This window comes from Amblyomma mixtum, chromosome 9 (genome assembly GCF_055824585.1).
Source record: "Amblyomma mixtum isolate Tamu chromosome 9, ASM5582458v1, whole genome shotgun sequence".
NCBI classification, from domain to species: Eukaryota; Metazoa; Arthropoda; class Arachnida; order Ixodida; family Ixodidae; genus Amblyomma; species Amblyomma mixtum.
Genome location: NC_143020.1, coordinates 119,551,409 through 119,622,846, shown reverse-complemented (window position 1 = coordinate 119,622,846; position 71,438 = coordinate 119,551,409). Strand labels below are relative to the sequence as shown.

General features: G+C 45.9%; 3 protein-coding genes across 4 annotated transcripts; all 3 read left to right on the top strand.

The window, feature by feature from the left end:
• The first annotated feature begins 10,767 nt into the window (after positions 1-10,767).
• Positions 10,768-17,945, top strand: LOC149330987 (atlastin-2-like). Its single transcript, XM_089559533.1, has 10 exons — positions 10,768-11,100; positions 11,158-11,388; positions 11,454-11,666; positions 12,272-12,436; positions 12,488-12,544; positions 12,603-12,674; positions 12,726-12,872; positions 13,450-13,698; positions 17,512-17,586; positions 17,895-17,945. The coding sequence occupies exons 1-10, from the start codon at positions 10,783-10,785 to the stop codon at positions 17,943-17,945; spliced, it is 1,578 nt and encodes a 525-aa protein (XP_089415659.1). The 5' UTR covers positions 10,768-10,782.
• A 3,862-nt stretch (positions 17,946-21,807) lies between these two features.
• On the top strand, positions 21,808-25,547 carry LOC149330986 (uncharacterized). Its single transcript, XM_089560037.1, has 3 exons — positions 21,808-22,806; positions 24,633-24,722; positions 25,398-25,547. The coding sequence occupies exons 1-3, from the start codon at positions 21,808-21,810 to the stop codon at positions 25,482-25,484; spliced, it is 1,176 nt and encodes a 391-aa protein (XP_089416163.1). The 3' UTR covers positions 25,485-25,547.
• Positions 25,548-36,384: 10,837 nt separating this feature from the next.
• On the top strand, positions 36,385-51,478 carry LOC149330985 (uncharacterized). Of its 2 annotated transcripts, none has more exons than XM_089561699.1 (6): positions 36,385-36,600; positions 45,857-46,122; positions 47,505-47,760; positions 48,592-48,660; positions 50,482-50,571; positions 51,368-51,478. In XM_089561699.1, exons 1-6 carry the CDS (start codon positions 36,385-36,387, stop codon positions 51,467-51,469), a joined length of 999 nt encoding a protein of 332 aa, XP_089417825.1. In that variant the 3' UTR covers positions 51,470-51,478. The 2 variants fall into 2 exon arrangements, with proteins under 2 accessions (XP_089417825.1, XP_089417826.1); XM_089561700.1 differs by lacking the exon at positions 36,385-36,600 and adding an exon at positions 37,500-42,062.
• Positions 51,479-71,438: the final 19,960 nt, after the last annotated feature.

Genomic DNA, 71,438 nt, shown 5'->3' with positions numbered 1-71,438 from the left:
CGAGAAAAACCCGAATCATTTACGTAGCTTTAACATAATTTAACGGTTTTTTTTTTTAGGAAGCTGTTGACGACAGCGTTCCAATTGACGGCAGCCCTGAATCTTCGAGAGGCGGTCTGCTGCAGGGTTAAAGGTATGTTTCTCACGTTTCCTGCACTGAATTTCGGTGCTAAAATTTCACGTCTTAAGTTATGAATTCACAGTAAGCATTGTATATTTCAACGTCATTGTTTGATGCCAGTACAGCGAATTCGCAACAAATGTAGGGCTACCAGACATCAGTGGTGTGTTTTGCTTTCATATGTTTTGCAGACAGCGCCTAGCTAAACGCGATCAGACCTTTTCTAAGAGTATACTAGCAGCCAAATGACACATGTAATGCGTATGGATGCCTAAGGCAATTCTTTACCTCTGAAGCTCACAGCTAGCACTCAGAGGCAGTGACTATCTGGTGCCGAGCACCAGTCCGATGCCACATTTTTGTAGCGGCGAAACGTAAAAACATTCGTGTGCCGAAATATCGGTGGCAGTTCAAATTCTCGGTTGGTCGAAATTATTACGGAGCACCACAGCACTGAATGCATCCTTTGCAGCCCGCAAACACTATTTGAAAGAAAAAACAATTAGCGAAGCTTTATTTGTAATGTGAGTCTGTACGGCATCATCAGAAATATGAGCTTAGGAATCGCTCATAATATCGTAGTAAAAAATGAGTTTGCCACTTAATTTGTGCTTACGGCGCTCGGCTGCTGGCCCGAAAGACGCGGGTTCGATCCTGGCCGCGGCGGCTGAATTTCGATGGAGGCGAAATTCTAGACGCCCGTGTACTGTGCGACGTCAGAGCACGCTAAAGAACTCCCGGTGGTCGAAATTTCCGGAACCCTTTACTATACGGTGTCCCTCATAGCCTGAGCCGCTTTGGGACGTTAAACCGCAATAAACCAAATCAAATCAGTTTGTCACTTAGAGGCCTCAACAGGAAATGGCGGCCTAATTTGTGAGCGAGACTGCACTTTGTGTACCAGATTAGTATCAATAACAACAACTTGTGTATCATAACTGGAATTTATTGAAATGTCCAATATGAGCGAGCATGGAAACCCTCACTATTCAGAAGGCGAAAGAACATCTGTATATGTTATCTGTTAATGCAATAAACATTCAGCATAGCAATTTTCGTACTTATAACCCATCTTCACATCATCCATATAGAACTAGCCACTCGAATTATTTTATATAATAAAATCTTGGCGAAAGATTTCACGCTTTTCTAGCGGCTGCCAGTGGTCATTTTTCTTGTGCGAAATACGCAAGAATAACGAGGCATTGCATACAAAGTACCTCCAAGGATCTGGCGATGCCCGTGCTGTGAAAAGTATTAAGCACGCTCACGTGCGACAGCGCGCCCATGTGTGAGCAAGCCGTGGAAATTCCCGATGTGGGCACTGTCAAGCTCGGCCATTTGTCAGCATGAAGGTGACGACAGAGGTTTATTTGAACCAGAGCGAGAAAGTTTGGCCTGAAGGCTCATCTCCCCTGTTACTCTGCACTGGGGAAGGGAAAGAGCAGAAGAAAGATGGTTATGAGGGCTGATGATGTGCCTTGGAGAGAGATGTGAATATATCCAAGCATATCAGGGGAGCACCCGATCACAATCATGAGTCGAGATTCATGCTAAGCACGAAATGTAGCAGCGCCTGGATAACTTTCCATCTCTCCGACCAAGCGCTCGGTACAAGGTCCTTCGATAGCAGGTTGTTTTCGCAACGCGCCGAGGAAGCGGACAACGCCCGTTTATCGCGCGCACATACAGGGCGTACCGCTATCACATGCTCCACAGTTTCAGTGTCGCCACAGTAGCTGTCTCAGGAGTCCGTGAGTCGAATTAAATGCATTTACAGTCTTTGTCGAAAATCTAGAGCTGACCGCGCACGGCCGAGTGGTGGCGCGCCCGTCTCCAAAGCGCGTTTGGTGCGGGAGTGTAGAGGGTGAGGGTGAAAGGCTTCCTTGCTATCGGCGCTGGCCGGGCGAGTAGTTCGCGGCGCCCGTGCGAGGGCGCAGAGTCACCTCCGGCCCGCGCTGCCGAGCGGATGTGCGCGGTGTTGCGACCCGGGTAGCATGGCCGGAGACCGGTGATGGGACGAGGAGGATGGGAGACTGGGTTCGGAGGAAGGTAGCAAAAAAACTTTATACACTTATTTACATTATTTACATAGAGCGGGACTGAGAATGGCTCTCAGTGGAAGGGGAACGTCTTCGTCAACCGTAGTCGACTGGAGCTAGCAGGCTTCTCTCGGCCACACTCACGGCCGAGTTAAATATCGTTCGGATTCCCCAGATCCCTGGCTGGGGAATAATGGTCGACGAGCACTGTCCAATCGGATGGACCGAAGGGGATGTTCGTGTTACCACCCACGGCATGGCAGGTGCGGGCTGTTCCCCTCTCTCGCAGCTGGGTCGATGGGAAGGGGGGGAGATGCTGACTCATCCAGGAATCTCCCGAAGTCTTCCAGCAGGTGAATGAACTTGCTTCCCCGCCGATTGTCCAGAACACGAGGCGGGAACACAGAAGTCTTCAATTAACTGCCAGCGTGACTGGCGCCGCCACGTCGCCTCCGCATCCACGGTGGATGCGCGGACAATACCTCCTGGGCATCGCCTGCATTCTCGCTTCCGCTGGGGTTGCTGCTGACAATGGCCCTTGACATTCCTGCTGCTGACATTCCAAGCACCCCACTTCACCACCGCCGGCGCGAGGTTGTCGGCCTCGTCGATTATTCATGGTTGCTACTGGTCGGGCCCACGTGGTCAGAAGTACGGTCACAACAGCGGTGTGACCGGCGAAGCTGACGTGAGGGGTCCAAGTTAAGCCGTGGACTCTGCTTCGTGCTAGCGCAGACTATGCCTGAAGAAACTACAGAGGTCGAGAAGATTCAACACGTGGGTAGCCAGTGAAAAAAAAAGAAAGAGAAAGGCTCGCAAGCCCACTTAGCGCTTGGCAATAGACCATGCGGTGCTCTCGATTCCTAGGTTCCTTTTCTGTGATTTGCGCCTGTTACCAGTCGTTTTGTAAACTTTTCATTTCATTCCTCAGCTTACTCTGCTGCGTGTCATGATGCATGGCAAGCAATAAAACTGCAATGACTGCCTTCAGCTCCATAAAACGAATAAGTGCGAAACTCCTTTACTTTCACATACACTTTACATATACTTTACATGTACTTACATATACATATACATATAATTTCACTTTCACAAACAGAGGGCAGGAAGGTGACGAACGTCAACTTGCCACTTGCAGCAGCGCCAGTACCACGCAGTTCAACGACATAAGGCGCCACTTCTGCCCTACTGCAGGCGGCAAGCTGGTTTGACGTCGACAGTTCTACGCCCGAATACTTAAGTACCCAACAAGCCGGACCTGAGAGCGTCTATCTCCAGTTTCGCCGCACGCATCCACCGCTGGTGCTGCTGCCTACCAGCGAGATATAAAAGCCGATCATCCAGAGGACACTGGCAGCAGCACACAGCTGAGCGTTTTCTGCCAGCCCTTCTGTACCATTGCAGGTCAGTAACTACACTGCCACGGAGAATAAGTACATTACATTAACTACGTGGATAAGGTGGCCGCAGCTGGCGGAAGACCGGGTCAATTGGAGAGACATGAGAGAGGCCTTGTCGTGCAGTGGGCGTGGTCCGGTGGATGATGGTGATGACGAACCATATTATTCTTACGTATCTCTCGTTGCAGGTTTTGCTGCCACCACATTGTGATATGTCTCCTGAGGGGCGGTGTAACGTGTGCAAAGGAGAGTGCGCTCATTCCAACATATGAGTCAAAGGCAGTGAATGTTTTTGCAGATGACATACGGGAAGGTGTGCTGGTATTTCTGACAACATAGCAAAAGTTAGAAATGAAAGTTATCCCATAACATGGCAATGCCCAACATGAGGACGTTCAGGACGCGTCCATAGTTAGCGGAAAAGGGGAAAAAGGCGCAACGTACAAGTATGCTTGAAAGCAATTCATGATCAACTCGACAGATTACTACACCAAGAAGAGACGTTTGAGAGCTTGGAAGATGTGGTTCCCTTCATGAGGGAGCAGTACGATCAGCTTCTCGAGGAGAAAAAAATGAGCGGGATGTCGCTGATATGAATTGCAGACTAGGAATTCTTGAGGTACGGGATGAGGTAACACTACTGTTGGGATTGCCAAAGCCGTAAACAAAACTTGGAATACTGAGCAATTGAGCTCACAGACAACGAGAATTTTAAAAAAGATGAACGTACCAGCCGTACGTACAGGTGCAAGGTATTCGGAAAGAATAACGCCAGAGACCTAATATTCCTGAGAAATTTTAGTTTTCCTTTGCAGACAATGATCTTTGTTGGTGGCGATGCCTTGAAATGAACTAGAAATGGTTCTCTAGAAATGATGACTAGAAATGGTTCTATGTACTTTCTATCTCTTGCTGATCTGAAACGCGCGCGCTCGTTCTACCGCTACTGTGTGACGTCACGGTTGCTATCCACAGCTGCGCCCCCCACCGGTGCGCCGGTTGCTAAGGCGGGGAGGACGTTGCGCCGCTGAGCGGAGGAGTGGCCGCAGTTGGCACGATTCCAGCGCCCGGACGGACGCCGCGAGCATGAGCCATTAAAGGCTTTCGCCTTAAGACATTTTGACCCCTCCTTTAGCGGCAGCTGCCCGCACTGTAGTGCGGTGTCTTCTGACACCTATAAAATGGTGTGGGCCTGCCCCTCCAACCCGGCCAATCCCCCCATCCCCAACCCAACCCGGGAGGACTGGGAGAGGACCCTGCTCGGCTGCCACGACTTACAGGCCCAACAAGCCTTAGTCGGGCGCGCCCGGGCGGCGGCCACCGCCACGGGGTCCCATACTAGGGACCTCCACATAGTGTTTGCAAGGACTGGTCCCTTACGGGCTGATTCAAACATACCTCCGGTCCCTATCCTAATAAATGTTTCCAACAGCACCGCCACTGCCGCCACGAAGATTAAAGCACGAGTTAGGTGTCCACTGTCCAAAGGGGCAGTGGACACCATGCGCCTTTCCTTCGCTTTCGAAGCTACCTCTGCTCATCGGTTTCGGCTCCCTTTTAGCGCCTTTACGCTCGCTATCAATTGATAAATCCCTGGCATGGCTGGCAAAGACAGCCGGATGATCAGACTGCGACGGCTGCGAGGAGAAGTCGGCTCCAACCGACTCGCTTCGTCCATAGCGAGGAACTGGCAGGCGCGCACGCGAGAGCGGCGCCTTTCAAGCGATCGGAGTCGTGTGGCTCGTCAAGTGACCACAGCTGGCGAGACGACGGGCGGCGCAGCGGCGGCGAACCATGTGGTTAGTCACGTGACAGACACACCTCCAATCCCAACGCCCTGTGTAGCACTCAAACTCAAAATCCATGCTTGCATAAAGATTGTCTCTCACTACTATCACTACTACACTGTCACTACTACATTAGCCAACAGTCTAAGCTGCTTTGATTTCGGTTCTTCATATTGGTAGATTGGCTTTTGAGGAAAAAAAATGGCGCAGTATATGTCTCACTTATCTCGGTGCACAGCTGAACCATGCCGCAAAGGAACCGAGGAAAGTGGGAGTGAACGAAGAAAGAAAGAGGTGCCGAAGTGGAGGTCTCCTGAATGATTTCGACCACCTGGGGATCTTTAACGTGGATATTACTTGCAAGTATCTGGAATACGTATGGGTAGAACTTCGAACCGACTTATGCAAACGAATTTGTGGGGTTATTGGAATGTAATCTGCGCTCATTTTCATAAAAACTGCGCTCGGACCTGTGCGTTACACACACGGAGGACATTTTAACAAGTATAAACACGAAAATTGTTCGTCTCGCGCTTTAATTCCTGTCACTCTTTAAATTTACCAGTCACTACCCTATAATATTTTATGAAGTAAATTTTATGAACACTGTTGTTCGTTTAGTAAATCGCAAGGTTAAAACCCACTGCACAGAAAACCTACTGACCGACAGCGAAACTTAGCCATCATCTGAGACACCGCAAGCAAGGTATATTTGTAGGACTGGCGGCGCGTCTTAGAAAAACACGTAGCGACAACAGCAGCCATTGTTAACACCTGAACTCATTAAAAAACGTTCTAATTGACTGAAATGATCCCCCAACATCATGTTATATGCAAGCCTGCATATATTGGGCTTTCTTTTTCATAATTAATCGGCTGTTTGCTTACCTTTGAAACAGCGCGCAGTCCGCTATCATTGATGCTCACTGATCAGATCAGGCTACCACCCTTTCACTTCTTACGTACTGCAAGGAAGTGTACTTGGACCAACATATTTTTTGCGTCTGCATAAATGACGCTGCTGATTTAATTATGAACCAGTGCAAATAAGGTTCTTTGTCGGTGCGTATCTTTTTTTTAACGAAATAAGGTCCCATGAAGATTGAGTCATTCTTAACTGTAACCTTCAGTACATTCATGCCTGGTGCAGTCGATGGGAGATGAAACTTAAGGAAAGGAAGCGCGCCTAATTGGCTCCCTGGGTCATTGGACGCTTGAATCGCGCTTATAGGTACGTGGGATGATGAGAGAGATGTGGGCTAGCCGTATACGTTAGCGCTGACAACGCTAGGCGAACTCTCGCGATCAACCATTAACTGCCACCTGCCAGGGTGGCAGGGTTGTGGGGACTTTAATGTAGATATAACGATAAACAAACAGGAATTCCTTACCACTCATGTGGGAGAACATACCGCTCCTCTCGCTCGTAACTCATCCCACGGCTTTGACAACCTCGCGAAGTGCTCGCATACACCTCTTCTTTGAGAACCAGGCACTGGTGCAGCAAGTCGGGCATATATCCATCTTTTTCTCCTACCGCAAAGCTTCCTTCATGACAATCAAGATCTGCTATTGGAGTGTTTCTTGATGAAGGAATATGTGTGAAAAATAGCAAGTTTTCTGTAATTGAACACACGTCTTGCTCGAATTTTTTGCCTCAATCAATCGAAAAGCTGGAACAGCTGATGTGCTGTGCTCGAATTTCGCATTAGGAAGTAACGTAATCATCGGCAATATTTTTCGAAAGTTCACTCTTCGATGTTTGATTTTCTTTTTTTTTCAACTTCTTAGGTAACGCCTCCGCGACTGAGCTTACAACCAAATGAGAGACTGCCTGCCTTTGCTTTCGACTCTGTCCATCGATGCTTTCATGCATTCATGAGTGCACGCTTTTTCGAGGGTGAATTCAAGAAAAATCGTGGGAATCACGCGTTTAATGGTATTTCAGTGCGACGAATAGTATAGAAATAGTCCCTTACGTGCACAATGACGATACACCCAGCAAACACCTGCGTATTTTAGCGTTATGCCAATATCTAAAAACTATAAATTATTTACCTTCGTTAGCTCGTAAGTAAAATCTACGTAGACGCTGCTATAACCTAGATGTTACATCCCTAAGTGTTACTATAACCAATCATCGCAGCTGGAATAGACATATATCAAACACCTATACGTTATCTTTTCGAAAAGTTTGCAGCCTTAGCTACAAAATAAAATTTGCTCTTACTAATGAAAAACTCTTAGCCTGGACATCCATCATCACGCTTAAACTCGAGCACTCATGCACCACCTGGGGCCCTTACACTAAACATAAAAACATTGACGCACTGGAAATGATCCAACGAAACCACTCTGAGGGCAAACACAACGTAAAATCATTGCAAACAGGAAGAAAAATTCAAAGTTTCAAGTGCCTTCCCTTATTACAAAAAAGGAAACACTCCATGAGCCCTGATCCATTATCCGTACAGCGTTAGAATCATTTTTTAAGGCGGAAGCCTTTAATGCCTCATTGTTGTAAGCAGAAGTTGTCGACAGAAATGTCACGCTTTTCAATTGGTCGAAACGGTCGTGACGTCACAGAGCGCGTATTTCAAACAGGGCCAATTGTACTTTGGCTAGTAACCATGCAACCAATTAAAGGGATCGTATAATGATGCTCCAAGTAAGTGGGAATGGGTTTAGTTAATTGCTTAAATTACCCAATCAGCCTAATTAACCTTTCTAATCAGGGCAGATAAATAAATAAAACCGAGTAGGAAATTAGTCGAGTAAGGGAATCGAACCCCTGTCTCCGGCGTGCGAGACGAGCATGCTACCACTCCGCCATGACAGCTCGATGGTATGGAATGAACAAAGGCGCGTCGAGTGAACAGGGTGTCTGTTCACTCCCATCTTCCTCCCTGCCCGTTACGGCAAGGTTCAGGTGTCCACCGAGATATGCGAGACATACATTTCCTTTCCTCAAAAACCAATTTACCGACGAGCAAGGCGTAGAACCCAACGGGCGATGGCGTTCTGTGGACTCCCTGGCAGCGTTGCAAGGCTTTCGCCTCACCGCACTTTAGGTCAACAAAGTGCCCCCTGAATTTTTTAGGTACTAATTTTTTCTGTGTACAATGCAGTGAGCTCCTTAGTTCTTAACAGCATTAATTCCTTTAACAAGATTGTTTATTTGCAAGTTGAAAATTTGTGTCTTCTTTCTTGCTATGATCCATTATTAGGTTTGTTTTTCTGGGGAATTATTTGTTGTATTGTGTTCTATTTCATGTGTTTTGCTCCCTCTGCTAGGACCAATTTTAGGGCCTGCAGTATACTGTAAATAAGTGCACAAATAAAAATGAATTCCCGCCGCCGCGGTGACTCAGTGGTTATGGCGTTTGGCTGCTGACCCGAAAGACGCGGGTTCGACCCCGTCCGCAGTGGTTGACTTTCGATGGAGACGAAATTCTAGCGGCCCGTATACTGTGTGATGTTAGTGCACATTAAAGAACCCCAGGTGGTCGAAATTTCTGGAGCCCTCCACTGCGGCGTCCCTCACAGCCGGAGTCTCTTTGGGACGTTCAACCCTTACAGACCTTTAAAAAAATAGATTCCCAAATAGGCACCGTGTTAAAACACGATGACGTACTTAAAAGACGACCAAAATTTGTCATTGCCCGCGCCCTTCCTTCATAGTGAGATACTCGAATGTCCTTCCAGACAAAATATAGTTCGAGGAAATATCATCCTATGGTAACTAGCAATGTCCGTGCGAAGAGAATACAGTCGAGTACCGAGGGCCTAAAGCGGGCTCAACACGAACCTGAGAGGCACACTACTCAATCAAAAAACTCCGCTGACAAAAAGCTCATGCTCTCTACCAAGTTGTTAGACCAAGAAAGTGACATTACTGTTAGAACTACAGCAAGTGACTTCATATTCGACATAAAAACTAGTTTTAATCGCACCCGTCTAATTCTATTCAGACACAATGGCACAAATGCAAACTGGCGTGAAGACACGAGGACGAACACATAAAGACAGGACTGGTGCCAGCTACCAATTGAGTTTATTATTTCGGAAAATACCACTAATAACATACACAAAGGCAGCAGAAAAAGAGGGTGAAAAGGATAAGATATACCCGAAAAGTCACATGAGTAGAGATAGAAACGTCGGGAATCATCCGTTCAAAAAAACTATTTCTTGATCTGAAAGTGACAGGGATGGCTTGCTCACGCAGGAGGCGCCTCATTGCTTGATAAAGTATACGATTCAGTTATTTTACTTTCTAATGTATCTTTAGATCTACCCATTAATATTGTTTTTTAGAACATTGGTGATCATTGGCAACTTTTACAAGGAGTGGGCATGTGGCTGCCACAGCCAGTTTTTATCGTTATCGTATGTTGCATTGCTCTGTAGTTAAAGCACTGGCCTGTCTGACCTATGTATTGAGGGCCAAAACTTAGGCACTGAGCACACGACATCGGCGGTACACTCAGCAAGGACATTCTAGTGATTCTTGCCTCATTGGCTGACTGGTGTTTCTTTGTTGATGCTGCACACTCGCGATGGATTGCAGTCTGCAGGTGCCCCCTGCAACGCAATGCCCACACGGATACAGGTCCTGTTGCTTTCTTGGCTCTCCCTCGATTCTTGTCCATTTTGTTTTCTGTTTTCATGAATCCCGTCTTCATGCCTTTCCTGCACCGCGGATATCTCTGTAGACTTAAATGGACACAGATTACATTTTCGACACATCGTGGGGGTTCCCAGGTTAAAAAAAAATGATATCGAGAAACAGCTTGAGAGTGCCTGGGGTCAGTGCAAGGAGGGGGCTTGTTCAGTTTGCCTCCATTATTTGTTTTGTCCTGCTCTAGTACAAAGTCCCTTTCCTCATGCCTCTACTTTTTACTTCCTCCTTTACTTCCATTTTTATTTCATCTATGACCGGATTTCAGGCTGCTTGGCTGCTCGAAATCAGGTATGTACCAATGAGCCCAAGTAAGCGTGCTGCTGCTGCTGACCATCTTCCATCGTTCTGCATCTTCCACGGCCCAGTAATCGCTGTTACCTCTTATCCGTTGGGGAGTTCCAAGAATCACAAAATTCTGTAGTGCAGTAATCACCGATTTGACATTAGGTTAGATGTCTCTTAAACTTAACTTGGTAAGGGGAGCGAAGTCGAACCACGCTTAGTAGGTATAATGCAGAACATCTGCGCAATAATAAAATTTTTTTTGTGGATAACTTATATTTCGATTAGCCAAGAGGAACCTTTCATCCTCTATTTTTCGCCACCGCGCACATTGCTCAGGCTGTAGCTTAACTCCATTGGATTAGAACAAAAGCTTGTATTGCTGTCAAGGATATAGTAAAAGCTAGCAATGCGCCATGAGCAGGCGCTGATCACCCGCTCTTGTCTTCGGTGCGCAGGGGGTGAGATGGAGCACGGAGCTCAGAGCGGGCATCAGGTCCAGATCCTGAAAACAGATGGCTGCAGTTTCGAGCTGGAGGCACACGCTTTGGCACGCGTCCTGCTGACCGACCGCGTGAAGGACAAGCCCGTGGTGGTGGTGGCGATAGTCGGGGCTTTCCGAAAAGGGAAGTCCTTCCTGCTGAATTTCTTTCTTCGCTACCTACAAAACATGGGCCGGGAAGACTGGCTGGCCGAGCCTGACGCTCCGCTTAAAGGCTTTGAGTGGCGCGGAGGTAGCCAAAGACACACTATGGGCATCATGGTCTGGAGTGAGGTTTTTCTGGTGAGGTGATAATTGCCAAAAGGCTCGTTGGGCACTGCCTGACGGATGCCCGTGCAGGTCAACACATCCGAAGGCCGAGAGGTGGCAGTGCTGCTAATGGACACGCAGGGGGCATTCGACTGCAAGAGCCCGACCAAAGTGCACAGCGTTGTATTTGCTTTGAGTGCCATGGTGAGCTCGGTGCTGGTCTTCAACGTATCGCAGAACATCCAGGAAAACGACCTCCAGCATCTGCAGCTATTCACCGACTACGGTTGTGTGGCTCAACAGGTATGTACTACGGAAACAGTCGCATATGGCTAGGCTTCAAGGCTTTATGTAGAGTTCCACTTTGAACGATCTAGGGGGCGGAGAGCACAGAGCCTTTCCAGAGCCTGCTGGTCTTGGTGCGAGACTGGTGTTACTCTTATGAGAAAGCCTACGGGGCCGAGGGCGGAAAAGAGCTGCTCGACGAACGACTGGAAACCCCAAAAGACCAGGACGACGAGCTGAGGGAAGTGCGAGAGAAAATACGAAGTTTTTTCTCCAAGATTGGCTGCTTTCTCATGCCGCACCCAGGGAAAGAGGTGGAGTACAAAAGTTATTTTTTTTTTCTGGCAGAGGGAACATTGACCTAGCGCTGAAATAACACTTAATTTAGTGAGAAATTTTTTGAAACATATCTTCAAGCAATAGACAGCGAACAGGCACTCTAAACAAAAATCAACGCCAATGGAAGTGTTAATGGTTGACATTAAAATTTAATATGTATGTGTGGAAGTCTTTAGTCCATAAATATGGCGCACAAATGAGGAGAATGTGCTAGTTTACTTCGGCGCCGATTATTAGAGCATAAAGCAGGAGCCTTCTTCTTCGAACTTCCATTTTGCAATGAAATTTATTGCTATAAACTATCCTTAATTCGAAAATAAAGTATGAATGCGAGTTCTCTGAATGCGAGTGTAAAAATCTGATTCCACTGTACGCCTAAATACCTGCCTTGAATACGGGAGCAAATAGAATACTCCGTGCAGGTAGAGAAAATAAAATATTCTGGTGAGCATGCACTATAGACAAGCCACTTATTCCAATTTGGAAGCATTTTCGCTAACTTAAGTGGAACAGAAAACGGTCTTTAAAAGCGCATATCTGGAATTTATATGGTGTTCTCGTGTACCCTGTGCTGTGGCAGGTAACAACCGAAAAGTTGTTTGACGGCCGACTCTCGAGCATCGACGAGGACTTCAAACAGCAGCTGAAGACTCTCGTGCTCTCGCTTTTGGCACCGGAGAACCTGCTCACGAAGAAGATCAATGGCAAAGAAATAACTTGCCAGGATCTTGTGGCTTATTTTCAGGTAAGCAAGTGATCGTCCCTTGCTCTAGGTTACAAAGTCTATTACATGCAGGTTTACGTGAACATATTCAAAGAAGGCCGCGTGCCTGCACCGGAATCCATTTTCATGGTAAGTCAGCGTAGATTCCTCTTAAAGCCTTTCTTCTATGCGCAGACATCCTTTTCAGGCCACGATGTGCGGAACCAACCTTGCAGCGATGCAAAAAGCCCGAGACCTGTATATATCGAAGATGGTGAAGGTAAGCCTTCTCAAAGTTCACCGAAAGCTGGCAAATCATGGGTTCATGCAGGTGTGGGAAGCGATAGAGACAGTGGACCGAGAGGTGATGCAAGGGCACCACTACCGTCTTCGCGAGGAAGCTATAGAGCTCTTCGAAAACTTCCCGAAGATGGGGGGAGAGAAGCTCGCAGACTGCTACAGGGAGAAGCTATCAAAGGCAGGTTCATTTCCATACGTGTTCGCGCTCGTCTCCACTTGTCAAGCTAGACCCAACGCGCCGCCTCCGGTTAGCCAGTAACCGAACGTTACTGGCTCAACACAAGCTTACTATGATTCTGGCACATAACGCAACCATCGCAGATACGATACGACTGGGCACTGTTAATGAGTACAGAAGAGCAGCCAAAAGTAGTCGCCTAAAGGCCCGTTCAAACTTGTCCAAAAATTCGGCGAACGAAGCAGATTCAATCACCGTAAAAAAACTAGGACCTGTTCTGATCTGCTGACGCGCGGGCGAGGCGGAACTGCCGCGCCGCAGCTGTTTCTCGTTTTTCCACACACTTCCCGGCCACCATGTCGCTGCTCTGATTCGTGCGAAACTGCGCAGAACAAATTTCCTCTTCACGAAAAGCGTCTTCGTTTCCCGACATGTTCCCTCTTTGGCCGTCATTAAACCGACAACTTCATATGCAAACGCTGCTCGATCTAATTTGTTCGTGGCAATCGCGACGTCGTGTATTGAATTTCTACTGTATTTAGTCGATGCTACTTAACATGTGCTTATGATCCCGCAGGGAATCGAGGAGATTTTCGAAAGTTTTTCCCAGTACATGAAGACCAAGAAGAATCCCTTCAAGAACATCGCTGGATCACTCGCCTTCAAGGTCGTGCACGCCACTCTGACAGCCGGTGTAGGTGCGGCGACAATCGCCCTGGCGGTGGTGGCGCTTCCTGAGGTCGCCATCGCGTGCGCAGCGGTAGGTGCTGTGTCCGCAAGCATGCACATCTTCGATCTCATCATGAGCCAGAGAGAAGCGCTAAAGGTACGCGTTTTTCTCGACACAGTTATCAATGTGAGCCGAGCGAAGGAGGCGTCTTCAGAGGAATAAAAGTAATAAAACGAGAAGGTTGACAGGAAAGTAAAAATGCGAGAGCGTTCTCTCCTTTACCTTGCGAATATCAGGCATACGCAGATAATGCCTAGCAGTGTAGCTAGGTTACTGCCTTTAAATCTGACCAAAAACGAGGAAATATTAAAATAAAAAGGATCGTTAGTTAGTTTGCAGATATAATTTTTTTTGTAGCCAGCATTTTCTTCCAGTTTCTATACCACTAAATGACGCTCTGTGTAGATAGACAAAAACACCCTCTGGGAATCCACGAGTCACTGAGAGGTTGTCTTGTATAGTTGATCAACCAAGATAGTTTAACAAGAATACCAGAGATAACTTTTTCTGGTGATCGGCTGGGGTGCGGCCCTTAGTAAAAGTGCGGTGAAGACTTCAACTGGGAGAGTTCACGGGGCGACACGTTCGGACGAATGGAGGTAATACCTTTTTTAAGCTACAAACGTTTATTTTACTATTATTTACTTATGGTCGTGCGATGCTACCAGCAATATATTACATTCAAACTCATTATCATCATCAGCCTGACTACGCCCACTGCAGGGCAAAGGCCTCGCCCATGTCTCTCCAATTAACCCTGTCCTTTGCCAGCTGCGGCCACCGTATCCCCGCAAACTTCTTAATCTCATCCGCCCACCTAACTTTCTGCCGACCCCTGCTACGCTTGCCTTCTCTCGGAATCCACACCGTTAAACAATTGTAAAACTGTGGAGTCAGGCGTGAGCTCGGATCAAGTGATGTGTCTGCATACTCGCGCTCTGAAGTAGGCCGGAGTCTGCACCAAGCGGGATCTCTGCCAGGCTCAGACCCATGGCCTGGACTGCCTAGTCCGGCTTCCGTGAACCCAACCTCTCCGAGCTCTGTCTCAGCGCGCGCATTCCGTCAAATTCGCACCAAAATCTAGGTTCATGTATTCTGATATTGCCGCGTTTTCATACATCTCAGGTATTACAAGAACAAGACAAAGAAACTGATCAGCAGGACTAACAAATGCATCAAAATTCTGCCAGCCGTGATTCAAAAGGTCATGCGTAAACTGAAGTTGGGGGTCGAAGGTCCGCCAGACCTAAACATGCGCAGTCAACAACTCATTAGCTGCCTTCGATTCTATCGCGAACACTCGGATGGGCTGGCGACGAGTGCACCCAGTAGCGCTTACAAGAGCTTCTCTCCTCAAAGGCTCACGAAGGGCTCCAAGAAACTACGCTACGGCAAAGTAAAAAAAGTGAATAAAACTCCGACTCCTGACAACGCACTTGGGTGCACGATGCGCACGAACTGTCCGCAGACACGGGCCCATTCTGCAGCCATTTGTATAGTCGTATGGCAGCGCTTGTATACTTTCCTCTTGAGGGATATTGGTAAACAACAGCTGTATCTTACCGGTACTCACCTATGGGGCAGAAACGTGGAGGCTAACGAAAACGGATCGACTTAAGTTGAAGAGAGCGCAGCGAGCTATGGAAAGGAAAAATGAAAAAGTTAAGAGACAGGAAGAGGGCAGAGTGGGTGAGGGATCAAACGCGGGTTAATGACATCCTGGTCAAAATCAAGAGAAACAAATGGACTTGGGCAGGGCATGTAATGCGAAGGCAAGGTAAACTGCTGGTCCTTAAGGGTAACGGAGTGGATGCCAAGAGAAGATAAGCGTAGCAGGGGGCGGCAGAAAGTTAGGTGGGCGGATGAGATTAAGAAGTTTGCGGGGGTACGGTGGCCGCAACTGGCAAAGGACAGGATTGAATTGAATTGAATTGTATTTCGGATTATCAAAATCCCTGAAGCCCGGAGCTAAAGGCAAATAAATTCTGCCTGACGGGGCCCCGGGCACCAAGCAAAAAAAAAAAAGAAAAAAAAAACATAAGTACAGATATCAGTTTACAGCAGCAACACTGTGGGGCAATGTTTAAAAAGAAACATCAACACAAAATAGGAAAATGAATGCATCCACTGAAACACGAGGCACGCATTGCATGAAACACTGCACACCGGAGAAGGCCTTAAACATAACGTATGGAGCAAATAGGGAATAAGAGAACCGCGTTAAATACAAAGAGTTGAAAGAAGGTAAAGTTTAATAACGCTTTTAAATGAACGAGCAGTTTTGAAATCCTGAGACAAGGTGTAAATGAATGGGAGTTTATTAATTAAGACCGAAACAGCGCACGAGGTCATCTGCATACCGTAATTAGTTCGAATGCGAGGAGTGACGTATCGGGTATATCGTGGAGAGACATAGCAAAGGCCTTTGCCCTGCAGTGGGCATAGTCAAGTTGATGATGATGATGATGGTTGTGCTTAGGTGGATGCCAATGAGTAATTACTCCCTTATTCCAAACATACTCCACCTTGGAAGATTACACTAAATATTCGACCAACACCGTCCTCGCTTCGAATTGTTGATCGAATCGCTCTCGTCCTGCCCTTCTGTCACGTGGTGGTGACAAAGCCATACACGATGGGTTAGCAAAGTGAAGTGGTTTCTAAATGAACTGTTTATTGCGGCGATAGAAACAAACGCGCTCGGTGGTCGTCGAAGAACCCAATCACTGCTGCCCTCGGCCGTGTTTAATTTGAAGATGACAATGAACCTTCACAATAACGTGAAAAACGAACGATGTGAAAGAACTTACACGCAGTTGCAATCATTCCACAAAAATCTGGTCGCATCTTGCGTCAGAAACAAAATGATAAATAGCGTGCCAGTGGTTTTGAGCATGAACGAGCACATAGTACAAAGATAGTAGCACCCTCCTAGTAAGCTCAGTTGGTAGAGCGCCTTTTCCCATGAGGCAGTGGTCTCTGGTTTGAGCCCCAGACCAGGACGAAATTTTCTTCAACTACGAAGTTTATATGTAAACTGCATTGCTTTCCTCTGCAGGCATGTGGCAGCGCTTAGATGGATGTCAGTGAGTAATTACTCACTTATTACTTATAACAGGGGGTGGCAGAAAGTAAGGTGGGCTGAATCCTTACTATCTTTGAGTAATGTAATTTTACTGCGCTTAATAATGTAGGTAATATAAGTAATGTAAGTAATTTTAAAGTGATGCCAGCACACCATCTCTACTCGTATAACTTAGCAGTTCGCTACAAATAGCACATAACTACCTCTGAGAGTGCAATGCGGTCGATCTCCAGTTTAACAACACTTACACGGACATAGCCTTCGCGTTCTGCTCATAACTGGACGGTGCCTTTCGTACGTACGTCGTTTGGCCAGCAAATGCTCGCACATACTTTCCCCACTAGGTTAAACTGTTTTCGTCGAAGTAAAGTTAATATTGAAAATATTAAGAAAACAACACATTCATTCTTTCTCTCACAAATGTATTTTTTTCTGGTTTCCTGCAGTGGGTTCCACCTATGTCTTTTTTTGTATTTTTTGGGTTTGTTGCTATGCACAATTGCTGTTATTCGCTGATGATGTTTATCAGTCACATTGTGCCTTTACCTTTAATACACACACGCAAAACTGAACTATGTGTAGTAAGAGCTACAATGTGGGGTAAATGTACTCGTACAACTGTTATTATCGACACCTCGCTGTCTTGCCATGTAATGGGGCCCTAGCGCCGTCAAGTGAATTAACGTTCACTTTTTGTCTCGGGTCTCTCATTTCTTACTGAAATGGAAATAAACTTCAAACTTCAAACATTAAACATTCGAAAGCGCCCCTGGGTTTACCGACGTTGCTGGACATAGATTATTAAATTTGTGCTTGCGTTTCAGAAAGCTAAAGAATGCAATGAACCAGCAGCGCCTGTTTCACCGGCCAACGATGACCCTCACCTCATCACGCCGCAGGTAAGTACTCAACTACTACGCCATGCGGACTGAAAATGTGCACTCGCGACTTTGCTGGGAAGGGCATCTGGGCCAGGTAGGCCAGACAATGTCAGGCGGCTTTAATGGTGATCAAAACACGCTTTCTACCGCTTCCTAGACGCCCGTGTACCGAAGGACCCTATGACAAAAGTGTAAAACAGGTCGAAATGATTCCGGCCATGAACCATGAACCACTGCGCTCTGCGTGCATGTGTTATGCCTGGCAAGCAGAAGAAGTGTTAACAGCAAAAGTGACCGTGTGTATTGGCATTGTGTTGTTTTTACAGGAAATCGCCGGAACGTTCGAGAACTTTGTCAACCAAGGCAGGGAAGGATAGAATTGAATTGTGCGAAGAAGGGTCAAACCGGATCCTGCGGCATACGCCCCCTCCATATGCTGCCGTAACCTGGACAAATAAATTCAAAACACTCGAGAGACCTTTGAATTCCTGTTCATTTCAGACGTGTTTACACCTTTTAGATATCTTCCTGGAAAAGGTTTGACTTTGTATCTGCAACAAGGAGCCATCTTATATATCTGCGGGCCACCCAAGATACTTCTTCCATGAGGATTTGGGAGCCATGGCATCGCAATGTTGGAAAACAGATCACTGAGTGCAAATTAGGATGCAATAACGTGAGCTGATAACTCTACTATATTCCTGAATAAATGCGCAGAAAACAGGCGCCATCATCATCATTAGCCAAACTGCGTCAAGTGCTTTCTTTTTTTTTGAGGGGGGGGGGAAATGGCGCAGTATCTGTCTCACATATCTCGGCGGACACCTGAGCCGCGCCGTAAGGGAAGGGAGGAAGGTGGGAGTGAAAGAAGAAAGAGAGAAAGAGGTGCCGTTGTGGAGGTCTCCGGAATAATTTCGACTACCTGAAGATCTTTGACGTGCACTGACATCGCACAGCACGCGGGCGCCTTTTGCGTTTCGCCTCCATCGAAACGCTGCCGCCGCTGTTGGGTTCGAACCCGAGTTCTCCGGCAACTGCAGTTAAGATGGCTCTCCCATATCCCTCCAATTAGCCCTGTCCTGCTCCATCTGCTGGGGCGCTGTCTCCGCAAGTATCCTAATTCCTCTGCCCACCTAACTTGCTCTCCGCCCCCCCCCCCCCCCCCTGATACGCTTGCCTTCTTTTAACTCCCTTTCGCTGCTTTTCAGGACCATCGGCTGTCTTGCCTTAACATTACATGACATGCATATCTCTTCTTCGTGATTCTTGGACACAAGCATAATACACAACAAAGCGGTGTACCCGAAGCGGTGGCTCCGTGCCTTTAGTGTTCGGTACCAAAACACGGTACTAAATCCCCGAAAACACGCCCTGAACGCACGCACGCGGTTAGCACAACTTTTAGTACGCTAGCGCCGTTGCTCGCAATCACGGACTTCGTAGGTGTCTGTCCGAAGCCTCGACTTGGAAGCGCAAAAGAGATAAGCAGCTGACGACGCGCGCGTCACACGGCTCAGCGAATGAGGAGTCGTAGCGATCGCAAAGCTGCAGCCAATGAGAGAGCGGCTGTGTCACAGCTGCTGCCGTGTAGCGCACATGAGCGCACGTTCCGTAGATGGTGGGGAATTCTCGCTGGGGACTACGGACCTTTGTCGCCCGCTCTTTCAAGTTGTACTAGCGCACCTACTTCGCGCGCGCGCACGCACGCGCGCACGCACGCACGCACACGCACACGCACGCACGCACGCACACGCACGCACACACGCACACACACACGCACACGCATACACACACGCACGCACGCGCACGCGCACACACACACACGCACGCACACACACACACGCACACACACACACACGCACACACACACACGCACGCACACACACGCACACACACACACGCGCACACACACACACACACGCGCGCGCGCACGCACGCGCGCGCACACACAAGCGCGCACACACAAGCGCGCACACACACGCGCGCACACACACACGCGCACACACACACACACGCGCACACACACACGCGCGCACACACACACGCGCACGCACACACGCGCACACACACACGCAGGCTCTAGCTTCAAGCTGGCAGTTATTCTGATAGCGTGAGGCATATAAGCACTACCTCTAATGTTGAGCAATATGGAGAAAAGATGTGACAGCCCCATGTACTGGAAATAAAACGCTACCTTGGTTATACTGTCTTAGCTTTCAAAATCATGAGTTATTTTTCATGCGAGGCAAGTGATAGGGCGCTTACGCAATTCCCATACCTCATTAATCTCGCGTGTCAGCTGATTCTTGTGCAAATACATAATTCTGCAATGATCAAATCCTACACTTCATGGAAGAACGGCAAACATTCTTTTCAAAAGAATATTTGGACCACGCTTCAACATTTCAGAACCCCAAAGAAGCGTTTTAAAAACTGAGAGTTTCAAGCAACAAAAGAAGAAATCGATAATGTCGCCAGACACCGAATGCGGTATGAACTGCAAGTCAGAATTATACCGATGGTGATAACTGGTCACCTCGCATATTTCATCGCTAACAGTGAATGTCAGTGCCATACTGTCTTTGCACTAAGGACATACCTAAAGACAATATTTTGCGCTGAAGACCTAAGACTACATCGTGCAGCTTGAGCACAGTATCGTCGGTTTTCTTGACAACCATTGTTGGTTCTTCGCTACTCCTCCACCCATTTTGTTTGTTTTCTCGATCTTTAATATTAAGCGTTGGTATTGTTAAAATTGGCCCAAAACATCAAAGCTAGGTAGTGCGTATTCTCAGAATTCTTTGCGTCTCGCCACGTTGATTATTCGCGCCTTTGACAGAGAAGTTGCTGCGGATACATGCGGTTGCTTAAAATTAGCATAACCAGAGATTCAGGAACTACGACGGTGGGTCACACCACTTCGTACTCAATGCTTTGTCATGTCGAGTGAACGCGAGAGGTCGCTCCATCAGAGACAGCGAATGACTTGCCGCTCATGTCACCAAGAATGAAGACGCCTAGTTTTGTCACCTCTCTGCGTCATCTAACCAGCAACACGTTCGCATTGATTGCATTCGAGAACTCCAATTATGGGCACTGCGGCACATACTGCAGATACCGTTTGTCTATCGCAGGGTGGAGAAAAAGTGAGAAACCTTTTGCAAACTGTGGCCCTCTTCAGCTAATTGCAATGAAAGCAGTTCAGTTTATTCGTGCACAGGTACAGTCGACCACTTTGCAAATGGGTCAAGTAGTATGGTTGGATTTATGTGCTAACAAGTACAGTAGGCAGCGATTTTTTAGCGTAAGAGAAGCCCGCAATTGCCCCAGTTTTCCGGCTACCGGCTAAAAGGAGAGGAAATATACTGGAATTTGCTGCACCCATTCCCATCGTTCTCTCAGGGTGTGAGAGCAGTAGCCTGGAGGAAATGTGGTGGGTCTTGAATATCAAGCCTTCCTTTCTGAAGAAACAAATTCTGTCTCCATTACTTATTTACCTTCGCTTGGAAACTTTTGTATGATACCAACTCCAGAATCTTAAATTCAAGGCATGGCCCCACTGCTTATTCCCAAGGCTTAGTTCTATTTAAAAATATTGAACAACCAGTATTCTAATTCAGTCAAACTGCAGGCTCAGTTTGCAAGGGGGTAACAACATTTACTGCTTTCTCAACTTACTCAGTGCTACACGGTATGGGTTTTGTGACATCTGGTTGAAAAGGATGGTCATTTTCCTGTGTCCCGTTGTAGTGAATGGCCGTCTGAGAATTTTTTTGCTAATCGCATCAGTATGGATTGCTAGGGCACGGCAGCAGTACCCATGATTTATAGCCGATGCTCCGACGTGTGCATTGATCCGCGTGCATTTTCGTCTGTTCCAGAAGCTTGCCGCAAGGAAAAATCCAACCTAACTACTACCATTTCAGACTTGGAAGAAACAGTACAATCATCATCTTGAGACAGCCTCAGTCTTTCATACCATGATGCAATTGTTCACGTGACGCATTTATCAAGAGCCGTCCACGACACCGCAGGTGCCCCTAGCCCTCAGAACATAAGAGCTGCGCGTCTTGCAACGGAAGAAGGCGACCGTGAATTGAGTAGAGGCGAGGAATTCTTGCCGCCGAACTACATCATCCGGAAAAGCAGGTTTACCTATATGGGCGCATAAAACTTACTCCGCTGGCAACTTCTATTTTTTCACGCTCCTTCTGAATCACCTATAGAGGCTCAAGGATGTACTCCTTTGCAGAAGAAAGATTTCGCCTTCAGGCGCGCGTTGCGCGAGTTTTCGGGTGCTTCTTCGTCTCACGCGCCTGGGACGGCTCCTTCGAAGAGTACGTAGCGGACTTCAGCATTTACTACGCTGTATACATGGTTGTTATGGCGATAGCTATTATTACGTACGAAGCCTTCATTGCCATTCAACGCTACTTGTTGACGGAAAATTTTCCGAGCTTCTTCGAGAGGCTATACAATCTGCTCCATCTGATTGTAGCGATCAAAGTGCTGGTGAACTTCCTAGTGCTGAACTTCAATACTCCCACGATTGTTGAAGCTCTAAGGGCGGTCAAGCGGTTGGAACTTTCAATCAATTTCCGCCTCCAGGTTAACAATTACTTTTGGATCAAGCGGCGTTTGAGCATCTCCCTACTCGTCGTGGTTCTCCTGGCATTGTCACTGTGCCGTGGCTTTACCATCATGGAAGTCACGGAGGTCCTGTCGGGTCCAACGCGCTTCTTCCTCACCGTACTCTCCGTAGTATCCACTCTATACTGCGGAGTCATTGGCGCTTTGGTTCTGTTTCTCGAGAAGTACTTCTGCGTTGTGCTTTCTCGCTACGTTAAGTTTCAGGCCGAGAGTATTAAGCAGGTACTCTCCAGCACCGAAGTGACTGTGAAATCAAAAGACGTGTCTCGGGCGCTCGAAGGACTTCGCTCAAGCTTCGCGGTCGTGACAAAGATAGTGCGCCAGGTTGACGGGTGCCTGCGTTTCGCCGTGGTCGTGAACTTCCTATGCTCGACGATCGCAGTTTGCGTTGTCGTATACGCTCTGTTTGCAGCTGAAACTTCCTGGGGCAAGCTTTGGTTCACCGTGCTGTACGCTATCTTCACATCCATGCCGATCGTGGACGTGTCACTTTCGGCAAGCGAGATTCGAACCGAAGCCGCCAACCTAAAAGCAGTCCTGGAATCGGCATCGCTGCTTTATCTTCCTTCGAGGGTGTGTTGTCAGGTAAGAGGGTGCTGAGTTGCGTTACCATAATTTGAGTAAGGCATGTTAAAAGAGAAAGCTTTCTCTATACATGAAGTCCTCGTTTCAGCGCATACCATAAACTAAAAACGTGCTATTTAATTGTGGGTGCACGCATTAGGGGAAGACCTTGCGTTCGGTCACTGGTTTAATATCGCGCGCCGCGCTGACATGAAATCGCGTCGCATCATCTTCAAGCACAGCGCTACTCAGTGCTGCCAAGTAATGTGACAGCCAGCGGACGAAGATCCCCCTTCTGTTCACTGCGCAAGTGTGGCGTAAGTGTGCTTGTACCGTCTTTACCAAAAGTAACCGAGCAGATATGATGGCTGCGGGAGCGGGCTCTCAGCCGAGCGTCGGCGGTGCGATTCCCGGCGCTGACCGCAGCTCCCCGGCTGCGAGTTTAAAGTGGGTAACAGCGCCCTCACCCTCCTCCCTTGAATGATAAGGAGTAAGCAGGTGGTATGTGCGGCGAGCGATTTCGCGCCTTTGGAGTGCTGTCATACTGTCATACCCTCGCAGCCATTGATCAGCGAGCATCACCGAAGATAGCAGCGTCGTCGCTCGAATGCAAGACGGAATGCAAGCCGGCGGCTGCTTGGTTACTTTTGGAAAAGACGGTATTAATTATGGCCCGGAATGTGTGGCATGCCTTCGTTACAACTTTTATTGCGAAAGCAATACTACTCCCAAGAACGACCTTTCGCGTAGCGGCGGCCGCTTGGCACGTTTGACGTTTACAATGACCCCTGACGTCATACCATGCTTAGTGACGTCACAGCGTGGCGTCATACCAGGAGCGAGAGACGGGCCACGAACTCGGCTCGTCGGGTAACGGCGGCCGCTTGGCACGGCGCGCCGCGCTCTTCCCACTAAAGGCGCTCCATAAGCAGTATAAAACACCTGCTTTAGCAACCTACCAGGCTTAACCAAAGCTAAGCCCCCACCAATTTTTTTCATTTATTTCTGGGCTATTGATCAGGCGTCGGACATTAATGTGCGCTCGAAAAGATTTTTATGTGCACATTATGGGGGCAGGGGGATGAATCTCGTTTTTTGCCGGCTTGAATTTAGCGCTATAGAGGTTCTGGAATTATTTCTGCGCTCGTGTCATCTAATGCCATCTAAAACAAATTTGAAAAGCTGAATTTATGTGAATAATTGTTTTGAAAGTCAGAACTGTCCAAGGCGGCCACAGGATATTCTGCACAAAAACAGGGTTTCAACAGTTTCTAGCGTTTCGCTACATACGAACACACAAATAAGGTGCTAAAACTATGCGACTAGAGAGGAATTCTTTTTTATTTTAAGTTACAGCAACGAGAACAAAAGATAGTCGTAAATTGAAAAAGCAAGGTGCGAAACACAGTCAAGGGTCAGGCTTGCGAAGAAACCAGCCCAAGAATAACAAGCCATTCTTGTTTGTCATCTTTCTATGTGCTAAAAGAATACGCTGAAGGAGGCACCACTAAGTACTTGGGAAGTTTTATCAAGCTCATTTCAAATATTGCGAGAAAAATAGGAGAAGTGTTTGCAGATTGTTGCAATACGCTGCCAATAAAGCAGCACTGAAAAGTAACTTCGCAAATCATTTGTTTGATTGCTGCCAGAAAGCGTGACGCTTTATGAGACCTCAATTCTCTGCCGGTTTTAAAACAACAAGCTTGGCGTCCGGCTAACTCTACTTTTTGCAAGTAAGCAGCGTAATATTAGGCTTCCTTTTGATACGCGAGGCTTCCTTATGCACAGTAGAATGATATTTATAGCTACTGCAGTGTGAACTTTATCGCCTGGGGTGACATTTTCAGATGGAACTCTTTGCCATGACGATCGACGAAGACCAACTCTGTTTCACGGGCTCGGGGTTCTTCACTGTGGACAAGCCAGCGCTGACCTCAGTAAGTGGATATCTCACTGCGCTTTTTCGTTTTTGCAAGCGTAAATATCTAACACACACAGTCAAAATTTTCATCGATTTTCGCTCTTCGGAGCTGACTACTATAGATTTGACAGCGTTGTTGATCTTGCCACAATTGCTGTGTTGTGGTGGTAGTCAATAGTTCTGAAGATAAGTAGCCTGGCACATAACTACGTTACTGTGACGACCGTTGCATATAAACGAACCGGCAAGCAGCGACAATGGTGAATAAAGCGCGACACTTATTGTCAAGCCCTATGCTTCTTGCTTTCACACACACCGATCCGCCGTCGTGGCTCAGTGCTAATGAGGTTCACATCTTGAGCAAGAGGTGGCACTACGGTTCCCTGGTCACGGTGGACGAATTTCAATTAAGGCGAAACGCAAAAAAAAAGAGACGCCTGTATACTGAGGGATGTCTGCGCATGTTAAAGAAGCTCACGTGGTCAAAATTACTCTGGAGCCTTTCACTACTGGTCCTCGTGTGGCTCCCTCTTTCACTATTTCCTTACAGCACTCTTCAGGTGTCTATGGAGAGAAAGAGAGAGTTGCTACTCTTTCCTTTCCCTCTCGAAGCATTTGTATCTTTGCATACACAACGCAATTTGTTTTAGTACTGCCCCACCTCACGTTCACTCTACATGGTTCTTCGCAGTTCGTGGCTGTCGTGATGACGTACTCCCTTCTTCTCGTCCAGACTGGCCGCAAATCTGAAGCCCCGCACTGTGGACACCAAACATAAAACTCGGATGGAGCCATTGATGGGTTTCTTGCTAAAATAGGAATAAAATTTAGCTTCGGCGACAACAAGAAACTACGCCCTTTTACGTCCCTTTTTCTCACGCAGCTTGGCTTTTTCCCTCCAATAAATGTTCACATGCCAATTTCTCAATGGTTGTACGATATTCACTGGATATACACGCAATCGGAGTGTACTAACAAATCAGTGCTGTACGAAATTGCTTAATAAGTAAATGTAATTATTAACACGTGCCTCAGTGTGGTTATATTGACTGACCTATAGCCCGACATTTAGTTGCATATTAAAAGTTGCAGCTGTCTTTGATATTCTAAACAGTTCCCGCTGAGCCAGACTTCTGAAATTTACCAGTAATCAATAAGTAATGAAAAATAAAACATGACTCTAACTTTGTTGCATTAATGCTAAGTGCCTAAAGGCATTCATAAAAAAAATCATGGTTCCACCATGCCACAGTGTGATTTCAACAGGCCCTGCATCGCCCTGTATAAACAATCCTCTCGTCCTACTCCCGCAGAGTCGAGGACTTAGAGTTTCTTCTCATCTCGGAAAGATAATGTGCTCAAAGTTCACAGTCAAGTCTTGTGCCCCAGCATGGTCAACTTCTGACTTCTCAAATGTGCTTAAGAATTGATGTTAGGCTGTCAATGGCACCATCCTGACAGCAAAGTGGTTGTTTGGGCGTGTTGGTGAGACATGCTATAAAGTTGTAGCGCCCAACCAGACGGGACGGTGAAAAAGACGAGAGACAAACCAGCACTAACTTTCAACAGTTTATTGTGAACCGCGAAGCAGCATATAAAGGCTAAGCGTGGCCGGTCATCACAAATGCGCAGTCCGCAACTATTCAATGACGACGCAAGTACTGTAATTCCTTGCGGGATAAAGCAATGGACGGCTTGGACAAGCAGTTTTCCCCTAAACTTTCTATTATCTCTGCCTCTGGAAAACTGCGTGTCCAAGCAGTCCATTGCTTTATCCCGCAATGAATTACAGTATTTGCGTCGTCATTGAATGGTGACGAAAGTTTTTTCTATCAGGCCAGCTGACACATACGACAGACTGTCTGTGCCGGACAGTAACGACCAAAAGATGGAATGGAATTGTGTCGAGCGATTCCTTTAAGGGACAGCGTATTCGTTCGATGTAGTACAGTTTGCGGGCGCCCTTACTTTCAGAACGGCTGCCTTTTTTGGGCTACTTGTTAGCACTAAATATTTAATTGTATTGACAGTATATATCACGGTATAACGAAAAGGAGCTTATCAAGGCTCTGAAAACAATATACAGGAGGGTGTCGTAATGTCCTCACGCAATACTTTTTAATTTCCGTAATAGCGAAGGAGGTGGAGGACTCCAGACATAGTTGCGGTCACCAGATGCAGGTCCCCTCAGCATGCAGCCCAAAAAGAAATTGACATTGTTCTGGACTTTGTCGAAAGTCGGTGTATAGAACATTGTTAGATAAATTTAGGATGGTTATAGACTGGTCTGTAGTGTACAGTCTATAGACGAAAGGAAATTGAGGCAGTTGTAGACTTTAGTCTACAACTTTAGGCAGTCTATAGACTTTAGGCAGTCTATAGGCCGTCTATAGACGAAAGAAATTGGAGCAGCTATAGACCGTAGTCTATAGAGAGTCTATAAACCGTCTATAGACGAAAGCAAATTGAGGCAGCTATAGACAAAAGGCAATTGTGGCAGCTATAGATCTTATTCTATGAAGAGTCTATAGACCGTCTATAGACGAAAGGAAATTGAAGCAGCTATAGACTTTAGCTCATAGAAAGTCTATAGACAAAAGAAAATTGAGGCAGCTATAGACCTTAGTCTATAGCGAGTCTATAGAGTGTCTATAGACGAAAGGAAATTAAGGTAGTTATAGACCTTAGTCTAAAAAGAGTCTGTAGAAAATCTATAGACAAAAGGAAATTGAAGCAGCTATAGAATTTAGTCTATAGAGAGTCTACAGACAAATGGAAATTGAGGCAGCGATAGACCTTAGTCTATAGCGAGTCTATAGACCGTCTACAGACGAAAGGAAATTGAGGCAGTTATAGACGTTAGTCTATAGAGAGTCTATAGACTGTCTATAGACGAAAGGAAATTGAGGCAGCTATAGACCTTAGTCTATACAGAGTCTATAGACCGTCTATTGACGGAAAGAAATTGAGGCAGCTGTAGACCTTAGTCTATAGAGAGTCTATAGACTGTCTATAGACGAAAGGAAATTGAATCAGCGATAGACTTTCGTGTATAGATTTTCTATAGACTGTCTATAAACTAAAGAATATAAAGGATGGCTATAGAGTCTATAAAAGGTCGATAGAAAGTCTATACACCATTTTTATAAGGGTAACCAGCTTCACAGTAGAGCTTACATCTACATTTTGAGATAAAACCACAACGCTCGAATGCTTTGCAGGGGTTCCGATCCTTTCCGCAAGAAGCCACTTCGAGGGCTCGCGTTTGCAAAAAAATTCAGCCCCGATAGAAACTGCTTATTTTTACGGAAGGTGATCATTTATTTGAACCACAAATGATAACTAACACTCGAAATTTCAGTGTTTCGTGGAAAAGGGACAAATTTTCATTGTTTAAATCCAGCCTAGTTGTGAGACTAAGGTGTATACAACAACTAAACTCTAAAACCAATCATCTACCTTTACATGGAGGTGATCGTAAATATGGAGGAGAAAAATTGCAGCTTCTCAACACCACCACCATAACTTATACAATGCAATGAATGCATTTTATGCGCTGCACAAAACAATCTGAGGCACCTCGAAACCACAGTAATGTACTGCGCAGCGACTCAATACACCAAGCTTACATTGACTACGTTGCCCATACGTTGCCGCACCAACTGCTATCCCTACATATGCCTCGGAGAGTTAGTACAAAATATGGTGCGCAAAGTCAGATCACATTAGTGCAACCCCATTAACCGTTCTAACAATGCGGCTAACCGATAGTCTGTGAGTATGGCTACCGATAATAGCTGACTTTGAAATTCTGGGGCTCATTTTCTCCACCTATTATTCAACCCTTATCTGCTTTGTTTCGAAAACGACTTTGTTTTTATTTTATGGCTTAGAAGCAAGCCTCTGCTCACCCCAGTTATGATGGAAGCATCCTCAGTATGCAGGAGAGAGACGCATAATTATGAGACGCCGCTGCATACTTAATTTCCCTCCAGACTTGAGCGACGACAGCAAGAGATACATCCATCTTCGCAGCCGCAAGAGATGGCGCTGCAGAAACAGACAAGATGATGGAACATCGTTTTCTGATTCGTTTGCTTTCAAAAAGGAAGCGGTCGATGCGTCTCGTGGAACTCGAAGAAAGCCACGCGAATAGCCATTCACTAACATATAGAACCCCGGCGGTTCTGCTTCCTCAAGTAGAATGGACACGTCTACAGGCAGTGTCCCAAAGACGTTCGATACAAGTTCGAAGGGGTAAAGAAACGTGACGCTGCCGAAAATCGGCGTCTCTCATTGCCGCAGTCCTGTTTTCATGCATGCAGCATCGCGCAAGTAATTCATGTAGCATGCCGATTCTGCGTGGGACGCATAGAAATACCGTTGCATAACTCTGTGAAACAAATGCGGGCGAGACATCGATAGCGAAGGTCACCACTGAATGCGGAATACAAGAAGAAGCGGCTTGTTCACATAAAGTTTGAAAGCGAAAGGTAAGCTCCGCAGACATTGCGCGCTCCTTGTTTTTGACAAGGAGCGGATTTACGAGGCGTACTTGGACAGTGCGATTGGCGATGAGGGGCGCGCCTTCTTGCGCCGTGCATTTGTAATAGTTACGTCGATAAAATGGGAACGAGGGCATTTTTTTCTGGAGAAAATTTATTACCCATCTTTGGCGTTGGCGTACGGCTGCTCATCCCGATAACTGGCACAGCAACGAAATGCCCGTGTGCTTTGCGGCGTCAGCACACGTTAAAGAATCCACGATGGTCAAAATTAATACAGGGACCTTCACCATGGCCTCTGTCATAGTGTCGTTACAGGACGGTAAACCAAACAAGTTACAATTCGCAGAATTTATAGCCTGGAAGGAAGTGGGAAGTGGGAGGGGGGGGGGGGGGGGGTGTACGCTTGCTATCATTCGCTCCTGTGTCTTAGTTAGAATGTAGTAGTCCTTTTGATTGGGCGTACATTTTTTAATATTATGTAACCGCTTAGCCATCCCAAAGTTTCTCTTGACAGCATATGCAAGTATGAAATTCGCACTGGTTCCGAATCTCATAACTTCAAGAGCGCTATGACGACGGATTGACAAAAATAGACAACGATGGAATTGCACTTCGAACCTCATTTTAATTTGTACATCGCTCATTTTAAATCTTGGCGACCAGCCTAAGAATATTATGTCAGGAGAGATGGTGATCGAATAATTTATCGTTGGTGGGTCTAGTACAGAAGCTCCATCCGCCCCCATTGCCCGCTTCGTCCTTTTCTACGCGCAAAATGACTCGGGCCCACCAAGCGAAGGTGGCGATCGCACAGTAGAGACATGGCTAGGGTGATGTAAAGCAGGCCACGGCGATAAGTATAGCAAGACAGGCGAATAAAGCACTGAAGAAAATGAAGCGCTTGCAGCAAAAATGCAGGAGAGGATCAAGTGCATCTTGGTCCAAGAAGTCTTCGTTGCCAATGGTCGCGAGAAGCCGACGGCTGAGGCCCATGTAGTATACTTCAAGCCGTCGGCGCCGGGGCGCTGTTTTTTCATGTTTTGGCTGCTGAAGTCACCGAGGTCACTGTCCTCATCGGCGGGCTGTCTTGTATTTGATTGGGGCTATGAATGGGGTGGTACTGAGCGGAGAGGTTAAGTCGAGGTTGCTAGGCTGAAGCTGAGCTCGCAGGCGTGATACACGACCCCACAGAGTACAGCCAGGACGGATTCAAGCGCCGACGCTGCACGAGTAAGAAGGGGGATGTACTGCAGACGTTCCACAAGGTGATAGGTGGCCGCATTCCGAGCGATAACTCCGCACGGCAAGTAGTGGTGCCATAATTTGTTGGCTGAAGGGACGAGCGCAAGTGTTCCTTCCCGCGCCGTTGTACACATCTTCGCCTTTTACTCAGTAGCAGTCATCATCATCAGCAGTCAGACTACGCCCATTGCAGGTCAAAGGCCTGTACCATGACTCTCCAATTAACCTTGTCTTTTGGCAGCTGCCGCCACCGTATCAGCGCAATATTTTTGATCTCATCCGCCCCCCTAACTTTCTGGCACCCCCTGCTACGCTTGCCTCCTCTTGGAATCCACTCTGTTACCCTTTAGGACCAGCAGTTACCTTGCCTTCGCATTACAGCCCTGCGCAAGCCCATTTCTTCCTCTTGATTTTGACTAGGATGTAATTAACCCGCGTTGGTTCCCTCACCCACTCCACCCGCTTACGATCTCTTAACGTTACACCTGTCATTTTTCTTTCCATAGATCGCTGCGTTCTCCTTAACTTAAGCTGAACCATTTTCGTTAGCCCCCACGTTTCTGCGCCGTAGGTGAGTACCGGTATGATACAGCTGTTATATACTTAACAATGTACAATAATGCTTAACAATGCTGTTATACAGTAACAATGTATAAGAGCAAAATCCAATGACCATGGATAAAGGGAAAACTAAACAGACCTGCCAGCTCCCTTTTCTTCCTTTGTGCCTTTGTCCACGCCCATATTTTGCGTTTCCGTAATGGAAGCTCAGCTACTATTCGCCAGATCAACCATGTCGCAGAGTCGGTGTAGATGCAACGAATGGGCACAGAAACTGTGCAATTCGACCAACTAGGCCACGTCGGAAACCTCGTTAAATCGCATCTCAGTGTTCAGTCCCAGTTGTAATTTACATCTTGCAGTGGTAAGCGATTAAGGAGGAGCATATAAATTTAAATCGCATATACGATGAAAAACTAGACTAGTCACTGGGACTTAATGGGTAGCAGGAGATCACCATATACGCTGGTTGCTGACAGGTTATCACGTGACTCCGGGCTTATGAGCTTAAAAAGACAACAATCACTCGGAAGAGAACAACCGTGAAAAGCTCAAGACTACTTCTGAAGTGGTCCACATGGATCCCCATGTGTGAGCGTATTATCAAGGTACATGTTTTATGACTTTATTAACGTCTCAAAGCGTCTCAGGCTAGGAGCGACGCCGCAGTGGAGGGCTCCGGATAATTTCGACCACCTGGGGTTCTTTAACGTGCACTGACATCGCACAGTACACGGGCCTCTAGCATTTCACCTCCATCGAAATGCAACCGCCGCGGCCGGGATCGAACCTGGCTCTTTCTGGTGAGCAGCCGAGCACCATAACCACTGAGCCATAGCGTCGGCTTAGGAGTGTTAAGGATTCCCGTAATACAGTCATGACGTGCCTTCTTCATGCCGCTAATCAACGACACTATCCGCATCATCTTCAGGGGCCGGTGTGAGCCTACTTACCCGCACAGGCTTCCCCAAAACTTTATAACCATTCTTGAGCTAGCCACGGCAAAATTAGTCCAGCATATATCTTAGGCGGGTGCCTCCCTCTGAACCTTCGCCGCTCCCGGCAGCGTTTACTTTCCATTGCGCTCGCCTTAGCAGTTTAAGATGCCAGTCACAAGTTCTCGTCAATATATACAAGGCAGAAATCCATTTCCGGTTTAGAATTTCATCCAGCAAGGTCGGCATTTTATACGCGCTCAGGCATGTTATAAGAGCTGTTTTCTTTCCTGCGTGAAGCGCATGTATATTGGCGTAAGGCGCGCTCATAACATTCGCTTGTTTGCTTTTCTTTGTATCGGTGGCTTTCGTAGGGCTGCTTAGCTCTCAACCTGTTTAATCCACGTTTCAAAGGTATCCCAACGCTGTTTCCTGTGCAGGCATCCCGAGGCTTCTTTTCCAGGTCAAGAGGCCAGCATGTTCTGGTTCTACAGGTCAAAGGTGGCACCGACGACCTACAAGGGAACTTTGGCAGTGGTTTCGGCTTCTGATTTCTCAAGCAAAGCGGCCTCACGTCAGCTGCCACGGATGCAGAACGCGTGTCATCCATTCTATGCCGGGTTTCGTGTCATCTGCTGGGTACATCGCCTACTAGGCTGCTGCTTCCTGGAGAACCTCCGGTCTTCTAATGCTGCCGATGTGCGCGCAGGGAGGCTCAGCCCGTACCTGCTCTACATTTTCTGCATATGGTTTTACCTGAACAGTAAGCACGCCTACCATACAAGTAGTAGTCGAGAATGGTCTTGAAGTACTTTGTTGATGGTTGAAGTTGAAGTTGAAAGTTTATGAAGGAACTCAAACAAAGTTACAAGCGTATACAGCGAGAGGTCCCATGGTACAAGCCCACGGGCGGGACCTCCCATGAAAATAAATTTCAATAAGCAACAGAATAGAAAACACCCAAGACATTAGTTAGCGACGCAGATAATAAATATACATACAGAGTGTAATATGAGTTACCGAATTATTTAAATACAAACAATATAATGCAGGACAGTGCACAATAAAACACTCACAGATGCCGCGATACATAGGATCAATAACAAAAAAAAAAATCACGCATTGAGAAGGAAATGCTTCAATTTGACCTTGAACAAAGAAAGCGTATTAGTTTGTTTGATGTCTTAGTTTAAAGAATTCCAAAATGATATGGATGAAAAATGAAGGCACTGTTTCCCGTAGTTAGTTCTGACCTTAGGTAGTGAAAAAGTTATTACGCAGCGCAAAATGTGTGACGATGTTGTTTATAATCGTCCCGGAAAAAAATATGCTTAGCGGGAGCTGATGATGAAGAATCTTAAAGAATAGGATACTAATGTTATATGTTATAGAATGTTATAGGCTGCTATATAAACGAAAATAGGCCAGCGGATTATCGGCGGAGTTCCAGGCGCGTAAAGTATAAAACATCCCTACAAAGTGGCTTTATGAGATGAACCGGTCAACCGGTTAAGCCTACCCAATTCTTCCGATCGTTTGCCCTCACACAAACAAATAAAATCTTTAGTTATGTGACTGACTACGGCATTGTATGTAATGTTTGAGTGATAATTTATGACAGTGTATGTAATCTGCATGTTTCTATGACGTTGTATGTGCTCTTTTCATATATAACGGTCTTATATGATATTCATTTTTCTTCTAATGGTGAATTACGGAAATGCTTTTTTGAAGGTAACTAGTTCTTTGTTATCTCTGCCACCGCTGTAGCTCAGGGGAAGGGAGCAGTGTCAGGACGCCACTTTGCAGATTTTTCCCGTTCTCCTCCCTGAAATAAAAAAACAACCTTGGAACCTTGAAAAGGGCCTCGTATTGAGGCACAGGCATCCTACAAATCAAAATACACAAAACTATACCCAAAAATTCTGAAAAAGGACATTTTTTCAAAGCGAAGTTGGTTTTGAACTGATTTTTTTCGCATATCGTAACGCTGCGCCCTTGCAGTCAATGTATCCGCAGATCCTTCCTCGGGACTCTTGCACTTTTTTGGTACTTGTTGTCAAAACCTCGCCCGATTCGTTTTCTATGACATTCTCAACTACTCGGTGCGAGTGCAGAGAAAGCGTTAAAGCAAGATTTTAATACGCATCTAAACATTAAACTATTCCGATCAATATGTTCGTAATATTCCCTTACAATATTCAAAAGGTGCCTCAAAATTAAAGACGACGAAAGCTGGGCTTGTGTTAACATGGGTAGCATTGACTTGAAGAAGCTGTTTGTGGTTTGTGCTCTTATAAATCCCTGATCAGAGACATGAAAGCTGTGATTACATGATATCTTTTATGCCTTTGCCTTTATTTCTTCCTTTTTTTTTTTTTGCCCTGTTGAGCTGATCATGCTGTGGTACAAATTTAACTTTTTAAAGTAAGTGCAAACAAACTGTTCAGCTGCATGTCACATCCATACCGAAATATGGCGGCAAATAATCTTCGTTAAGGATAAATCATTGCCTTAACTTGCTGTCCAGGTAATCACAGAGGTCGGAAATGTTGTTCTCGTAGCAGATCGCAGACTTTATTAATACGGCTTGCTTTGTACTTTGATGCTGCTTTAAATATCGGTGGTGCCTCCGGATGGACAATATCGATAGGGTATGCCTTGGTTTGGTTTTGGTTTTAGGGGGGTTTACCGTTTCAAAGCGACACAGGTTGAAGCCAAGCTCGAAGGCTCGGAATACACAACCTATGTAGACGCGGCGGAATACGAAGGAGGCGACTCCTTTGTGGTCGTGGCCGTGAACGACTCGGGTGAAACATTAACGGCCGGTTCGGTCAAAACAAGAAACTCAGGGACAGCGGAGGAGGCGGCTATCGCCATGGCAATGGCCAGCACCAAAGCAGTCACCATAATTAGCGACTCCAAGGTGGCTATCAACAATTTTGCGCGGGGTATGATCTCCCAGGAGGCAGAACGAATATTAAGGCATAAAGACTGGGACCAAAGAGAGGTGGAACTAATATGGGTGCCGGCACACACGGGGAACAGGGGAAACGAGTTGGCTCACAGTATAGCTCGAGGTTATGTCAGCCGAGCAGTGAGCCGGGTTGAGTCCCCAAATTTCACGAGAGATGCATTCATATCATTTCACGAATACACCAATCAGTTTAAACTGGAAAGGAGGATCTATCCGCCACCAGACAAAAAGCTCGACAAAAGCCAGGAGGTAACGTGGCGTCGGCTCCAGACGCGAGCCTTCTTTAGCTCGTCGAGACTAGCACACATGTATCCAACACAATACAACGCTACTTGCAAACAATGCGGCGAGATAGCCGGATATGACCACATTTTATGGAGCTGCAAAAAGGCGCCGCCACCGGCGGACCTACTACCAGTCCCTTCTCTAGAGCGGTGGGAGGCTATACTGGCCAGCTCAGACCCGTTGACGCAAGTCCGGGCCACTGAGTCGGCTCACAAGGTCGCCAAGAGCCATGGGCTCGAAGCCACCTAGTATAATGCCCACTAGGGCTCAGTGCTGACAATAAACGTTTTCCAGTCCAAAAATCCGGCTAGCAGACGAGCGCCATAACCACTGAGCTACCGCGGCGGCTAATAGGGCATGCGTTCACTTAAGTAGCTCTATTTCACCGTCGGACACAGTGCAGGTGAACCATTTTTTAGAAAGGAAAAGTTGATTGGAGCGGACTTTCCTACTTTCCTAAGAAAAACATTTTTTCACCACGTAGCAAAGGTTCGGACGCCATTATATTTATTTATTTATTTATCTATTTATTTATTTCAGAATACGGCAGGCCACTGCTTGGCCCAAGCAGGAATGAATTTACATTGTTACATAAACAAAAGAATAAATTGAGCGATTAAATAAGCGATTACTTTATTTTCATTAGACGAAGTAAAGACGAGCTTAGATCTAAAGTGCCGTAGCGAAAAAAAAAACGGAAGTCGTGCTGCCCCATTTCCGCTCGAAATCTGAGTGCAAATGTGCACGTTGAGGCGTAACGTTAAGAGATCGGAAGAGGGCGGAGTGGGTGAGGGAACAAACGCGGGTTAATGACATCCCAGTTGAAATCAAGAGGAAGAAATAGGCTGGGGCAGGGCATGCAATACGAAGGCAAGATAACCGCTGGTCCTTAAGGGTAACGGTGTGGATTCCAAGAGAAGGCAGGGGACGGCAGAAAGTTAGGTGGGCGGATGAGATTAAGAAGTTTGCGGGGATACAGTGGCCGCAACAGACAAGGACAGGGTTGACATGGAGAGACATGGGAGAGGCCTTTGCCCTGCAGTGAGTGCAGTCAGGCTGATGATGATGATGATGCACGTTGAAGCATTTCCACGGAGACAACGTGGCCCGCACCCCTTCGCAGTGGTCAGCATCACCATGCTCGTGGACGTGGAGGAGCACAAGCACGGAATGCGCGCCGCAGACGAGCTCAACCGGAGCATCTTCCTCGTATTCTTTCTGGTGCTCAACCTGGAGTCGGCGCTCAACGACACCCTGCTGTTCCTGCAGGCCCCGAAGCTGGTCGAGCTTGTGCGCATGTGCGGGCTCATTGAGCTGCACAATGCGGTACCACCTTACGTGCAGCGACAGACCGTGCGCTTCGCCTGGGGACTGGTCGTTTTCCAGGTGCGCAGCATGCCCTGAGCTTCTACAATGCCTCTTTAGGGAGGCCCAATACAACCGTCAGTTCGAAGTCGACCAGTACTGCAGCTTGGTACGCCCTGCTGGTTGGTTTATGGTTTATCTTCCCAAAGCGACTCAGGCTATGAGGGACGCCGTAGTGAAGGGCTCCGGAAATTTCGACCACCTGGGGTTCTTTAACGTGCACTGACATCGCACAGCACACGGGCCTTTGGAATTTCGCCTCTATAAAAATTCAACCGCTGTGGCCGGGATCGCACCCGCGTCTTTCGGGTCAGCAGCCGAGCACCGTAACCACTGAGCCATCGTGGCGGTGGTACGCCCTGCTGAAATGTTCCACGCGGTGCATATGAAATTGTGGACACGGAAAGTCGCATGCTTGCCAGATTTTCTCCTAATGGCTTCCATACCCACTTCGTATAGGATCCACATTATTTCGATATGTTGCGCAGAACGTCAAAGCAATCCGTACGAATTCCTGCTTTCTCGTATACATGCAATGGGGAAAAAAATACCCTCTGTTACGTCTGGCCTTCGTCGTGGGGAAGCCAACGACATGGCAGCAGCGAAACGCCGACAAACCCCGAGACGCGCGTTGGGTGAACGCCTGGACTGCCACGGAAGCCGCGTCCGTCTGCCCGGTTGAGCGAGCGTTTCCCGTACACCGAGTGTGAACGCGCGTTCGAAACGCGCGCGAACGCCGCTCATGGACATTTCGGCGTCTGCGCTACGTGGTTGGCATCGTTCCCCTCTCCCAGCGCGTGACGACGGCGTGATCTCTCGGGAGTGAGTGAGTGCGTGCGTGTCGGTGATTGGTGCCAGTGAAACCCGGCCCCCATCTAGGGACCCGAGGGAAGAGAACTCTTAAAAAGCCGGCAGCGGCACGGTGGAGGAGTATCTGTTCTCGCTTCGGCGAGCGCGGCTTCGGCCGCTTCTTTTTGAGCAGCGTCCGCTCCGGCGGACGCAGTTGTTGCTGCGACGCGCGTCTTTTCTTTTCTTTTTCTCTTTCCTCTGATCTTTTAACTCTCCTCTATCTGCACGTGGCAGCGGTGGTGGCTTGGCTCGAGCCAGTAGCAGGCCCGTGCAATTTCCTCTTCATCCTTCTCTCAGTCACAACAACAACAACGGCCGAAGAGCTTTTTGGTCATCATGGTCTCCTGTTGAGCTGTCGTGATGCAGCGTTCCTGCAGCTCACTTGTAAATATTCCTGTATAAAGTCCTCTACTTGTCTTTTCCCAGCAGCCTCGTCTCAGACGTCCCTCATTCACTCTCCGGCACACGGCCATGCTACCTCGTCCGTAACAAACTGGTGGCAGCGGTGGGATGCTGCTACCTCGTCCCTAACAAACTGGTGGCAGCGGTGGGATGCTGCTACCTCGTTTGTAACAAACTGGTGGCAGCGGTGGGATGCTGCTACCTCGTCCTTAACAAACTGGTTGGCAGCGGTGGGACGCGAAACATCGGACGCCGGCGGAGAGTTGCGGACAACGGGACGCTGAGCAGCAGAACGGCGAGTCGGGAGCAGTGCATCAGCCCTTTGTGATGACTGGTTGCCTGCAGCGGACCGACTGCGCTGGATTCTTGGCTGCGAGGTTTGGTGAGTGCGGGACTTTCTTCTGCTGAGTTTTGCCAGGCTTTTGTTAGTGTCAGAAACAGAGCTGGTAATTGGGTTGTCGTTGCTGCTGGGTTAGTTGCAGCAAGACAATAGCGGACAGTAGAGAAGCAGCACTCGGAGCAGCCATGGATTTGAAGACGCTGCGCAAACCAAAGTTACTGGAGCTTGCGAAAGAGTTGGGTCTGGAGGTATCAGACAAACTCAGAAAACCAGAACTGCTGAAGGCTATTCTTGCGTTAGAGGCTGAAGATGACGAGCTTGCGGAATGCCTTGAGGCCATTGAGGAGAGGGAATTGGCAAAAAGAGAACAAGAGGAACTTGAACGTAAAGAAAAACAAGAGAAAGAGGAACGCGAACGTAAAGAAAAACAAGAGAAAGAGGAACGCGAACGTAAAGAAAAACAAGAGAAAGAGGAACGCGAGCGTCAATACGCTTTGGAAAGGAAGCGTCTCGACATGGAGATGGAACGCGAAAGAGAGCAGCGGCAAGAGGAATACGAAAGAGAGATGCGGGAACTCACGCGTGAACTTAACACGCTCAGAAGTATTAGTGTGCGATCTCGTTTAAGTGTTCTTAGAAAAGGCGAAAATTTCAGAGCTTTTCTAGAAAATTTTGAAAGCATTTGCATGGAGGAGCAGCTAGATGAGGATTATTGGCCAATTGTGTTGATGGGATTCCTCCCATGTGAACCTTGTAATGTCTGGGCGAGGTTGTCTGACGAGGATGCCCACAACTATGCGATAACCAAAAGTGCGCTCCTCCGATACTTTCGTATTCCCGCGGAGGCAGATTTGGAAGGCCACATTGACGGTGGTAAGTTACGCCGCAATAGTGTCAGGGACAGAGTTAGAAGCTCTGCTCAGTCGCCGGATGACACGAGTGCTGTTCAGAAGTGGCGGCATAGGACAGGTTTGGTCCAGGAAAGAAAGGCCACTTCGGCAGCGAGGTCCGATGAGTTCGGTCGAAAAGCTAGCGAAGAGTGCAGATCCGCCAGCCATGAGGGCTCGGGCGATAATGTAGGCACTAAGGCTAGCAACGAGGAAGAGTGCAGATCCGCCAGCCATGAGGGCTCGGGGGATAATGTAGGCACTGCTAAAAATAAGGGAAGGGGCAATGCATTGGTATTGAGCCCAGAGAAGCATGCACTTTCCGGGACGGAGGCGGATTCCTGCGGTCGGGAGGATAATACCCAGGAGAAAGACGCCGAAGGTCTCCGTGACCAGGGAAAAGTAGTCCTTGGGTTATTTGAGGAAAGTCATGATGAAAGTTCTGTGAAGGCCGAGTTTAATGGGAATGAAGAGCAAACTGTGAGTTGTAGGATTCCCACCGAAAACAAAGCCGAGCGATCTGCTTCGTTAGTGAGCACAGACAACGCTAATAAGGGAGAAGCGACCGTCCCTAGCCCTGAGGCAAAACCTGCTTTGACAAGCGAGATTGATGTTTCTGCTCAGGAAGAGACTAGTGAGCTTGCGGGCCAGAGCAGTCAAGGAATCAAGGGAGACCCTCCTTCGATGCGGCTGGCGAACCTTAGTAGCCAAGTTTTGGACACAGCGCTTTGCTGTAAGGAGAGCGGCTGCGAGTCACCCGAGTGCACCGCTGAAACCCAAGGGCAGATCGCAACGTTAGCCATCGAGTGTGGTTTAGATCAAGTTGCAGGCCAGGGAGTTAGGGTCGCAGGGTCGATTAGCAAGCCTCAGGAGAGCAAGTTATGCTCAGCAGGAGATAAAGTGCTGTCGGAACAGCTGGCTACTGCGACCTGCGGTGACTCACCGAAAGCACGAGCCGATAATTCGAACTTAAGGGGGAAATACGGCTCGGTGCTGCGTCAGCGAGAAGATGCGGAGGGTGAGGACACAGCGAGAAAGGGAGGCGCGCAGGGCCGTTCTGCGAAGGCAGTTTTAGGAAGGCGACCACGCGCAAGGAGAGCCAAGACGAGGGGTGCTCTCGAGAGAACGGACGATGTACGGGCCGAGGACATTGTAAAGTTAAAGGCCGGCCAGCAGCGTAATCGTCCGAGGCCATCACGGCACTCCATATGCGTCAGGCACCGCGCTAAGGCCAGACTAGCTCGGCGTTTACAGACAGTGCGAAAGCCACCTTACCCATTGTGGGGACGCTACGGTAGCAGGACGCGTAAAACTCGCAGCGGGCCGCAGAGGACGCCCAGCTACCGCATGGAAGAACGCCGCAGAATGCGTTCCAGTCGAAGGACACGGTTGAATCGAGAAAGGAGTCCTCGTAGGCGTTTCTTTCATACGCGACCGTTATCCCCTCGCATTCAAATGTTCAGACGCTACTCAGGTGTTGGAGACACGCGGCCGGGGTGCGGAACAAATCAGTGTCGCGTGGCGTCTGAGGCTCGCAGGTGTCGAAGCGCAGTTAAGCCCTTCGAATTTTGTGAATTGTCGGCTGCTAAAGCCACTGTTGGTGTGCGACCGCGCAGGGCGCGGTTGAAGAATAGGCGACCCCTTTGAGCCGCGGCGCGGCTCGTTAGCAGCGGATTCCGAGGATGTCTCTGCTGTTTTAAACCATTCCTGCAGAAAAAGCGTTTTGCAGAAAACAAAAAAGTGAAAAAAAAGTTTTGAGCAGGAATAGGTTTCGGACGCGTTGGTTACATTGGAAGCGTTCCTTTTGGACAAAGATTGTTTCGAAAATGCACTAGTGGTGCTCATGTGTAGCAGCGTCCGTTAAAACGCGAAGTGCTAGCCAGACGGGCCATTTAGGCCACTAGCATAAGCGCCTGGAATCTCTTGATTTTTTGGAATTTGGGAAATTAAGGTGACTTTGGCTCCGATGTTGAGCGAATTTTTGCGGGGATATGCAAGGTGACGGCAGTATGCTGCTATGCAGAATGAAATAATGTTGTGGTCATTACTAATCGGAATACATCACAAAAAGGGGAGTCTCACAGGTAATGCCGATAGCTTAAGTTGAGGTCCCTAGCGCAAGAATCAGCATCATAGTTGCGGTTTGCTGGTCTTTTTCTTCCTGATGTAGGATTTTGAACCGATTGGTTTTGTTTGTTTTAAAATTGAGATGCGCTTTGTGGTGTAATGTGCCGATTTGTGGGTATTTTCTCAGTGCTGCGGAACTACTCCCAGGGATTGATTGGGTTGTAAGAGGGAAAGAGCCTGGCATCGCTTAGTGGGGATTGTGTCGTGCTTGCGGACTGAGCGGTCGGGTTTTCGGCGTGGTTCTAACGCTAGCGGAGCACGAGTCACTTTGCAGTGCCCTTTGGGAACCTGCACCTGCAAAGGAAGACTTCGGGGTGCGCTGAGCTCCAGAACCGCCGAGAGAGAACCGACTCCGGTTGAGACCAGCCTCAAGCGACATCCCTCCGGACAGCGGATGCTGTCCCCTGTCCATCGGGATCTCCTTCCCCCGGCGGGGCAGTCTGTTACGTCTGGCCTTCGTCGTGGGGAAGCCAACGACATGGCAGCAGCGAAACGCCGACAAACCCCGAGACGCGCGTTGGGTGAACGCCTGGATTGCCACGGAAGCCGCGTCCGTCTGCCCGGTTGAGCGAGCGTTTCCCGTACACCGAGTGTGAACGCGCGTTCGAAACGCGCGCGAACGCCGCTCATGGACATTTCGGCGTCTGCGCTACGTGGTTGGCATCGTTCCCCTCTCCCAGCGCGTGACGACGGCGTGATCTCTCGGGAGTGAGTGAGTGCGTGCGTGTCGGTGATTGGTGCCAGTGAAACCCGGCCCCCATCTAGGGACCCGAGGGAAGAGAACTCTTAAAAAGCCGGCAGCGGCACGGCCGAAGAGCTTTTTGGTCATCATGGTCTCCTGTTGAGCTGTCGTGATGCAGCGTTCCTGCAGCTCACTTGTAAATATTCCTGTATAAAGTCCTCTACTTGTCTTTTCCCAGCAGCCTCGTCTCAGACGTCCCTCATTCACTCTCCGTCACACGGCCATGCTACCTCGTCCGTAACAAACTGGTGGCAGCGGTGGGATGCTGCTACCTCGTCCCTAACAAACTGGTGGCAGCGGTGGGATGCTGCTACCTCGTTTGTAACACCTCTTTGAAACGTCCACTAAATAGAAATCATTGAAGTGACGTTCATGTCCCATGCCTGTGCATGGATCACAGTGAAATGAGAGAAAGGCTTCGTGCATTATTACATGGGGAGGATTTTTCTGAAGTAGCGCATGTATATCTTCCGACTGCAAGATGTGTTCGGCTAACCGCTTTTGGCATCGACTGAATCGGAGGCAGTACATAATCAAGCGTTTTGGTCAAAATGTTTAGGGGAACCCCCAAGGTGGAGTAGATTTGTAATAAGGGAGTAATTACTCATTGACATCCACCCGAGCGCAGCCTTACGGCTACAAAGGAAAGCTATACAGCTTTCTCAGAAACTTCGTAGTTAAAGAAAAATTCGTCCTGGTCCGGGGATCGAACCCGGGACCAACGCTTCACCGGAGCAGCCGCTCTACCAATTGAGCTAACCGGGACGTCAAGCTTATGGTAGGGCGTTAGCGAATTGATCAATAAACTTATGGTAGAGCGACTGCTCCGGTGAAGCGGTGGTCCCGGGTTCGAACCCCGGACCAGGACGAATTTTTTCTTTAACTACGAAGTTTCTGAGAAAACTGTATAGCTTTCCTTTGTAGCCGTAAGGCTGCGCTCGGTTGGATTTCAATGACTTAATTACTCCCTTATTACAGATCAAGCGTTTTGACTGCGATTTTTTCTTTGTACCAGTCAGTGGAATGCCCAGTGTCTTTATGATTTCAGTAACATAGAAAGTTGGGCTAGTTGGTAACGATCCATGTAAAAACGGCATACAAAAAAAACACGAAAGACCTAGGGCGAACAGGCCGAACAAGAGCGCTTCGAACTGTTTTCCCTGTGTTTTTCGCGGTCTTGACAGTCCTGTTCTCCCCGTGTTTTTTCGCGTTATTTTCGGGCGCCGTTATTAGATGAGTCTTTATGATGTTGAGCTAAAGCGCTTGAGTGAATATTAACTTGGGAGACACTGTTTTGGGGCTACTTGGTTCGTCTGTTGATCGTTTGCCTTCTATTAGAATTTATTTGCTAGATATGGAAGGCATAAACGGGCCGAAAGAGTACGAATAGGCCATTTGTGCATTAACAGCAGAGTAAAGCACAGCATGTTTCACTGCTATAGAACTGGTCATTGCGCTTTCTACTCTAGATTCGAATTTGTGTTTAAGCCGTGCTAGTACTCTCAAGAGATTGTTAGTAGTTTACAAATATTCCTCAAGAGGAAAGTACAAAACACCTATCGGTAGTAACCTATGGAGAAACGTGGAGGCTAACGAAAAGAAACTTAAACTGAGGACAGGGAGAGACTGTCTGTTGAGAGACTGTCTGTTGAGAGGCTGTCTGTTGAGAGACTGTCTGTTGAGAGACTGTCTGTTGAGAGACTGTCTGTTGAGAGACTGTTGAGAGACTCGAAGAGAGCAGAGTGGATCGCGGAACAAACGCTAATTAATGATATTCTACTCGAAATCAAGGAGAAGAAATGGGCACAGCTGGATATGTAATGCGAGGACAAGATAAGCGATGGTTCTTATGGTAACGGAGTGGATTCCAAGAGAGGGTAAGCGTAGCAGGGGGCATCAGAGAGGTATTACATGGGCGGGTAAGATTAAGAAGTTTGCGGGGATACGGTGGCTGCAACTGGCAAAAGACAGGGTCAATTGGAGAGACATGGGAGAGGCCTTTGCCCTGCAGTGGAAGTAGTTACGCTGATGATGATGATGGTTTGGTTTGGTTTGTGGGTCTACAACGCCCCAAACTGACTCCGACTATGAGGGACGCCGTAGTTGGGGGTTCCGGATAATTTCGATAACTTCGCGTAAATGAACACATCTCTTGCGCGGCTGGGTTTTGGACCAGCTGCATGCCTTATGTCGTATATGCGACAATGCCAACTAGCTATGGCTCGTTCCAGACCGCTGCACGCGAGTAGTTCTGCTGCAAACCTTTTACTCTAAGGGCTGTACATGAAAACGCCAAGTCTGCGAGCGAGCCATATAATCGTACAGGGTATACGCCACATAAAGTGACTGTCTTCTGGGCTGCGTGGCGCTCGTAAAATATCCTAGGAACGTATTCCGGATTCATGCATTAGTTTCTTTGTCACTTGCAGCTACCGTTTGTGACGTTAGGGCTGGCAGTAATCTAGCAAACTAATTCGCATCCTGCGGCATCAAAGGCGGAGCCAATCGATACCAAAGGGGCAAAATGTTAGTCGGGAAGTCCTGATTGATCCAAAAAAGGCCATTCATTTTTGTAACACGTCGCCCCAGGAGTGGCATTTTGAACGTTTAATTTCTGTTTAATTTTATTTGGCCCTGTGCCATGGGTTGCTGCTCCCACGGGATGATGTCACGGTGGTCGGGGCAACAGCACGCCCATGATACCTCATGAAGGCCTAAAGGCATCCCGTCCCCATAGAATTTTTAAATTTTTTCCTTGGACTGGATACTAATACATGACTAAAGGCGTTATACTCTGAACAGACCCAAAATATTCGCCGAAGGGGAAGTGGAGGTGTGCAGTAGCATCACAATTGTTCCGAGCGCCGTCATCAGTTCGGATATTTAGTTATTTTTATTTATTCAATACTGACAGCCTTAGTAGGCTCAGGCAGGAGGGCCAGATGCAATGAGGTAGAAGGCAAAGTAAGATCTAGCACACAAACTAAAAGATAAACAAAACAAAGACAACCCATGCATGATTCGAACAAAAAATAGGCAAACTGAACACAATGTATCGGCAGAACTGGAAGTATAGCATAGAAAAGTCGTTATAAAAAACTGGCAATGCTCTCAGTGCTGAACAGTGGAGTCAAAGGAAGCTGGTTCTACTCAGTTATTGTTCGGGGAAAATAAGAATATTTAAACAAATTGGTTCTGGCACGATAAGGTGTTAAGGACTCGGCGTGACGATGTCTCGTTAATCGCGTGACTAGTAGTTTTATGTAAGGGTCCGGGCTCATTGATAACTTGTTACTTTTCAAGAAAAAGAGAAATTTTAGTCGCAAAAGCTTTCTTCGAGTTTCCAGTGTCTGTATGCCATTAACATTCATTAAAGTTGTAGGGGAGTCGGTAGTGCGGTATTTGGAAAAAATAAAACGAACTGCTTTCCGCTGAATCATTTCTAACGCATGGATATTACTTTTAGTGAAAGAATCAAAGACTGTACAGACATATTCTAATTTCGGTGTTATTATTGAACTATAAGCTAGGAGCTTGGTTGCGGAAGGGGCTCGTTTTAATTTATATCTAAGAAAACATAGTTTCCGGAAGGATGATGCACAAATGATAGCCGGCCAACAGGACCTGTCGGATACCGAATTGAAAGTTGACCTTTTACAAGGAACTGAGCTCGCATTAAGACGGTTAAAAAGTGTTACAAGCAACGTTAGGTTCTAGTACTCTTTGAAAAGTATCGGTGTGCAGAGCAAAAGAGCCACTGAGGCACACTGCCATGTTAATACTCTTTCACCGCTCCTTTACCAGGTAATTAAAAATGCTCGATAAGAGGGAGCGACTGCGTGTTCAAATGGAACTGCTTGACCCTTCGTGCAGCGTGGTCTATCCCTCATGGAGGTGGACTTCAAGCAGCTATCTGTGAACTCTTCGCAGACTGCCGAAGCCGTTCTCTACGTGGCTTTCACCGCCTACTCGGGCTTCGGCACGGACCTGCTGGTGGAAGAAGGCCGACAGCTAGCGCCGTTCCGCATGGGTTTGGCCACCAGCCACGGCTTCTTGGGTGTACCGTACATGGTGTTCATGAACACCAGCGTCCGGCTGCTCATCACCTACTTCTCGCAGACCATCGCCCTCTACCTCGGCTGCATCTGCAGGAGCATGGACCGGTGTCTTCGTTCCCGCAGCACGCCAGAAAGCAGGTCGTAATAAGTGCGCGCTTTGACAAGACGTAAAGGGCAGGTTTTGCTTGGGGTTCCAATTCCGTTGACAACAGTCTTTTTTTCTTGAAACATATCAGGCCTTTGTGAAGGTGTCTGGTAGCGCCACGTCATAAAATGTTGTGTACAGACCTGATCCCAGTTGTCTAGAGCTCGAGCGGCACGAGCGAAATTTTAAATCAGGTTCAGAATTTCACGAAAAATACTGGCTCTTGAGCGCTGCCGAATAAATACGCCAACCTAACAGGCACACGCGCCTTATCCCTAGCATAGTAGCAGCGAGTAGATCTCACTTAATTCATTTGCTCTGTGGCCGCCTAACTGTTTTCACGGCTCTTTAAAGCTATGTATGAGGAAAAAGAGCATAACTTAGATTCAAGTGAAAGCTTCGGCAGACAGAATGACAAACGTTTGTCTGCTAATACGAATAGATAAAGGAGTAAAGTTTTTGTTAGGTTAGGTAAAACAGAAATACCAGACACTGCAGTTATGAAACGAAAGGAGAAGGAACACGCTTTCTTGAAACTATTCCTGGACTATCTTCATTCTGCGCCAGCCAATCTACTTCTGAGAGATGAGAGTTGCGTGATTACCTTACGGCTCTCACTTGAGGGAACAGCACGAAATCTGCGCGAAGTGGCCCGCACTAGGTTTTGGAAGACCGAGTCTGGATTGCACGAAGAAAAGTAATTTCGTTGCGAAAGCCGGGATTCTGCTTTACAACTAACTTATACTCGTATATTGGCCTTTCCAACACTGCGTACTTGTAATTTGTACTAAATGTTCCTGAAATCTGTGAGAGATAACATACTTGAAAGCAGTCACGGGCTGTGTAGCGAACGTAGCACATTGTTTTCAAACCAGAGTTCTTCGTTGAATACAATACACTACTGGATTTCCGAGAGTATAAATATTGAATATCATTTGAGCACAAGCCACAGTTACGAACTGTTGTTAACGCAATAATGCTTACCACCAGGCTGCAGAAAAATTTTAACTTCGGGAATATACCAAAAAGAGAAATATAAAACACTTGAATTTTGTTTTCTGAAAAAAAAAAAATAGATAAGAAATCATGCTGTCGTGCAAAAAAAAAAAAAACAGCACCACGATGAAGTGTACCTTCACAGAATACTACGCATAGTTAACCTGACTAACTCATCACCAGGACGAATTTTCATTCACCTGCGAATTTTCCTGAAAGTTTTATAATTTTCCTATGGAGCTGTACGGCTGCACTTGGGCGAATTGTGATCAGCAGTTACTATTTTAATACAAATATACTCCAGCTTAGAGGAGTCCTCTTACTGAGGAGTTTGAAATGAAATTGTATTTGGCAACGTAGCGTACAATGCGCTTCGCAGGAAGGTGCTTCTGGTGGACCATGTGCGTGTTCAGCTGTCCCTAATCAAGAACTGCGTCGACATGGTCAGCTCCCTGGCGGGGCCCAGCCTGCTGTACGCGTATACCTACACGGTCGGCATCCTGTGCACCTCAGCCTACTACACCATCTTGCCGCAGCTGAAGTTTCACGTCCGGACTTTATTTTTATTCTTCGGAGTGCTGCATTTTCTCAGCATCCTGCAGCCACCCATCGCGGCCCACCGAATGAACGCAGCCGTACGTTCTACGCAACAGCAGTGCACGTAAACAATGCGCGCCACTCAAGCACAGTAAGAGACGAGAACAGCGCGCTTTCCCGATGTGAATGGCAACATACGCAAAAACATGATCTCTTTTCGAGTAACACGACAGGCAACAGAGCTGAATCACACAATAACTAGTGCGCGAGATTGAGCTCTTTTGTTGTTTAATTAAGACGAGATAACGTTTTGCCAATGCAGCTAAGCTGGGTTCAGCAGTCGGACTTATGTTTTTCCTATGGTTCAAGTTTTGAAAATAACTCTGTGTTTGCAGAGTATTCAGAGCCGACCTCTTGGTTACAAATACCTCTTGGTGGTTAGTACATTTTGGTGGCTCTTGCATGCCCAGTGTTGAAAATACAAGAGGAAAAATCTGTATCGGCAACTTGTCGCAAAACACGCTGCCGAGTTAACATATTCAAAGGCCCGCATCCCACGTCCCCAAAAGGTGCCGCTTGAAAGCATTAGCAAATATCATTCAGAGGTTCGCGGCCCATTATATCTATGAGCTGCGCGGTAATGTACCATGTTAATATTGTTAAACACACATATAGAACTATGCATAAAAATAGACTCTAGCACAGAGCATGGACAAAGTCAACACAGCGAAGATAACGTCCTCACATTCAAACATATAGCTCTACGTGGTACATGAATTACTAGTGTACTATAGTCTGTTATGAGTGGTGCCAAATTCGCAGTCTTGAGTAATGGCTGTAGGGGGAAAGCAAGGCTGTCAGGCGCCCAGAATTTCCAGATTGACGTAAACATATAAACATATAATACCTAGTTTCTGGTCATCTTACAGGTAGGTGAGCTTCGGACCGTCGTCCAGGGTGTGCACATGGAGGACTGCTCTCAAGAACTCATGGTGCAGGTGTGTTTATATAAATAGTTTCCTGGCACTGTAAATGCATGAACGCTGTCCGCGATCCCGCCAGAGTCTGGCTTAAGAGCGCACTTCTTGTTGACGCCAATATCAAGCAAAGTGCTCGCTGCGAACCCCTGGGAACGTCAAACCTTTTTCCGCAAGAAAGGATACCTTTCTTGCGAAAAAAGAGCACAGGGTGCGCACATTGTAGTTGCCTAGAGCAGCGGGTAGACAGCGCACTCAGTGGTTCAAGCACATACGCACGTAATATGTTCTATGGCTGTATCGGCGCAGCCAGGAGAAGGATAAGTAAAACAAAAACTTACATCGTAATCAAGAATGAAGAAAGTAAAGAAGAAACATCTACATACCCATGCACATATGCACGAAAACTCTTGCGGATAAATATAAAAGCAGTACATCTGTACGGTATAAGTGTGCAATAAAAAGAAGCCTTACAGTAAAAAAAAATATGCACATAAGTTGAAGAGTGTTAACAAGGAGCTTGTGATGTTCTATCACTTCTTTACACCACCTATCCTTCATATATTCTAACGGAACTACAAATTTCTCTTTTTCCAGTGTTGTACTTCTTCGGCCGCGGCATATAGTTCAGGCTCCCCAGCTACTGTTCAGTGAGGCAGTTTCAGTGCCCACTGCACTTTCTTTCTTTTTTTTTGTCGATTTATAGTCTTTCATTTGGATTTTACAATAAGTAAGTAGCGTTTAAACTGCAAGGAAAGGCTGCTATTCATAGACAAACAACTTTTTTGTGTCGTTTTAACTTCAACTTCAATCTTTTATTTCAACATCGTGATGTTGGAAGGGCACATACAAAAAGCCAAAAAGAGGCTTGACGGGGAATGTGCCCCGCCGTCTACAAGCCGTAAGCGGTTACATCGGTGGAGTGAAAAAAAAGGTTAAACACAGGAGTTGCAAAATTAATAAAAATAAAGACAATATTAAACATCATGTGGCATCTGCGTAGTGCCAAGGTTTATATTTACATAGATGCATAATGCAGGCTTGTCAATGGACAGAGCAATAAAAGGATCTTGTAAAAAGGCAGACGCATCTGTTGAAATTCGTGGAGATGGTAATTTAAGCGAGACAGGCGTTATGTATACTGTTAAACATTTGGAGAACCAGAACTCGAAGCGTTGGCACGCATTCAAGGGCAGGTAAAATGCAGGAGGCCCACATAGGAGAACAACAAATTTGCGGGGACACGCGCTGACAAGAAAATCAAAGTTTTATTAGAATCAGACTGGTTTTCACACCCATAACCATAACAGACTAAGCAACTATAATGTCTATATCCTGAAAAACACGTCGTGCCCACCCCTTTCCTTTGACCATCACAATAATTTATTGCATCTTTAAAGGCCTAAACGGCATTACAAGAGGAGGACAATATAAAATACAGGAGATGGCCTATGAGCGTCACTCAGCGTCAAAAAGTTTTATCACTCAAGTATCAAAAATATGCTGAGAAAAGCAACAAACTACAAAGATTCAAGAAGGTCGATCAGCGCTTACATTATAGCAGTGACACCCAAACAGGCGTACAATACCACACTCTTTTAGTGCAAATTTAGAACCCAAACTTTGCGTACATAAACACAGGCTAGACTCCGAACGTATACTACTTTGCATCTTTTGAGACGCATGGAAGCCAAGCTGGCGCTGCGGCACAAGCACTGTCTATTTCTGCAGCTTTGAATATTTCTGCAAAAACGCACTACAGAGACGCAAACATTTCACTTCCTCCTGTTTTGATTGCTGCAGTGTAAATGCCTGCACATTTTTTAAAAAACTCTTTTACAGCTCCGAATGATGCTGAGCACGATTAAGCAGGATGATCTCAAGTTCTCTGCATGCGGTTTCTTCGTAGTCGACCTGACCACTTTTGCCGAGGTAAGCGTTATATGCTTTCCGTCAGTGATAGATGTTTTGCTGACTTTACTGCACCTCTTCAATGAGTAGTCACATCGAGAAAGAATTGGCGGCTTTGAATAATCGTCATTAAAACTTCCTGTTGGGCGAGTTGGTAGTTCATGTAGAATTAGAAATATTATAGCGCAAACAAAGACACGGACAAAAGAGAGAGGAAACACACACACAAGCGCTAACTGTCAACTGAATTTATTCGGTGAAAGCCACACCTTTTATAGGCCGAAGGATCGTGAGAGAAAAAAAAAAACAAGGGTTGAGTCAGAGCCATCAAATCGCGAGCGCATGCGCGGGTAGACAAGGGCATCACACTTGGGTTTATCTTAAATTCAGTTATCAATTCAGTTGACAGCTAGCGCTTGTGTGTGTGTTTCCTCTCTTTTTTGTCCGTGTTTTTTGTCCGTGTCTTTGTTTGCGCTATAATATTTCTAATTTGAATAATCGCATTATCAATTTCAATTTTTTTTTTTCATTCGCACTGGAGGTGTAAAGTGAACATAAATCGAAATGAGACCATAAGGTGCTATCCTACCTCCAACAGAGACGGTGCACCTAGGGAACTATTTGATGTCGCTGCAAGTGCCTGCAGAGCCAAGTTAGCTCATAATTTTTACAGGAGAATAGACATGCAGCTTTTCAACTAAAGATAAAACAGATGTGTGCTTTTTACTTCATGTTTTTTTAAACAGTTCGCGGTTTTTCGAAACACGATAAACTGCACTGGTCCTCTTTACTAAATATGTTCACTTTACTTTTGCAGATTATGGGAGCCGTCATCACGTACACAGTCGTCTTAGTCCAGACAAACGAGAGCTACGTCAGGGGCTCCCTCCAGCAATGCAGCAACGTGACCGTTGCTTGAGAAAGACACGAGGACAGCAGAGCGTCGCACTGATTGCACCTATTCGGGAGTGAAGCTGTGTACGCGGATATAAGTCACGTAAAAAAAAAGAAACGACGCGGGTATTTTTTGCGAAGATATGCGAAATTGAAAGAATAATAAATGGCACCTTCAGCCTCATGCTCATGCTATACCGAATGCGCTAGTCAGGCGAAGAAATTTCCACTTTCTTTGGGACCGCCAAGAGGCAGGGCAAGAAGAGCGTATGCATAGAGGTGCTTCTGCTGCCAGAGGAGCTTGCTATGCCGCCGGAGATGACATTCTTGAATAAAGGCTTCCAATAAGAACCCACAGCATGTATGTATAAGAGATACGGAGCAAAAAAAAGAAGAAAGAAAGGAAGCGCCCACCGTGGGGCTCGAACCCACGATACTCTAGAATGAGGGCCTATGGGACGGGTTGATGCATGACTGAAAATACAGCGGCGCAACGACGACAACGCAAGAAAGAAAAGAACAATACATGCGCATGTGTTGCCCTTTTCTTTCTTGTGTTGTCATCGTTACGCTGCAGTATTTTCACTCGAACCCCCAACCTTGAGATTAGGAGTCGCAAGCTTTACGGACTGAGCTAGCCAGGCGGCGATTTCTTTCATTTCTTCTGGGGCTACACTCTTACAAAAACATTTTTAGGCAGTCTAAAGACTGCCCATAGACTTCTGTCTATAAAGTCTATAGACTTTTTATAAACAAATCCCAGAGAGAAGTCTGTGGGCAATAGAAATGCTACAGACAGTATATAGACTAAATATTTATGGCCATACACTTTTAGCATTCTTTTGTCTATACACAGTCTATAGACTATGAATAGACAAAAAGAAATACCTGTAGGAAGGCAATACAGACTATAAAAAGTCTATAGACTGTACATTGACCACTTTTAAAGGGCATAGAGATAAGGCAAAAGAGAATACGCACAAATTAGCTTTTTCTGTTGCCAGAGACGCTCTACTATGCAGCCGGAGGTGACATTTTAATAAAGATTGTGAATAACAACACAGAGCCAGAATTACGGTTATGGAGCAAAAAAACTGGAGGGAACACTTAAGCTCCGCCTTAAGGGTATGACGCGATACCGTCATGTGTTGATTTCCATACATACAGAATTGGTCATTCTCTACATTCGTAGATTCCTGGCGCAGTGGTGCAGCAGTTAAGCGATGCGCCACTGCCCTCCGATGGCAGGTGCTCCCAGTGGGTGGGCCTTCTGCAGGCCAGGTTGCTCTTCCCGAGCGACCAATCATTAATTTAACTGCCACCGGCCACGGTCGGCAGTTTGCTCATAATCCGGTGGGCAGGTTGCGCTGACGCCGCAAGGTCACGTGACCCAAGTGGCCCACCTGCGTCCTAAGTTGCTTCTCTGCAGATTTTTCGCTCACGGTAAACGACACCGCCGACGACGCCGACCCTGAGATTAAGAGTCTCATGCTCAGCAGAGACGAAGCTGCTCAGCAGACGAAGCTTCGCTTACCAATGCCTTAGGCTACTCGCCCTTATCTGCAGCTTCACTCTATTGTTCTTTCTATAACGGGTAAGGCGCACGTCTGAAGTCTAAAACAGGTGTTCACGGCTGACTTAATCTACATCCGCTGAAGTCACTTTAATACACCAGTATCAACAAAGGCTAGAGATAAGGCTTTAGGTATATGGGTAGAGAAAGTAATAACCGATCAGAACCTCTGTCATCTGCCTTTTGGAGAGGCGGTACAAGTATTGTAAGGAAAAGCGAACAGCGAGGAAGCAATGTATCAGCACAAAGCTCTCTCAGCGCAATGTCCACAAAAGACGGATGAGAACTTAGTCACCTGTTATTTTGAAAAATAAAAACCCTGAAAGAAGTTGGTGGAGAAAAATTGCACGACGGATTCACCAGACTATCAAGGGAGCAAAAAATTCTGTCAATGCATAAGCTCCTTTTCTAAGCGCCCAGAAAAGTCCTAGATATTTTTGCCGCGCATGTGCCTTCTTTCTCGCATAATGCAGCACTTGTAACAGTGTTGCAACGAAGATGCTGAAAGTTTGTGTCCGTGAAGAAACGAAGTGCTCCCGAATGATTCAAGGCTGAATTTTTTATCATACTATTTTTATCAGAACAAAAGGGCGCGACATCATCAGCATACACCAAAATCTCAATTCTACTCTGTACTAACGACAAGCCACGATTAGCTGTGTTTTTGGGGATACTGAGCTACAGGAGCTCAAGACATATAAAGCGAGTTACAAAGGCGATGTCGAGCAGCTGATTCAAATAAAACTAGTTTGGTGAGCCCTTGGTTGTTAGGGAGAGCCAGTGTTCCTGTTCTTGTTATGTGAGGGATGGGTGGTTGCTTGGGTCTTGCATATTCTCATGCCATGTAATTGAGGGTTGGGGGGGGGGGGGGGGGGGGTGATGGGAGGGAAGGGGAGACGAGCTGCTGAAAAGGTACATGTTGGAGGTGTGCTGGGAAAGTTACAAGCCAGTCGGTTTCGGGGCTACGGAAAAGGGTCTGTCTGTATATAGCTGGAGATGCAGTCAGCTTCCGCATGCTTCGGTCCTGACGGTGACCGCGTTAGTATTCTGCGTAGGAGAAATTACCCGATTGACACGAGCTTCAAGGGAGACCCCTTACTCGTGCGACGGGGTCTCCGAAACTGCTCAAGCTGGAGGGTTTTGTAGATGGAAAGTCCATCTATTTTGACCTTATGCACTACTGGGGACAAAACTCTCCAGGAAGCGTACACGGAAACAAAATCAGATAGCCCAATTATTAGGCAGTTGATTAAAGCCGAACTTGCGGAAGGGGTAGGACTCACGTGCTCCACTGTGATACAATGAAAGCGGATGTTTGTTGGCAGGAAAAACACATGTGGACGCTTTCTCTGCGTCTTGGAGACTTTTGTCCGGGACAGTACCTTATCAGACGGACTTTAGCATGCCGTAAATTCCTATCTTTACGCCGCCGACAGTTAAGCGGGCAGAGAGAGAACATCTGTCACTAAAAAAAAAATTGATTTTTATTTTGTATACCAATGTAAAACCGAAAAGTAAGCAGAATACCAAGTTTGGTTAAAACTTGTCTATGTTCAGAATGTTTTTTGGTTCTGACCCCGCTTGAACCGATTCGTTCATGTCCGAGCCGGAGCTTTCGAAAGGAGCCGCTGATTCTCTCTCAGTTTACGGTGTGAAAGGCCTAGGTAGATCTTTCAACACCATAATTTTCACAGCTCCAGCTGTTCGGCCATGATCTATTAAGTGGACATGCTGCTGAACAAAACTGTTTGTTAATATTTCTGCCCAGTGACAAAAAATTCACACGAATTTTTTTCAGCTACATTTAAAGCTCTTGTAAGTTTTTAAGTATCTTGCTTGGTTCAATTTTTACAAGTAATGCATTTAAAATGTTTTTGTGCACCTATCTGTCGCCGCTGTTTTTTGTAGGAAGCGAACGCACTCCTTTGTCAAGCCAATCTAAGGCTTTTTGGGTGCACCTATCAACATCACCAGATGTTGAAAAAAAGGGCATTTGGTATATGTAATTTGTATATACACACGACAGCTCTGAGAAATATCTCATTTTGGTCAGTACGATTCCTATTATGTCTCTTTATGTTTTAAATATTTCTGAATATTTCAAAATAATACCCTTAGAATGTCTATTTATGATAGGACTACAACGGTTGTAACCAATAAAATTCCATTCCACGCCGTAAATTGCAATAAAAATGGTATGGCAGCATACTGCATATAGCAAAGCATATCCGCATGAGATGACATTGTGACGAGACGAGAGCAACTGCAGTAATCAAATCCACAGGCACTTAGGGTGCGTGTAACTGATTAACCAAGAAAAATGCGTCCCAAATGATTTAATGAGCCAGTGACAATGTAACTTTTGGGGACATGAAAAACGATAGTTCTGAATTTTTACTGCGAGCTGCTAAACTGCCAGAGGTGCATCTTAACTAAGAAGGCTTCCTTCACCTGCATGCGCTATCGCAATAACAGAAAAACATCGCTATTTGAATTTGCTGCCGTCGTGAAAGTAGGTCAGCAGGCGTGTTTGCAAGCAAGATCGTAGTAATTTCGCGTCTGGTGCTGGTGTTGTTAGACATGAATGAGAAAGGCTTATTCATATAATAAGTAAACACAAAAAGATGCGATTTTTTCACAAAAATTGCTTTTTCAACCGCGTACATCCCCTTGAGCGAATGTATTTCTTGCTACACGCGAATCTCTGCTGTTGAAACTTCTGGTATAATGTCTCAGATAGGTCTGATAAAGGACAAAGGGACAGCGACGCATAAGGTGCGGTTCCGACTAAACATTTTATAAATGTGAACTCGTTAGAAAGCGCTAGAAGGTCGACAGCTCGGCCAGTCGGTACACTACTCAAGAAACAATAGAAATGCGAGCAAAAAAGTAGTAGTGCAGAACAGGGCTGTGTTCTTAATCTTTTAAGCCGGGAAATCACTTGTCACTTCTTTTGAGCGTTTTGTTTTTTCCGGTGCTGTATCCACTTAAGCGAAGTGGAAAGGTTGAGTGTATATGCTTGTTGCTCCGTGAACTCTGTTCCCTGAAATGATTTTAGGTTTGGTTTGGTTTATTGGGGTTTAACGACCCGAAGCAACTCAGGCTATGATGGACGCCGTAGTGAAGGGCTCCGGAAATTTCGACCACCTGGGGTTTTTGATCGTGCACTGACATCGCAGAGCACACGGGCCTCTAGAAATTCGCCTTCATCGAAATTCGGCCGCCGCGGCCGGGATCGAGCCCGCGTCTTTCGGGTCAGCAGCCGAGCGCCGTAACCACTAAGCCACCACGGCGGGCGTTCCCTGAAATGAAGCGAAGCATGAACCATAGAGTATTGTCAAGCATTGTCAAGTTCCATGTTCTCTGCGTAAACCTGTCATCGAATTCTTGCAGGTTGGTAATAGACAATTTATTAGGCACTTTTCTTTTTTTCGCGACCGCCCCTGCTGCTGATCTAGCTGTTTTGCATTTTTCTGTTATTGCCTATTGAATGCTGGTTTCTGCTCTTGTTTACCATGAAGGACGCATGCTCCTCTTGCAACGCAAATTTTGCCGATGGTGACACGTTCATGACGTGCGTCGACTGCACTTGTAATTTCCACATTGGAAAATGCAGCGGCGTGACCGAACGATCGTTTAGGATGATGAAAGAAACCACTAGGAAAGCGCTGAAATGCCCAGCTTGCAAGCAAGCAGCTGGACAGACCGATCCAGCGAATGTCTTGGAAAATTTCCAAGCAGAACTAGCGGAAATAAACAGAAAATTGTCTGGCATGCTCGTACTGGAGACCAAATTAGACAAGCTAATGAACATGCAGGAAACTGTGTTGAACATCGAGAAGTCAGTACAGCTTCTGTCTGACACTTATGATGACATAAAAGTGAACCTACAACGACAGGACAAAGAAATAGGCGATTTGCGGCGTCGAGTGGAGGCTGTTGAGAGTGGAAGCGGTGAAAGTACTGTCCAAACACTAAAACAAGAATTAAATGAACTCGAACAGTACAGCCGCCACCAGAACATTGAAATCCATGGGCTTGAGCTGAGTGAAAATGAAGACCTCATGGCTGAAATTAACAAGATTGCCCGAAAATTGGAGCTCCCTGATTTATCCGATAGCGACGTTGAACATGTGCATCGTTTGCCCCCCAAAAAGGACAGAAGGCCTGTGGTGATTGTAAGGTTTTCCAACAGAGCCCTCAGGCGCAAATGGTTTGAAGCACGCAAGTGCGCCCAAGAAAAGTTGACCAACATCAGCTTCTATGAAAACTTGACAGCAGTGAACAGGCGATTGCTGTGGCTGGCGAAGATAAGGGCAAAGGAAAATGACTACAAATTCGTGTGGACTTCTGAGGGTAAAGTGTTTGTAAGAAAACAAGCAAAAGCAAGTGCTATCAGGATTGCAACCGAAAATGACCTGAGCAAAATTCTTTAGGTCAGTGACGACGGCTATTTTGATTTCAAAAAATCAAGATGGCGTACCACACGACAACTTCGTTCAATGATCTGGTGAAAAGTAACAAGTGTTTTCGTGAAAAGGGGCTTTCTTTTTTTCATTTAAATACACAGAGTCTGAGGAAAAACAAGATGACGTTAGTACATACCTCTCACAACTACAGTGTTCCTTTGATTTCTTGGCTTTTTCAGAAACATGGTTCTCAAGTGTCACTGATGTTACGAATTTTTCCGGGTACAGTCACGTTTCTGTTTATCGTGTGCAAAAACGGGGTGGAGGTGTGTCCCTATTTATCCGCGACTGTTTTCACTATGATACCATAGACGACTTTACCTGCATGTGTGACGACCTTGAAACTGTTGCCATAATGTGCAAAAACATTGCCATCGTATGCATCTACCGACCGCCCCAGGGCACGCTGTCAATTTTTTTAAACTACATTGAATCACTCATGGATTTTGTCAATTCCCGGAAGAGGCATGTAGTGATCATAGGGGACTTTAATATCGATCTTAACTCTAATAACCCTGCTAAAGTGCAACTTCTTGAAATTATGCTTCAAAATGGTTGTGAGAACGTCATTGAACAGCCTACGAGAGTCACATCGAATACAAGTACTCTGATCGACTTATGTTTCACAGATTTTTCTAAGTCTGCTAGTTGCTCCGGTGTACTTTGTTCAGGACTGAGCGATCATCTACCAATTTTTGTAGCATTACCGATCGCCACACGTACACAATGCACAAATAATACTATCCGTATCATCAATGACGGTGGAAAAAAGACCTTTCATTCACTTGTTTAAAACTTGAACTGGGCGAACGTATATAGGGAACCCGATCCATCTGTATCCTACGATATTTTTATGTCCGAATTACAGATTTGTTACGATGCTGCATTCCCCCTCACAACAATTGTTCGGCACAAGAAAGCAAGAAAAGAATGGATTACGAATGACCTTTTTAAGCGCATAAAACACAAGGATAAGCTGTTCGAACAGTTTCTGCGGACGCGTGATATTGCAAAGCTGCAAGAATTCAAGCGGTTCAGAAACAAACTTAGCTCTGACTTAAAGAAAGCCAAGTGTAGATTCTATCAACATAAGTTCGAAAAGTGCGCAGATAACCCCCGAAAAACATGGAAACAATTCAATGAACTAAACGCCACGCACGTTTCTGGTATACCATTTGAATTAGTTATAAATGGAGCCACTTATTCGGAGCAAAACTTAGTTAACCTTATCAATGATCATCTAGCTAACGCAGGTGCTGGAAACTTTTCATCTCTTTCATTGTCTCACAGCAGTCTGGAGAGATATATAGGGCAGACGCTGCTTGAAAGTGCATTTTTAACGCCCACTTCTGAGGATGAGATAAACCTTATCATAAACTCGTTCGATAACCGATCGGCAGCTGGCCACGACGACATTAAAGCCGCACCTATAAAAGAAACTGCCCACTTAATCTCAAAACCGCTCGCTTACATCTGCAACCGCATACTCGCTTCGGGAATCTTTCCTGAGAAAATGAAGATAGCTCGTGTCGTCGTCATTCACAAGGGAGGAAAATACAGTGACCTGAACAACTATAGGCCGATTTCAGTTTTGCCTCTTTTTTCGAAAGTGATTGAACGTGTCATACACAAACGCCTCGACAACTTTTTTGTTGCAAAAAACATCATATCAACAAAGCAGTACGGGTTCCAGAAAGGAAGATCAACTGAAATGGCCCTCGTACAAATAAAAAATAAAATAATTAAAAATATTGAGGATAAGCTGTACACCGTTGGAATATTTCTAGATTTTCGCAAAGCCTTCGATTCCATCAAAAATCATATTTTGCTAAGAAAACTGGAAATATGTGGAATTAGGGGCATAGCACTTCAACTCATGCGCAGTTACCTTGAGTCGCGTTTTCAGTTCGTATGCCTACATGGCTACAAATCAAACCCAAGGACTGTAAAATATGGTGTACCGCAAGGATCTATATTAGGCCCTTTGCTCTTCTTGATCTATATAAACGATATAGTTAACATTCCTCAAACTGATGACATAGTATTATATGCAGACGATACGAATGTATTCTTCTCTGGAACAAATCTTAATGAACTTGAAAACACTGCTAACACGTGGCTATTAAATCTTAGTGTATGGCTAAACTTAAATAGTCTTGAACTCAACGAGAAAAAAACTAAATTTATGCTTTTTTGTGCAAAAAACAAACCAATAGATTACGATTTTAAGCTTCGCTACGGCTCTTGCTACCTTGAACGTGTCAGCTCCCATTCCTTTCTAGGAGTTAAATTCCATCACAACCTAGGCTGGAGCGACCACATAGACCACACCCGTGTCAAGATAGCGAGAGCTATTGGTATGCTTTCCCGGCTTCGAGATCTTATACCTTGCTCGCTGAAAAGACAGTTGTATTTCTCTCTTATCCATTCTCGCATCAGTTATTGTCTTCTTATCTGGGGTACTTGTAACAAAACTGACTTAGAAAAAATATCAGCCCTGCAGTCGCGTGCAGCTCGGTTACTTTTACCTGCAGGAAACAACACAAATAGTTGCTCGGCAAATACACAGTCTCGAATGATCCCTGTGAAAATTATGTATGAACTCAAAATATGTGTGTTTATTTATAACGAAATAAAAACAAATTACATTAATTTTTTTAACACGTACCTAAACAGATCTACTGGTTACAGCTTGCGTCAGACTTCTGTTGTGGTAAATAGGCCTCGTACTAACTACGGAACACAATCAATTGAGCACGAGATCATGTTGATGTGTAATTCTCATCCGTTTGTAATAGATGCAGCTAAAAATAGTTCCACGCACAGGGGTTTTAAACGCATCTGTTCGTTTTTCTTTTTGTCTAACGTTGTGTCCTAACAAAATGCTTACTTCTGGTTCCGTTTGATGTAACCCTGCTGGGGGGGAGTTCTGTGGTGCGGTGGCCTCATAGATTGTTCATAGTAGGATGTCGTGCGGTCTGTGTGGCATATCGTGCGGTCTGTATGATATGCCATACAATTCGTATGATATGTCGTGCGGATGGAGTGGTGTGTCGTGCAGATTGTGTGGTGTTCTGTGGTGGATGGTCTGTGGGGTTGTTGCGTCGTAGGGCTTTTTTTTTTCAGCAGGGAATGCTGTATCGGTTCGAACAACCCTAATGTATTGCATTACTGTACCATTTTCGTATATGATTTAGTGTGTATTATTATTTTATTATCTGTATATATTTACAAGAACTGTTTATGATGCGTCTGTTTTGTAAGCGATGGCAAAGACAGCCTTTTGTTGTTGTGTAATGCAATACCGCTCCTGCTGCTGTACCCAGGCGAGGACAAGACCCAGTCAGGAGGTTTAGCACCTCCTTTTGTCTTGCCTCCTGGGCAATACCTGTATGTTGCCCGAAGGAGAAATAAATAAAAAAAATATGTTTCACGTTGCTCAGAAAAAAAAAGCCTACGTTATTGCTCTCAGTTTTCCGTAGCAAGCTGTCCGTCAATCATTGAAATGAGAGCGAAAGCCTGTTTGATATTGGCTCATATTCCATCATGTCAAAACTAACAAGAAAAAGAAAATGCTTTTATGTCCTCGTTATGTGTGCGATGAGTCCCAAGTTGGCATCTGAACAGAATGAAACCTGTTCATTCCCGAAGGAAAACTGGAACATAGGAGGAGAATTGAGATTCCCACCATGCGCTCAAGCAAAACGTACAGTCTTTGCCGAAAGTAACCCGGCAACTATGGTTTGTTTCTAAGCGTGGTAGCGAAGCACCTATGGCAGCCCTTAATCGCCGAATCTGTGCGAAGTAAGGTGAACTCTTGTCCTGACGTTCTGACACCTTTCGGTCTTCAGGGGTGCCGTAAAGACTCCATTATACGGTTTTTTTTTTTTTTATAAGATAAGAATTTATTGAGTACAAATCGGTTACATAAATTCAGTATACAGGCGAGGGTCCCAAAGTCAAGCGACTGTCACGGGACCCCCGGTAGATTAATACTAACTTGATTAAAAAACAAGCAGCATCACAGACAGGTACAATTAGCAGTAAGAACAATGGTATTTTAAATAAGTAACAATTATATAATGAGAATGAAATAGATTAGCAGGGCAAAAACAAACAGACAAGCAAAACCAGAATAACAACCCACTATAAATAATATTGAACAAAATACAGCGTTGTGAAAAGGCATATAAAGAAACAATTGAGAATACAAGGATACAGTTGTCAAGAAACAAAAAAACAAAGTAGAAATTTCTAGCAAATAATTAAGTACAAGAATTTTCTAAAGGGAATAGAAGCAGTTCACTCCACATTTTGCTGCAAAAGAAAACTTTTTAAATACGATTTAAACATAGACAAAGACATAGGCGATTTTAAACTCGGGGGTAAATTATTCCACAGGGAAATGCATGAGAAATGAGAATGACGTTTTCCATAATTAGTAAAAACTTGGGGAAGCAAAAAATTTTTTGAGCCGCAAATCTCGTAGGGTTACAATTTTTCAAAAAACATTTGTCGATAAATTCAAAAGAAAGTGCATTGTTCATTAATCTAAAAAACATGATGGCTAGGTTGTAATCAAATAAATTTCTAACGGATAAGATATTATATTGACGAAGCAAAGGGATAGCAGTAACAAGGTATGAACTGCGGGTAATGATACGAATAGCCTGATTTTGAATGTGCTGGATAGAGTGTAAATGACAGTTGTAAGTGTTCCCCCATACTACAATGCCGTAATTAATGTGAGCGTGAATAAAAGCAAAGTAAAGTGATAAGAGTGCTGATGATGGGAAAAAGTGACGAGCCTTTAATAATGCACGAATTCCAAATGCAGTTTTTTTCTTCACATGGTCCAAATGATGATGAAATTTCAGTTGAGAATCGAGTTGAATACCAAGGAAAGTCACGTTGTCGCAAGGGGAAATAGAAGTATGACCAAGCGATAATGAAGGCAAGTGTGCTGTGATTTTTTGTTTTGTTCTAAAAAGCATAAACTTAGTTTTAACGGGGTTTATAATTAGGTGATTATCATGGCACCAGGACATAATGCTAACCAAAGAGGCATTTAATTTGGCAGATAGCGAGATTATACATTTATCACAAGAAGAAATTGTAGTGTCATCCGCGTATAATACACAATGAGTGTTAGTAAGAGCGTCAGGCAGATCATTAATGTAGATTAAAAAGAGCAAAGGGCCAAGAATCAATCCTTGAGGGACACCTATGTTAGCAACCTTAAAATCAGAAAATGCATTAGCCACGAACACCACGTTATGTCTATCTAATAAATAAGTTTTTAAAAAGGCTAGGGCGGGACCAGTTATGCCATAAGCTTCAAGTTTGGTAAATAAAATATTGTGATTAATCGTATCGAAAGCTTTAGTGAAATCTAAAAATACTGAGCCAACAAGTTTACCACTGTCCAGTGATTGTTTAATATAGTCAGGCAAAGCAATGCAAGATTGGTAGAACTTCCCGACCGAAAACCGAATTGACAATTTTTTAGTAAGTTAAACTTACTTAAGTAATTATTTATTCTTAGGGTAAACAACTTTTCAATAACTTTACTAAGCGATGAGAGTATGGAGATGGGTCGATAATTATTTACAAGCTCTTTGTCACCTTTTTTAAACACTGGAATGATTTTAGCTTTTTTGAGAATATCAGGAAAAATTCCAGTCTTAAAGACCAGGTTGATTATATAGCAGCAGCAGCGGGGCAGTTGCGGCATCTTGAGCTGCCCTTAACACATCGCTTGTCCGTGCAGGTGTATCATTCTACCCTGACCGATCCCGATCCCGATCTTATCATCTGTCTACAGCCCATTTCCTCCCGACGCCCCAACAAGTGTGATCTGCGTTTCATCTGCCTGAGGACCTGCTGCGGCTGCGTGGTTTTCCACCTACTGCGGCTGCGTCGGCCACTGTTCGCCACCAGGAGGAAGTACAAAAAAGGACGACTGATCGGCACCCGGCTTCACTTAGCAGCAGCAGCGGGGCAGTTGCGGCATCTTGAGCTGCCCTTAACACATCGCTTGTCCGTGCAGGTGTATCATTCTACCCTGACCGATCCCGATCCCGATCTTATCATCTGTCTACAGCCCATTTCCTCCCGACGCCCCAACAAGTGTGATCTGCGTTTCATCTGCCTGAGGACCTGCTGCGGCTGCGTGGTTTTCCACCTACTGCGGCTGCGTCGGCCACTGTTCGCCACCAGGAGGAAGTACAAAAAAGGACGACTGATCGGCACCCGGCTTCACTTAGCAGCAGCAGCGGGGCAGTTGCGGCATCTTGAGCTGCCCTTAACACATCGCTTGTCCGTGCAGGTTGGTCTGTTTTCTTCCTTCACAATTTCGTCAAATTTCGAGTCGCAACTGCTGGTGTACCCGCTGCTGAATAGCATCTCTCGTCTGTGGTCTTGTCTTCATTGCAGTTTCTGTGGCGATAGCCTTGCATTCTGTAATGCCTACAAACGCGGAACTAGCCAAGAAGCTAGAATCCCTTGAGGAATCGTTCGAGAAAAAGCTAGCATCGTTGATTGATGACATCCAGTCGAAAATTCAGATTAAATTTCAAAACATCGGTCTCGACGAATGCTCCTCCTTGAAAGAGAGCGTGCAGTTTTTGAGTGACAAATTTGATGAAATGATTGTGAAACAGGAACAGCTCATGGCGTCCAACAAAGAGCTCACGGCATCCAACGAAGATCTGAAAGCCCAAAATGCTCTGAGAAGCAAAAACCTGTTGCTCGGTTGCTTTTGTCAAAGGGGGTACATTTTTCAGGAAACGCACAACTTCTCACTTTAGCGGAACGCTAACACGGGGGTGATTAATGGATCTCGCGTCTCAAAGCCTCATGGCTAATGAACGGTGGTTGAAAACTGCTACGAGATCTTAGGAACACGGACTGTCGTCTGGAACGGGTCGTGTGGACAACGAATTATGCAGGTGTCCTGAAATGTAACGCGTGAGAAAAAGCTTTTACGTCTTAAAAATACGTACTACGTCACTTCGACGACCACTGTCACACACTTTTCGAACGCTTATTATTTAAGGCCATGTTCAGCCTGAAATAAAGTTGTACAGTATACTGTACGTGTTATTAAATTAAAGCTTTGAGCTCCCGAAAAATCACCGCGATAACGTGTCCACGAGATCGCCAATTAACCGGGAAGCAAGGCATTGTCTTGGCATCCAGCGGTCAGCGAACGATGTTGACTCGAGGATGACCGCTTAATTCGTTTGGACATTTTCAGGCCACCGAGATGAAAGTGCGCGGCAATTACGTCGGTGGCACCTTTGACGATTGGTTTCTTCCGCAGACATGAAAATAACCGCTGTGCAGAATGTCACTCGGCACTCATCGTTTGAGGATGACCTTTGTGTCCATTGACGTCAGAGTTTGCACGAGAAAACTCAAAAGTTGGACTTACACTGTATAAAAATCGTAGACAGGGACACGCTCAAAGGAAAAAACGAAGTCATTGCTTTAGGCTTCACTTCTAGGGTCCATAATCTAAAATGATAGTTCCTATCTTTGCCCTGTGCTTCGCGGTTCACTGCTCTGCAGGTGAGTGTAAATCGTGCATGGCTGACCATACATCGAGAAGTCTGCATTTTTCGCAACTTTTTCTCGGCAAAATTAGGACAATGCCAAACAGGATATCACAAGAACAAGATTACTGTTGTTGTCGTTGCCTTTGAAGCAATGAAATTATAAAAGGACTTCCTGTCACTTTGCCCTCTGTTTCATCATCTTCTTGCCGTAGCTTTTCAACATTCATGGAGTGGTCACTCCCTAAACTAGAGAGGACAAAGTTTTAGTTGTGATTCCAGAACTTATTTCTTAAACAAAAGATTGACTGACTGCCGGTTCTTGCCACCCAGTTCTTGTAGCGGGGAAAGAGTTTTCAATATACCCCACGATCGTGCAAGAGCGAACGGCTACAGCAAATCTGGTCCTTCGGTTGACGGACCAGATCACGCTCAATCTCGAGAGGAGCTCGGTACTGGCGGACAAACTCCTCCTTATTACGAGCAGTGAAGACGGGAACAAAGTGGACACAGTAAGTGCAGAGATATTTTCCCAGTAGCAGTGCAGACAATTAGGCCTCTTTGTTAAGGATCCATAACTCATTTGCCGCTGAGTTTCTTTCGTTGCACTTCTATAAGCGTCATGTCTTTTTTGCAATGGCTAAGCAAGCCGTGCAGGCCTTAATTTTTTTTTTTCCTGAAAGAATGAAGTTCTTCCGCAGAGAGTAAGTAAACGACTTAAAATTCGACAACCTGCATCGCGACATGCAGGGTTCCGCAAACATGCTAGACACGAGAGCACAAATAATTTGAAACAGAAGTTGCGTATGAAAGCAGCTCTTCTTTGCCATGAGACTTTACCGCAAGGAGCGGCCAGTGGCTACTCTGGTTATGGAGACACCAGAAATACGCTAGGACAGCTTGAATATATATTTATTTGTATTTCACAGACGAGTGCAAGTTTGTTATTGTCCGATGAATAAGCAACGCTCAGTCCTGTAGCATTACCTATTTTTTTCACAAAGTCGCAGCTCTAGATAACTCATTCCCTTTTTTACTTTGCTATGATTTTTTGTATATTCTCAGGTCGACACAGCCGCCATCGAAAAGAATTTGTATCATGACCCGCATCACCAATCTTCCGTCATGGTGCTGCAAAGGGATGGAACCGTGCAAGTCGTAAGCTACATCATGCATTCTACACTGCGGTTGTGAATCGACTAAAACACTGCAACGTCAGTGTGAAAAAAATTGATAGGGGCTTAACATAGTTAAACCCAGTAGTCCTGCGAAAGCAGGTGTTCATTCTTCAATTGGAGGGGGCACTTAAACTCCGCCTTAGGGGTGTGGCACGATATCTGTAGTGGGTTAATGCCCATGTATGCTGAATTGGTAATCCCTACTTAACATTCGTAGATGGCGCCGAGTCCTCATATACCACTACCAGTGTAGTGGCGCAACGGTTAAGCGACGAGCCGCTGCACTGGCAGGTGGCTGTTTCTATCCCCGCCACCCGTCGAGATTTTTCGACCCATATTGCTCTTCCCGAGCAACCTCTCGCGCAGATGGCACGACGCTCGTCCGAACTTACCCGAGTTTACCCGAGTTACTACCCGAGCTAAGCCGAGTAACTCGTGTAAGCTCGGGTAGTAACTCAGGGTTGCTAGGCAACGGCCCAAGATCGTACATGCCCTTTTTGCCAATACGCTTGTGGTATTAGCTTGTGGTTAAGCGTTTCGTTTAACTCGTGCCGGCTCTCTGGCCGGAACAACGCCGTCATGAGCTGTGAAACACAGCGCCTGAGCGAGGGTGGTGCTCTCTGGGTGTGTAGGCGGCAGCGGCGTGGCGCCACCTGTTGGAGCGCAGCTGAAGCGGTTGCTAGGCAACGGCGACTCAAGGTCGTTTGGTAGCCGCACCGCCACGAGCATACGCGACGAGCCGAGCTGGGCTCCAGTAGTGTTGCTTTCGCAACAATACAATTACCTTTGTAATTGCGTCCAGTTTTGAACCTTGCTGCAAGAATTATTCAATATGTGAGCCAGAATTTCTTTCAGCTTGATTTTGTAACGTGTTCATCAACAATATCTTTTGTAGGAAGGTGTCATCAACAGCAAACTCAGAATCAAACCACTGCCACAAGCCGAGCGTTCGCTGCAAGGTCAAATTCTTCACAGTGTTTACGAAGTTCAAGAGATTAAAGATAACAGTATGAAAATGGGTAGGTAATCTTTATACACTACTGCGGTTCATTAGTTAGAAATTAATTAAAATGAAATTTTGGCGACAGCCTATTCTGGTCGCTGAACAAACAAATGAAGCCACTGAAGTATTCTTAATATAGAACCACTGCACTTTGGTGAAATTTAAATTTTTAAAATAAAATTTTTTCTAGTGGTAGCGGTAGCCGGCATGAGAGCTTTGAATTGCATAATATAACTTGCTTGAACAACCATCGCAGAGCTCTGAGATTACAAAAGGGTTAAATATCTTTGATCTCATAAAATGCAAGAAGTCGCGGAATAAATCTATTTGATCGCTATTCGGCTAGAAGGCATGTCTTAATGAATGGTTTAGCATAATTTCACAGGTTGCTGCAAAGACTTGCCGCAGAAATTCTTCTCTGGGCAACAAATTATTCTCTCATGGCTACTTTGCCTTTTTGCTTCTTTTGGAATGAGGGCAGATGGAATAGAGATCATAACCATGGACTCATGGTAAGTAGAGCAGTGCACTAGTTCCTGATCTACTGCTCTGAATGCAACTGAGTTATTAGTAACAAAACTGCAGCCGAACTTTCTCTTAATTTGACGGCGTAATTCTTTCCCGTTTATATAGCCCGAAAAAACACCAATTTAGAGGTATATAAGTATTGCATGACGGTGTTTCAAGTAAGTAACGGTTAATGCAACCGTTTAATGCAACATGATTTTGATTTTAATTTTTCAGAATGGAATGAAGCACTGAAACCACGAGAAGGATCGCTTATGACAGTTCTACGTTTTTGTTTAGTACAGCAAATCTCTTTAAAAATTGGTTCTGGTGTTTGCTATAAAAAAAATCCTGTTCTGGTCTTGTAGATTTCGAATGAGGTGCCCGTAATAACGCTCTCTGTGTGAGTTCCACCACTCGCTTAGTTGGTTTTAAAAATCAAGATTTCAGCTGGTGTTTCATTGTACCTATAAAGCAGGTGTAAACTTCTCGGGAATTCGGATATCACACGAATTAGCGATATACAAAGCTGGCATACAATAAAGCACTGCTGCTTCACGGCACTGTAAGCCGGGAGGAAGACGGAGGCGTAGCCCTTGTCTACAGTACTGACGCGATTGTTGGAAAATTCGCCTCTGCCACTTGGTGTCGCCCTTACAACGCATTACATTGGCATGGCCGAAAGCGCTGCCTGTCACACACGTGGCTGTGAGGAGACAGTAGAACAGCTGCTGTATGGATGCCCTGTGTTGGGTGCCGAAAAACGTAAGCTGTGGCCTGCTCTAGACCACCTTGATCCGCTGATTACGTGATCCTCGACGGCGGTCAAAGAAATAGGCGTCGACGGCCCTTAAAGCTTAGAAAGCATTCAAAAGGATAGCTAAGCGGGCGAGTTGGTGATACATTATGCAAAAAACAGCGTGAACAAACGGGGACGAAATGAAGAATACACAGAACAAGCGCTGACTCTCAACTAAAGTTTAATCACAGGAAACACGCTTAGTAGCACTTAGTTAGTAGTGTCCCTTAGTAGCACGTGCGTTCTGGTTTTGGTGTTTTTTGTTTTCTGTTTCCTTTTAGAAGCGTGTTTCCTGTGACTAAACTTTAGTTGAGAGTCAGCGCTTGTTCCTGTGCATTCTTCCTTGCGTCCCCGTTTGTTCGCGCTGTTTTTTGCATTAGAAAGCATTGTTTCCTTGCCCAAGGGCATTGTGCTTGTGTGGCAGATTGTGACTTAGCTCTTTACCCCTTCCCTTTTTCCTTTTACATCGGCTCATCCCTTTCCACCAGTGCACGCTAACCAACCGAGACGTCCTTGACGTTAAACCTCGTCATACCTCTTCCTCCTCCTCTCTCTGTCACAAAGTAACGGAAGGCGCGATAGCTTGTACTAATCCATATGTCATCGTGAACTTTAACAAGCAAGCCTCAGGAATGTATCAACCACATGAACAAAAATGAAATATTTTCTGAAAGCAGGGCAAAAGTTTCTGACCACGTAACTCCAAGGCTTTGAGTGCTGGTTGATCGATACAGTTCGGGTAAGATGTTTTGAAGCTTTTTTTTATTCCTCAAGAAATACATTCGGGGACACATTTGTCGATATACCAGGTACAAGGAAAGACCACCACTAATTTTATAAATTAGGCTTTTTGTGGTAATGTAGCAAGGTAAAAACGTGAGTCATGCTAAATAGTTTGTTGTCCAATGCGTGCCCGCCATGTTTTGCTGCTATTCACAACCGCCACGTGTATCTCCTTACTTTGCAGAACCAAGGCTAAAAAGCTCCTACTGGGGAAACGGATATAATTATTGGCGTAAGCATTGTATTTCAATAGATAGGCAATGCTTGTTTTTCGCATCTATTATTTCGCATTTTTGTATATTTAGTACTTAGAATCTGCATCAATATTCCTGTATTTTTGCCCATATTTGCTTTGCAGCCCCTTTTACGATTTTGCGCTTTTATTTTTGCATGTTTTAACACATTCTCTGAGCTTGCGTTATTGTTCTTTTGTAATACCAACAACGACGTCCTTTAGGTACCAAGTGTGTAGGGGAAAAATTATTTGCTAGCTTGTTTGCTTCACCTACTCTCGCATGTAGTCATCCTCTACTACATTAAGAAACTGCCACAGATAATAAAAATGTTTTTCAAGATACTTTAGCACTTTCTTCGGGCGTGATTACAGATCAGCGGCTTGCTTCTACAACTTACGAAAAAACGTAAATGTAGAGCGTTGGCCAAGGTTAGAATTAATGACTTGTTGCAGACAGATTTCGCCGTTTTCTTAGCTGTGAAACGCATGGACACCGCCTGCAAACAAGAAGTTTGTTTTTAATAGATTTTATTGAAAGCGTGCATTTTTCTGAAAACAACCCCATCTGATGGCTTCCCCCAGTGGTGCTGATGCAGGCCTTAGTTCAATTTTTTTATTTTGGAAGATGAGTTCAGATTTCTTTTATTCTCCTCTTTTGCCTTGGGTATTTGAGCGTTGCTTGGCATTCATTATAGCTCGAAACTGAATATAACCGAAGAGCCATTTTCTTTGGCACTGTTCTCTAGACCGCTACTTTCCGAAGCGCACCACACCAAAACCTAGGCCACCAATTGAGAAGTTTGTGGTGGAGATTCACGTTGTTTCCGACATTGAACACCAAAAACCCTTCCCAACGAATGCCGAATTGATCGCTTACATGGCGGTCATGACAAATGCGGTGAGTCCATTTGCTTCGGCACTGATTTACTCCACGCGAAAAGTGAAAGCCAAGGGCACAATCTCCTAGCGCTGCTTAAGACAATAAATGATCACAATTGTCTATTTCTGAACGAAAAAAAAGACGACGATTACGCTTTTCGGTAATACAATCTTTGAGCGCAGCTGCTGCGGTATCTCTCTTATAAAAATGGTCTATAGACAATCTATAGACAGGCTATGGACTTCTTATTGACTCTATTGACTTGCTATAAATATTGCTTTTCGTCCATTCACAGTCCATAGACTGTCTATTGACAAAAGTCTACTAAAAGTGTATGGCTATAATTCTATAGATTGTTTATAGACTGTCTATGGCATTTGTATCGCCTATAGACTGTTGTCTAGGATTTGTCTATAGACAATCTATAGAATTTATAGACAGTAGTCTATAAACGCTCTATAGACTGAAACTTTTTTTTGTCAGGGCTGAACTTTAGGCGACGGCGTAAGGAACACCCAGTGCTGAACAGACAGTGCGCCCGCTACCCCTAACGCGATAGCGACTCTGGCGCCATCTCTTAGCGCGACGCCGCCGCGGAGCCAGTCTTCTGGCTGCCGCCGTACCCTATTCGCGCCCACTTAGCTTTCGTCGTCCTTTTATTCTCCGCTGTTCTGCTCGTTCGCTCTGGCCATATATCTCAAGGCCGATGGCGAGGAGGGACGCCGCTAAACCCACAAACGGGCGGTTAATTTCTGCGCTCTAAAAAATTAAGACGCCGTGAAAGTTCTGTACCTTAGGTGTTTTGAAACATACATATTGGTTTCCATCAATACTTAAAAGTTTCTTGTTACTGTTTCTACGTAGCCAGAGTGACTAAATTCTGACTTCAAGTTAAAGAATTCAGTAGAAAGAAGCTTAGTCGAAGCAAGTAAAACCACTCTGCTTCCCTTAAAATGTCTGGAAGGCGGGTGGTCTCTATCCTCACTGTGCCAGTGCATCGAATGCCAGTGC

Coding starts and splice junctions, on each gene's coding strand:
- LOC149330987 (XM_089559533.1), top strand. CDS start 10,783: ATGGAGCACGGAGCTCAGAGCGGGCATCAGGTCCAGATCCTGAAAACA. Junction 11,667..12,271: donor TGCCGCACCCAGGGAAAGAG/GTGGAGTACAAA, acceptor GTGCTGTGGCAG/GTAACAACCGAAAAGTTGTT. Junction 13,699..17,511: donor GCCAGAGAGAAGCGCTAAAG/GTACGCGTTTTT, acceptor CTTGCGTTTCAG/AAAGCTAAAGAATGCAATGA.
- LOC149330985 (XM_089561699.1), top strand. CDS start 36,385: ATGCGCGCCGCAGACGAGCTCAACCGGAGCATCTTCCTCGTATTCTTT. Junction 46,123..47,504: donor CGCAGCACGCCAGAAAGCAG/GTCGTAATAAGT, acceptor TGCGCTTCGCAG/GAAGGTGCTTCTGGTGGACC. Junction 50,572..51,367: donor ACCTGACCACTTTTGCCGAG/GTAAGCGTTATA, acceptor TTACTTTTGCAG/ATTATGGGAGCCGTCATCAC.
- LOC149330986 (XM_089560037.1), top strand. CDS start 21,808: ATGTACTCCTTTGCAGAAGAAAGATTTCGCCTTCAGGCGCGCGTTGCG. Junction 22,807..24,632: donor CTTCGAGGGTGTGTTGTCAG/GTAAGAGGGTGC, acceptor TGACATTTTCAG/ATGGAACTCTTTGCCATGAC. Junction 24,723..25,397: donor ACAAGCCAGCGCTGACCTCA/GTAAGTGGATAT, acceptor GGTTCTTCGCAG/TTCGTGGCTGTCGTGATGAC.